Source organism: Bufo bufo, chromosome 2 (assembly GCF_905171765.1).
Source record: "Bufo bufo chromosome 2, aBufBuf1.1, whole genome shotgun sequence".
Taxonomy (NCBI): Eukaryota; Metazoa; Chordata; class Amphibia; order Anura; family Bufonidae; genus Bufo; species Bufo bufo.
In genome coordinates, this window is record NC_053390.1 from 702,658,021 (window position 1) to 702,730,109 (window position 72,089).

General features: G+C 44.5%; 1 protein-coding gene across 2 annotated transcripts; it reads left to right on the forward strand.

Annotated features, from left to right (window-relative positions):
- The first annotated feature begins 17,591 nt into the window (after positions 1-17,591).
- Positions 17,592-58,276, forward strand: LOC120991759 (deoxycytidylate deaminase-like). 2 transcript variants are annotated; one of them, XM_040420534.1, is made up of 6 exons: positions 17,592-17,711; positions 18,756-18,867; positions 28,091-28,226; positions 43,044-43,160; positions 47,401-47,497; positions 57,756-58,276. In XM_040420534.1, the coding sequence occupies exons 1-6, from the start codon at positions 17,686-17,688 to the stop codon at positions 57,835-57,837; spliced, it is 570 nt and encodes a 189-aa protein (XP_040276468.1). In that variant the 5' UTR covers positions 17,592-17,685; the 3' UTR covers positions 57,838-58,276. The 2 variants fall into 2 exon arrangements, with proteins under 2 accessions (XP_040276468.1, XP_040276469.1); XM_040420535.1 differs by having other exon boundaries at positions 17,680-17,827.
- The last annotated feature ends 13,813 nt before the right edge of the window (positions 58,277-72,089 follow it).

Below are 72,089 nucleotides of genomic sequence, written 5' to 3' on the forward strand. Positions count from 1 at the left end.
ATTCATCACATGCCCATGTTCTCTGCTGCTATGTCCAGGGCACGATTTGAGGCCATCCTCCGTTTCCTGCATTTTAGCGACAACACCACCTCCCGTCCCAGAGGCCACCCAGCTTTTGACCGGCTCCACAAAATTCGGCCCCTCATAGACCATTTCAACCAGAAATTTGCAGATTTGTATACCCCCGAGCAAAACATCTGCGTAGACGAGTCCCTAATACATTTTACCGGGCGCCTTGGCTTCAAACAGTACATCCCAAGCAAGCGTGCCCGGTATGGGGTCAAATTGTATAAGCTCTGTGAAAGGGCCACAGGCTATACCCACAAATTTCGTGTCTATGAGGGAAAAGATCAGACCCTGGAGCCGGTCGGTTGCCCTGACTACCTGGGGAGCAGTGGGAAGACAGTCTGGGACTTGGTGTCACCCTTATTCGGCAAGGGGTACCATCTTTATGTGGACAATTTTTACACAAGTGTGGCCCTCTTTAGGCATTTGTTTCTAGAACGGATTTGCGCCTGTGGCACCGCGCGAACTAGTCGCGTGGGCTTCCCCCAACGGCTTGTAACCACCCGTCTTGCAAGGGGGCAGAGGGCTGCCTTGTGTAACGAAGAACTGCTCGCGGTGAAATGGAGAGACAAGCGTGACGTTTACATGCTCTCCTCCATTCACGCAGACACGACAATCCAAATTGAGCGAGCAACCCGTGTCATTGAAAAGCCCCTCTGTGTCCACGACTATAATGCGCTCATGGGAGGGGTGGACTTCAATGACCAGATGTTGTCTCCGTATTTAGTTTCCCGCAGAACCAGACGCTGGTATAAGAAGGTGTCTGTATATTTAATTCAATTGGCGCTGTACAATAGTTTTGTTCTCTACAGTAAGGCTGGGAGAACACGATCTTTCCTCAAATTCCAGGAAGAGATCATCGAGAACCTCCTTTACCCAGGAGGTTCCGTGGCCCCATCCCCCAGTGTAGTTAGCCGTCTACACGAGCGACATTTCCCCAGTGTCGTTCCTGGTACCTCAACCCAACCGTCACCCCGAAAAAGATGTCGTGTCTGTAGCAGGAGTGGAATAAGGCGTGACACCCGCTATTTCTGTCCTGACTGTGCTGACCACCCTGCCCTATGCTATGGAGAGTGTTTCCGGAAGTACCACACACAGGTACACCTAGCATAGGGATTGCATCTCACAGGACAGGCACACAGGGCTATTAGGGCCCTTTTACTCTCAGCTGCTGCAAACCTCTCCTTTCACCTGGGATAAAGTGCATAACGTACTTCGCCACATCTTTGGGCGATTTGCGCTTTGCACATTGTCCCATGGGGAAGGAGAGGTTTGTTCTATAAAGGTAAAAAAAACTAAACAAAAAAAAAATTACCGGTAAGTAAAAAAGTTAAAAAAGTTAATATGTTCTGTTCTAAAGTTAATAAAGTTATTGCTTTGCGGCCTGGTTTTTTCTTTTTTGTTTTGTTTTTTTTACCTTCCAGGTGGACCAACCGATCGACCAGCTGCAGCACTGATGTGCATTCGGACAGAAGCATTGTGCTGCTGTCAGATTACACGCAAGTCGGTGTATGCGGCGCTGCAAGACGAGATTTCTCCTCTGCAGTAAAAGATATGTTTGCCGAGGCATATGAGCTGAGGAGGTGGCGGTGTTCATATACTTTGGCAAACACTTTGTATATATAAAAAAAAAAATCCCGGCAATGATTTATTCATCCACATCGATTGATGTGAATGGAGAAATCTGGTTTGCCAGGGCATACGAGCTGAAGTGGGTATGGATGTTGGGCGGAGCTCCTATGTCCTGGCAGACGCCTTTCCCCTCCTTTTTCTTTTTTTGGCAGAGATTTTTTCATCCACATTGATCGATGCGAATGAAGAAATCTGTGCCGTTCATTTTTTTCTTTCAGCCCAGAGGCTGAACGGAAAAAAAAAATCTCATTACCCGTATGCTCAATATAAGGAGAATAGCAGAAACTCCTAATGCTGGGCATACATGTAATGATTGCGGAGACCCTCAAATGCCAGGGCAGTACAAACACCCCACAAATAACACCATTTTGGAAAGAAAACACCCCAAGGTATTTGCTGAGGGGCATATTGAGTCCATGAAAGATTGAAATTTTTGTCCCAAGTTAGCGGAAAGGGAGACTTTGTGAGAACAAAATCCAAAAAATCAATTTCCGCTAACTTGTGCCAAAAATTTTTTTTTTCAATGAACTCGCCATGCCCCTCATTGAATACCTTGGGGTGTCTTCTTTCCAAAATGGGGTCACATGTGGGGTATTTATACTGCCCTGGCATTTTAGGGGCCCCAAAGCGTGAGAAGAAGTCTGGTATCCAAATGTCTAAAAATGCCCTCCTAAAAGGAATTTGGGCCCCTTTGCCCACCTAGGCTGCAAAAAAGTGTCACACATGTGGTATCTCCGTATTCAGCAGAAGTTGGGGAATATGTTTTGGGGTGTCATTTTACATATACCCATGCTGGGTGAGATAAATATCTTGGTCAAATGCCAACTTTGTATAAAAAAATGGGAAAAGTTGTCTTTTGCCAAGATATTTCTCTCACCCAGCATGGGTATATGTAAAATGACACCCCAAAACACATTCCTTACCTTCTTCTGAGTACGGAGATACCAGATGTGTGACACTTTTTTGCAGCCTAGCTGGGCAAAGGGGCCCACATTCCAAAGAGCTCCTTTCAGATTTCACAGGTCATTTACCTACTTACCAGACATTAGGGCCCCTGGAAAATGCCAGGGCAGTATAACTGCCCCACAAGTGACCCCATTTTGGAAAGAAGACACCCCAAGGTATTCCGTGAGGGGCATGGCAAGTTCCTAGAATTTTTTATTTTTTGTCACAAGTTAGTGGAAAATGATGATTTTTTTTTTTTTTTTTTTTTTTTCATACAAAGTCTCCTATTCCACTAACTTGTGACAAAAAAAAAAAATTTCCATGAACTCACTATGCCCATCAGCGAATACCTTGGGGTCTCTTCTTTCCAAAATGGGGTCACTTGTGGGGTAGTTATACTGCCCTGGCATTCTAGGGGCCCAAATGTGTGGTAAGGAGTTTGAAATCAAATTCAGTAAAAAATGACCTGTGAAATCCAAAAGGTGCTCTTTGGAATATGGGCCCCTTTGCCCACCTAGGCTGCAAAAAAGTGTCACACATCTGGTATCTCCGTACTCAGGAGAAGGTGGGGAATGTGTTTTGGGGTGTCATTTTATATATACCCATGCTGGGTGAGAGAAATATCTTGGCAAAAGACAACTTTTCCCATTTTTTTATACAAAGTTGTCATTTGACCAAGATATTTATCTCACCCAGCATGGGTATATGTAAAAAGACACCCCAAAACACATTCCTCAACTTCTCCTGAGTACGGCAATACCACATGTGTGACACTTTTTTGCAGCCTAGGTGGGCAAAGGGGCCCATATTCCAAAGAGCACCTTTCGGATTTTACTCGTCATTTTTTACAGAATTTGATTTCAAACTCCTTACCACACATTTGGGCCCCTAGAATGCCAGGGCAGTATAACTACCCCACAAGTGACCCCATTTTGGAAAGAAGAGACCCCAAGGTATTCGCTGATGGGCATAGTGAGTTCATGGAAGTTTTTATTTTTTGTCACAAGTTAGTGGAATATGAGACTTTGTATGAAAAAAAAAAAAAAAAAATCATCATTTTCCACTAACTTGTGACAAAAAATAAAAAATTCTAGGAACTCGCCATGCCCCTCACGGAATAGCTTGGGGTGTCTTCTTTCCAAAATGGGGTCACTTGTGGGGTAGTTATACTGCCCTGGCATTCTAGGGGCCCAAATGTGTGGTAAGGAGTTAGAAATCAAATTCTGTAAAAAATGATGAGTGAAATCCGAAAGGTGCTCTTTGGAATATGGGCCCCTTTGCCCACCTAGGCTGCAAAAAAGTGTCACACATCTGGTATCTCCGTACTCAGGAGAAGGTGGGGAATGTGTTTTGGGGTGTCATTTTATATATACCCATGCTGGGTGAGAGAAATATCTTGGCAAAAGACAACTTTTCCCATTTTTTTATACAAAGTTGTCATTTGACCAAGATATTTATCTCACCCAGCATGGGTATATGTAAAAAGACACCCCAAAACACATTCCTCAACTTCTCCTGAGTACGGGGATACCAGATGTGTGACACTTTTTTGCAGCCTAGGTGGGCAAAGGGGCCCATATTCCAAAGAGCACCTTTCGGATTTCACTCGTCATTTTTTACTGAATTTGATTTCAAACTCTTTACCACACATTTGGGCCCCTAGAATGCCAGGGCAGTATAACTACCCCACAAGTGACCCCATTTTGGAAAGAAGAGACCCCAAGGTATTCGCTGATGGGCATAGTGAGTTCATGGAAGTTTTTATTTTTTGTCACAAGTTAGTGGAATATGAGACTTTGTATGAAAAAAAAAAAAAATAAAAAAATCATCATTTTCCACTAACTTGTGACAAAAAATAAAAAATTCTAGGAACTCGCCATGCCCCTCACGGAATAGCTTGGGGTGTCTTCTTTCCAAAATGGGGTCACTTGTGGGGTAGTTATACTGCCCTGGCATTCTAGGGGCCCAAATGTGTGGTAAGGAGTTAGAAATCAAATTCTGTAAAAAATGATGAGTGAAATCCGAAAGGTGCTCTTTGGAATATGGGCCCCTTTGCCCACCTAGGCTGCAAAAAAGTGTCACACATCTGGTATCTCCGTACTCAGGAGAAGGTGGGGAATGTGTTTTGGGGTGTCATTTTATATATACCCATGCTGGGTGAGAGAAATATCTTGGCAAAAGACAACTTTTCCCATTTTTTTATACAAAGTTGTCATTTGACCAAGATATTTATCTCACCCAGCATGGGTATATGTAAAAAGACACCCCAAAACACATTCCTCAACTTCTCCTGAGTACGGGGATACCAGATGTGTGACACTTTTTTGCAGCCTAGGTGGGCAAAGGGGCCCATATTCCAAAGAGCACCTTTCGGATTTCACTCGTCATTTTTTACTGAATTTGATTTCAAACTCTTTACCACACATTTGGGCCCCTAGAATGCCAGGGCAGTATAACTACCCCACAAGTGACCCCATTTTGGAAAGAAGAGACCCCAAGGTATTCGCTGATGGGCATAGTGAGTTCATAGAACTTTTTATTTTTTGTCACAAGTTAGTGGAATATGAGACTTTGTAAGAAAAAAAAAAAAAAAAAAAAAAATCATCATTTTCCGCTAACTTGTGACAAAAAATAAAAAGTTCTATGAACTCACTATGCCCATCAGCGAATACCTTAGGGTGTGTACTTTCAGAAATGGGGTCATTTGTGGGGTGTTTGTACTGTCTGGGCATTGTAGAACCTCAGGAAACATGACAGGTGCTCAGAAAGTCAGAGCTGCTTCAAAAAGCGGAAATTCACATTTTTGTACCATAGTTTGTAAACGCTATAACTTTTACCCAAACCATTTTTTTTTTACCCAAACATTTTTTTTTTATCAAAGACATGTAGAACTATAAATTTAGAGCAAAATTTCTATATGGATGTCGTTTTTTTTTGCAAAATTTTACAACTGAAAGTGAAAAATGTCATTTTTTTGCAAAAAAATCGTTAAATTTCGATTAATAACAAAAAAAGTAAAAATGTCAGCAGCAATGAAATACCACCAAATGAAAGCTCTATTAGTGAGAAGAAAAGGAGGTAAAATTCATTTGGGTGGTAAGTTGCATGACCGAGCAATAAACGGTGAAAGTAGTGTAGGTCAGAAGTGTAAAAAGTGGCCTGGTCTTTCAGGGTGTTTAAGCACTGGGGGCTGAGGTGGTTAAAATTGGTCTCACATAATTTTAATCACGTGGTGGTGCAGTTTAATATTCTTCATAGACTTTATGTTACACCTCTCTGGCTTAATAGATGTGGGATTAGAAAAGACTCTAACTGTCCCAGGTGCGATGTTCCCGAAGCGGACTATCTGCATATGTTTTGGTCCTGTGCAGAGCTGAAACATTATTGGGGGGTTATTCATAAACACATTGAGGGAAAACTGAAGGTGCGGATCCCTTTTTCCACTGAATGTTGGATACTGGGTGAGCTGGCCAAGGTGAGCTGTCAGCAACATAAATAAAATCTTTTATTCAAGATAATGTTTTTGGCACGTCTATTGATAGCACGCTCTTGGTTTTCGCGAAAGAGTCCCACTATGAATACATGGTTAAATCTGGTTAACACTACTAAGAGATATGAATATATTTTGTATAAGCAGAGAAATACGGAGAAAAAATGGATTTGAATTTGGGGAGACTGGAATTCATAGAACTTCCGATCCTCACTCGTCACCATACTCCTCGGTCCTAGAACCGAGGAGTGGTGGTGAAGGAAGACGCATCGCAGGGGGGGGGGGGGGTTGTGGGGGGTAAAGAAAAATATGATGATAAATATTAATAATGATATTTTTATATAACGCGTATTGTTGGATGACTAATAAAGTGTTTAGAAAAAAAAGTAAAAACTACTTACTGTCTGTGCACAGTAAAAGGTAGGGGCAGGGCCTTCCATGCGCTCCGGGGCCCCATAGAAATGGCGTGGTCTTCCTATATTGGTGGTACGCCACTGTCCACAAGTGGTATTAATACTGAAGGAGCTGCATTGTTATTTGGCTGAGCCTTTTGAGCCAGAGATGAAAAGTAACATTACAGAGGTCCATGCAGGGCCGGATTAACGTAGGGGCTGATGGAGCTGCAGCTCCAGGCCCCTACCATAAAATAGGCCCATCTGCCAGCCAAAAGGCCGTCGGGAGGGTTAAAAGTCCTCTGTTGTACACAGCGTCACATAGCACACAGACAATGCAGAGACGCTCACCTCACGCTGGCAGCAGGGAGCCTGAGGGAGGGACTCGGGAGGAGCGTAATATGATCCTAGAGTGGAAGCTGCTTCTGCCAGCCCCTCCCCTCCCCGCCCACCAACCAATCAGAGCTGAGGCAAGGCAAGCACTAGCAGCTCTGAGTCGTCTGAGTAGTACAGGGAGTCTTCACAGGTCCTGTAAGGGAACTGCACAGTGTAAAGTGTAGTTCCCAGGTTAGAACAGTGCATCTGCCAGGACCTGTGATGACATCATCACAGGTCCTTCAACCCCTAACAGCAAGTATTAGAAGTTCACAAGCAGCTCTGCATTGATCCATACAGACTGGAATGGAGTGGTAAGAGGAGGTCCTCCACTTTTCATCATTTACCCCCCTCCATGCCCTGTTTTTACTCATTGCTCACTCATGTATAATACTTCAGACAGGTACAGTGACCACAACCTCATGTACTTCACACACACAGTGACCATAATGCATAACTGACCACATATTTCTGTAAACACTGCATCTACAGTATTATACCTTGTATGCCTCACATCTATATATATATATATATATATATATACACACACACACACTCACACACACACTGCATATATTAAACAGTATTATAGATGCAATATGTACAGATATATAATATATATTGCAGTGTACTGATATGTGAGGTACAAGGTATAATATATGCAGTGTGTATAGATATATTGTATATACAGCAGTGTACTGATATGTTAGGTACGAGGTATAATAGATGGTGTGTACAGGTATATTGTATATACAGTATTGGATTGATATGTGAGGTACGAGCTGTAATTTATACCTCACATATCAGTACACTGCTGTATATACTATATACCTGAACACACTGCATCTATTATACCTCGTACCTCACATATCAGTACACTGCTGTGTATACTATATACCTGAACACACTGCATATATTATACCACGTTCCTCACATATCAGTACACTGCTGTATACACTATACATCTGTACACACTGTATCTATTATGCCTCTTTTGTGTGCCAGGCCTGTTTTGTAATCCCAATCCGGCCCTGATGGCATAAATTATAAAACAGCAGCGAACATAGTTCATGGAACAAAGAGAGAGGCCTGGAATGGGTAGTGGGAGGGGCTATGAAAGGAGAATGGGGGCCCAATTTAGATTCTTGCTATGGGGCCCAGTGATTTCTATGTACGCCTTTGACAGGAGCAGAGAGATAAGAGAAGTGACAGATGACACAGAGTTTAGATTACAGGTTGAATTAACCCTTTAGGATCAAATTGGCTTCTCAGGAGATATATATGTTAAAGGCATCTCATTCAGTAGCTATATAACTATGGGTGGGTTCACATCTCCTTTATGGATTCTGTTAAGTGGGGACTGTGGGGACTATTTTATTATCAGTCAGTGACTGTGTTACTGTAATACTGTTATCAATTCAGCACATAGTTTTCCCTGTGCGAACATTCACATCTCACTTCACTTGGTTCGTTGTACTACTGTCAGTGTCAGACTGTTGTCACTGTGGGTAACAATGCACAACAGACAACAATGCACACCACAGTGACAGCTCCTGAGTCCTCCTGTCCGGCGTCAGCCTCAGCTTCCCTTCACTATCACTATAATCAATCACTCTTCCTGATCCTGACTCACTCAGAGAGCTGAAGAGCCGACTGAGTCAGCAGCAGCAAGTGAATCGAATGGATAGCATCTGCGCATGCGCAGCGGTACCTAGCGTCTTCGGTTCACTTGCGAGTCAGCTCAGCAGTCAGTGACTCAGCAAGTGAACCGAAGATCCGATTCAAGAATCGGTTCATTTGAATGAGCTGATTCAAATGAACCGATTCATCTGAAAGATCCGAACTTCCCATCACTACTGAGGTCATATCCGGCAGGCCGCGGCATTACAGGAACAGCACCAGCTGCTCTGACGTCCTGCCACCGGATATACGTCACAGGATATCCGGCGGCAGGACGTCAGAGCAGCTGGTGCGGTTCCTGTAATGCCGGCCCGCCGGATATGACCTCAGTGCGCCCGCGGTTATCCCTCAGCAGTTTCGACCAGCACACGGCCCACAGCGCTCAGCCACACCAGCCCGTGAGACAGCAGGAGCTTCTGGAGCAGGGCAGGTATCAGATAAACTCATCCAGTTGGAAGGGAGGGCAATCATAGTGCTGTTATGATTTATGGACACAGCTCTCAGCATGCTTAGCCAGCCTTCTATCTGGCTTTGCATCTTGAGAGTCACAGTCCACAGGCTGTTTCTGAGCCTGTGGACTGTGACTCTCAAGAAGCACAGCCAGATAGAAGGCTGGCTAAGCATGCTGAGAGCTGTGTCCATAAATCATAACAGCACTATGAAAATTACTGACTGGCTAAGCATGCTGAGAGCTCAGTCTCTATAACATAACACATTAAAGAAATTACTGTTTCTAGCTGTTAGTCCACAGCAGCTAGAAACAGTAATTTCTTTAAAGGGATTCTGTCACCAGGTTTGACCCCTGTCAGCTAAAAATATGCTGATGTTCAGGGCGTCTTCACGATTCCTAATGTGGGCTTATAAATGTCATCTGTGGGCTTATTTAGCTAAAAAACAGCTATTACTAGCCTGTCAGTCAAACAAATAAGGTGCCCAAGGGGATGTTAATGGGTGCAAGATGCCCGCCGCACCCACCGCCGTTCGTGCCCAGCGCCGCCTTTCCGGACTTCTGCACCGCCTCCTAATCCTCTGTGCCGCCTCTCGCTCTCCCTCCCTTCCCCCTCCTTCTGCTGTAAGATCTCGCGCTTGCGCACAGGGCTCTGCCTGATGCGCCCGTGCAGACTTCTCCATTTGGCTTCTTACAGCGAAGTGCGCATGCGCCGGCACTTCGCTCAACCCCTGTATGCGCGAGATCTTACAGCAGGAGGAGGGGGGAGGGAGCGCGAGAGGCGGCACAGAGGATTAGGAGGCGGCGTAGAAGTCCGGAAAGGCGGCGCGGGGCACGAACGGCGGCGGGTGCGGCCGACACCTTGCATTCATTAACCACCTCCCGACCGCCTAACGCACGGATGCGTCCGGAAGGTGGTTGATTCATTCCTCCTGGACGCATCCGTGCGTCATCTCGCGAGACGCGAGATTTCGGTCAGAGCCGGCCCGCGCATGCGCTTCGCGGGCCGGCAAAAGTTAAAGAACAAGTTCGTCACCAGCCTGCCAGCAACGATCATTGGCTGGCAGGCTGGCGATTTTCAAAAAATCCAATCACAAGCCATATAACAGATCATATTAGTAAATATGATCTGTTATATGGCTTCTCTGCTCCTCTGCTGGTCCTTTTCGTCGGTTGAATCCAGCAGAGGAGCAGACTGAACTGTGAGTAGCACCAAACACTTCACTGTAGCCCCAGATCACCCCCCTGCACCCCAATTAACCCTTTGATCACCCCTTTGATCGCCCCTGTCAATCACTAGTGAAAGGAAAAAAAGTGATCAGTGTAAACTGTCACTTTTTTTTTCCACTGGTATTGACTGTTAGGTTTTAGGGATAGTTTAGGCCCCTTGGTTAGGTAGTTTAGCGTGAGATAGCGCCCAGCCCACCGCAGTCACTTATTCGCTGTTTAGCGTATCGCTAATCAGCATTTGTACTTTTATAGTATCTGTAAGTGATCAAAACTGATCACGGTCAGATCTATAATAGTATTAGTGTCACCTTAGCTCACACTCCAACCAAAACGCAGTGTTTGCACGATCAGGCCTGATCGGTCGCCCACACGTGCGTTCACCCACGCCCGCCCCGCCGCAGTGACAAAAAATATATATTTTTTGATCACTGCACATTCACTTTACACGCACTGCGGCGATAAAAAAATCAGTTTTGATATTTTTTATCAATCGCAGCGGCCTCCGGTACTTCGCTAGCCTCCCCTTTGTAAGACAGGTTTGCTTTTTTTCTTGGGTAGTCTGAGGGAATACCCCTAAATTTAGTAGTCCAAAATGTCAAACAGGGGGTATTCTTCTGAAGAGGCCTACAGGATTCTGACCCAGTCGGATGAGGAGTGGGAACCCTCATCTGATGAATTTAGCGGGTCAGAATATGAACCTGTAGAAAGCAGTGGCTCTCTGACCCAAAGTTCGGACGAGGAGGTTGAGGTCCCTGACAGCACCAGGCGTACCCGGCCCCGTGTCGCTAGACCACAGGTTACGCAGGATCCGCTTCAAGAGCAGCAGAGTGGGGCTGTCGCTGCCGGATCACGTGGTGAGGCATACACCAGCAGCGCAGCCCTTCCTGGACCTAGTACCAGCACTGCCGTACAACATGGTGAAGTAGCGAGCACCAGAAGGGCAGTTGAAGCTGGTACGGTGGCACGTGCAGTAGTTACCCCGTCGCAGCCACCGCACAGACAGGCCCGTAGAGCCCCTAGAATCCCTGAGGTGCTGGCAAACCCTGATTGGCAGTCACCAACTTCAGCCGCTCCATTAGTTCCCCCTTTCACCGCCCAGTCTGGAGTTAGGGTTGAGACGGCTCATATCGGTTCGGCCCTGGGATTTTTTGAGCTGTTCTTGACTGCGGAGCTCTTAGACTTAGTTGTGGCAGAAACAAACCGGTATGCCACACAATTTATAACCGCAAACCCGGGAAGCTTTTATGCCCAGCCTTTCCGGTGGAAACCAGTCCCAAGTTTCCGAAATTAAAATTTTTCTGGGCCTTCTCCTCAACATGGGTCTAACTAAAAAGCATGAATTGCGGTCATATTGGTCCACGAACCCAATTCATCACATGCCCATGTTCTCTGCTGCTATGTCCAGGGCACGATTTGAGACCATCCTGCGTTTCCTGCATTTTAGCGACAACACCACCTCCCGTCCCAGAGGCCACCCAGCTTTTGACCGGCTCCACAAAATTCGGCCCCTCATAGACCATTTCAACCAGAAATTTGCAGATTTGTATACCCCCGAGCAAAACATCTGCATAGACGAGTCCCTTATACATTTTACCGGGCGCCTTGGCTTCAAACAATACATCCCAAGCAAGCGTGCCCGGTATGGGGTCAAATTGTATAAGCTCTGTGAAAGGGCCACAGGCTATACCCACAAATTTTGTGTCTATGAGGGAAAAGATCAGACCCTGGAGCCGGTCGGTTGCCCTGACTACCTGGGGAGCAGTGGGAAGACAGTCTGGGACTTGGTGTCACCCTTATTCGGCAAGGGGTACCATCTTTATGTGGACAATTTCTACACAAGTGTGGCCCTCTTTAGGCATTTGTTTCTAGAACGGATTTGCGCCTGTGGCACCGTGCGACCTAGTCGCGTGGGCTTCCCCCAACGGCTCGTTACCACCCGTCTTGCAAGGGGGGAGAGGGCTGCCTTGTGTAACGAAGAACTGCTCGCGGTGAAATGAAGAGACAAGCGTGACGTTTACATGCTCTCCTCCATTCACGCAGACACGACAATCCAAATTGAGCGAGCAACCCGTGTCATTGAAAAGCCCCTCTCAGTCCACGACTATAATTTGCTCATGGGAGGGGTGGACTTCAATGACCAGATGTTGTCTCCGTATTTAGTTTCCCGCAGAACCAGACGCTGGTATAAGAAGGTGTCTGTATATTTGATTCAATTGGCGCTGTATAATAGTTTTGTTCTCTGCAGTAAGGCTGGGAGAACACGATCCTTCCTCAAATCCCAGGAAGAGATCATCGAGAACCTTCTATATCCAGAAGGTTCCGTGGCCCCATCCACCAGTGTAGTAAGCCGTCTACACGAGCGACATTTCCCCAATGTCGTTGCTGGTACCTCAACCCAACCGTCACCCCGAAAAAGATGTCGTGTCTGTAGCAGGAGTGGAATAAGGCGTGACACCCGCTATTTCTGTCCTGACTGTCCTGACCACCCTGCCCTATGCTTAGGAGAGTGTTTCCGGAAGTACCACACACAGGTACACCTAGCATAGGGATCACATCTCACCAGGACAGGCACACAGGGCTATTAGGGCCCATTCACTCACAGCTGCTGCAAACGTCTCCTTTCACATGGGACAAAGTGCATAACGTACTTCGCCACATCTTTGGGCGATTTGCGCTTTGCACATTGACCCATGGGGAAGGAGAGGTTTGTTCTATAAAGGTAAAAAACAAACAAAAAAAAAAACACCAGTAAGCAAAAAGGTTAATGTTCAGTTCAAAAAGTTAAAGTTTATATGTTTTCTTCCAAAGTTAATAAAATTATTGTGTTGCGGCCTGTTTTTTTTTTTTTTTTTTACCTTCCAGGTGGACCAACCGATCGACTAGCTGCAGCACTGATGTGCATTCTGACAGAAGCATTGCGCTGCTGTCAGATTACACGCAAGTCGGTGTATGCGGCGCTGCAAGACGAGATTTCTCCTCTGCAGTAAAAGATACGTTTGCCGAGGCATATGAGCTGAGGAGGTGGCGGTGTTCCTATGCTTTGGCAAACACTTTGTATATAAAAAAATATAAAAAAATCCCGGCAATGATTTATTCATCCACATCGAATGATGTGAATGGAGAAATCTGGTTTGCCAGGGCATACGAGCTAAGTGGGTATGGATGTTGGGCGGAGCTCCTATGTCCTGGCAGACGCCTTTCCCCTCCTTTTTTTTTTGGCAGAGATTTTTTCATCCACATTGATCGATGCGAATGAAGAAATCTGTGCCGTTCATTTTTTTCTTTCAGCCCAGAGGCTGAACGGAAAAAAAAAATCTCATTACCCGTATGCTCAATATAAGGAGAATAGCAGAAACTCCTAATGCTGGCCATACATGTAATGATTGCGGAGACCCTCAAATGCCAGGGCAGTACAAACACCCCACAAATAACACCATTTTGGAAAGAAGACACCCCAAGGTATTCGCTGAGGGGCATATTGAGTCCATGAAAGATTGAAATTTTTGTCCCAAGTTAGCGGAAAGGGAGACTTTGTGAGAAAAAAATCAAAAAAATCAATTTCCGCTAACTTGTGCCAAAATTTATTTTTTTCTATGAACTCGCCATGCCCCTCATTGAATACCTTGGGGTGTCTTCTTTCCAAAATGGGGTCACATGTGGGGTATTTATACTGCCCTGGCATTTTAGGGGCCCCAAAGCGTGAGAAGAAGTCTGGTATCCAAATGTCTAAAAATGCCCTCCTAAAAGAAATTTGGGCCCCTTTGCCCACCTAGGCTGCAAAAAAGTGTCACACATGTGGTATCTCCGTATTCAGAAGAAGTTGGGGAATGTGTTTTGGGGTGTCATTTTACATATACCCATGCTGGGTGAGATAAATATCTTGGCCAAATGCCAACTTTGTATAAAAAAATGGGAAAAGTTGTATTTTGCCAAGATATTTCTCTCACCCAGCATGGGTATATGTAAAATGACACCCCAAAACACATTCCCCAACTTCTCCTGAATACGGAGATACCACATGTGTGACACTTTTTTGCAGCCTAGGTGGGCAAAGGGGCCCACATTCCAAAGAGCACCTTTAGGATTTCACAGGTCATTTACCTACTTACCACACATTTGGGCCCCCAGAATGCCAGGGCAGTATAACTACCCCACAAGTGACCCCATTTTGGAAAGAAGACACCCCAAGGTATTCCGTGAGGGGCATGGCGAGTTCCTAGAATTTTTTATTTTTTGTCACAAGTTAGTGGAAAATGATTTTTTTTTAATTTTTTTTTCTTACAAAGTCTCATATTCCACTAACTTGTGACAAAAAATAAAAACTTCCATGAACTCACTATGCCCATCAGCGAATACCTTGGGGTGTCTTCTTTCCAAAATGGGGTCAGTTGTGGGGTAGTTATACTGCCCTGGCATTCTAGGGGCCCAAATGTGTGGTAAGGAGTTTGAAATCAAATTCTGTAAAAAATGACCAGTGAAATCCGAAAGGTGCTCTTTGGAATATGGGCCCCTTTGCCCACCTAGGCTGCAAAAAAGTGTCACACATGTGGTATCTCTGTATTCAGGAGAAGTTGGGGAATGTGTTTTTGGGTGTCATTTTACATATACCCATGCTGGGTGAGAGAAATATCTTGGCAAAATACAACTTTTCCCATTTTTTTATACAAAGTTGGCATTTGACCAAGATATTTATCTCACCCAGCATGGGTATATGTAAAATGACACCCCAAAACACATTCCCCAACTTCTCCTGAATACGGAGATACCACATGTGTGACACTTTTTTGCAGCCTAGGTGGGCAAAGGGGCCACATTCCAAAGAGCACCTTTCGGATTTCACCGGCCATTTATTACAGAATTTGATTTCAAACTCCTTACCACACATTTGGGCCCCTAGAATGCCAGGGCAGTATAACTACCCCACTAGTGACCCCATTTTGGAAAGAAGACACCCCAAGGTATTCCGTGAGGGGCATGGCGAGTTCCTAGAATTTTTTATTTTTTGTCACAAGTTAGTGGAAAATGATGATTTTTTTTTTTTTTTTTTTACAAAGTCTCATATTCCACTAACTTGTGACAAAAAATAAAAACTTCCATGAACTCACTATGCCCATCAGCGAATACCTTAGGGTGTCTTCTTTCCAAAATGGGGTCACTTGTGGGGTAGTTATACTGCCCTGGCATTCTAGGGGCCCAAATGTGTGGTAAGGAGTTTGAAATCAAATTCTGTAAAAAATGACCAGTGAAATCCGAAAGGTGCTCTTTGAAATATGGGCCCCTTTGCCCACCTAGGCTGCAAAAAAGTGTCACACATGTGGTATCTCTGTATTCAGGAGAAGTTGGGGATTGTGTTTTGGGGTGTCATTTTACATATACCCATGCTGGGTGAGAGAAATATCTTGGCAAAAGACAACTTTTCCCATTTTTTTATACAAAGTTGGCATTTGACCAAGATATTTATCTCACCCAGCATGGGTATATGTAAAATGACACCCCAAAACACATTCCCCAACTTCTCCTGAATACGGAGATACCACATGTGTGACACTTTTTTGCAGCCTAGGTGGGCAAAGGGGCCCACATTCCAAAGAGCACCTTTCGGATTTCACCGGCCTTTTTTTACAGAATTTGATTTCAAACTCCTTACCACACATTTGGGCCCCTAGAATGCCAGGGCAGTATAACTACCCCACAAGTGACCCCATTTTGGAAAGAAGACACCCCAAGGTATTCGCTGATGGGCATAGTGAGTTCATGGAAGTTTTTATTTTTTTGTCACAAGTTAGTGGAATATGAGACTTTGTAAGAAAAAAATAAAAATAAAAAAAATCATCATTTTCCGCTAACTTGTGACAAAAAATAAAAAGTTCTATGAACTCACTATGCCCATCAGCGAATACCTTAGGGTGTCTACTTTCCGAAATGGGGTCATTTGTGGGGTGTTTGTACTGTCTGGCCATTGTAGAACCTCAGGAAACATGACAGGTGCTCAGAAAGTCAGAGCTGCTTCAAAAAGCGGAAATTCACATTTTTGTACCATAGTTTGTAAACGCTATAACTTTTACCCAAACATTTTATTTTATCAAAGACATGTATAACAATAAATTTAGAGCAAAATTTATATATGGATGTCGTTTTTTTTGCAAAATTTTACAACTGAAAGTGAAAAATGTCATTTTTTTGCAAAAAAATAGTTAAATTTCGATTAATAACAAAAAAAGTAAAAATGTCAGCAGCAATGCAATACCACCAAATGAAAGCTCTATTAGTGAGAAGAAAAGGAGGTAAAATTCATTTGGGTGGTAAGTTGCATGACCGAGCAATAAACAGTGAAAGTAGTGTAGGACAGAAGTGTAAAAAGTGGCCTGGTCTTTCAGGGTGTTTAAGCCATAGGGGCTGAGGTGGTTAACATCCCCTTGGGCACCTTATTTGTTTGTCTGACAGGTTAGTAAAAGCTGTTTTTTAGCTAAATAAGCCCACAGATGACATTTATAAGCCCACATTAGGAATCGTGAAGACGCCCTGGACATCAGCATATTTTTAGCTGACAGGGGTGAAACCTGGTGACAGAATCCCTTTAATGTGTTATGTTATTTAGACACAGCTCTCAGCATGCTTAGCCAGCCTTCTATCTGACTGGCTAAGCATGCTGAGTGCTGTGTCCATAAATCATAACACAGCTCTATGAAAATTACTGTTTCTAGCTGCTGTTGTCCACAGTCCACAGCAGATAGAAAACAATAATCTTCATAGTCATGTTAAATGATCACTATAGTGTCAGGAAAACAAAGCGGTTTTCCTGACACTATAGTGCCCTGAGGGTGCCCCACCCTCAGGGTCCCCCTCCATGTTGCCAAGATAGACGCCAAATGAAGGGGTAGTTGCAGGAACAAAATACTTTAATGGTATCGATAAAATATATATGTAATTAAGACACTGAGTGCAGTTCCATAAAAAGGCCCAGCAAAATCCTCAGCACCAGGCCCATGATGCTCTTAATCCGGCCCTGTATATACTTACTAACAGTATAGGGTACACTTTATTTACTAAGATTGCAGCCAAATTTGTTTCCAATGACGAACCTTTATTACTAAATAAAAAATGTAGAAATAACGCACTTTGTTGACTTGGAGATAACACAGTTGTGGAAACAAGAGACGATACCGCAGTGCTAAACGTAATGGTAATGGACAGTGTGCACGACGTCGTACACTCCTTGTGCGCATGCGCAACCTGGATCCAGCGCGCGCAATATTCCACAGCTGGAGCAGCGCTACCAGCCAGGACAGGCTACGTAAGGGGGCGTGGCTTATTTAAGCCAATCAGAGTTGCCGGCTAGACTGTGATATAGCGAGGAAGTGGCTGGCGGTGTGACGTCACTGCTCGCACGCTGATAGCGCGGTAGATCCGAGAAGGTTGCGGTAATCATGAGCGGTACAGCTGCGGGGAGCGGGTACGTGTGTCCTGACACCGCCCCTGACCCGGTAGTGGGGAGGGTGGGTTACAAGCTGAATATGCGGGTGAAGGCTTCAGCTCACAGCGATCAGGATGTAGCCTGGTATTTGGAAGGTCCTCACTGTTGCTGCTTTTATTTTGCAAAATGTCGCACAGCTGTATAAGGCCATGTTTAGACACGGCGGTTTTGCAGTACGATGGTAGTGAATGGGGAACGGTTATGTGGTATGTGCAGGTTTTGCTGCCTATAAAAGGGTTGAAAATCTGCATTTCCCCAAAGATATGTTCACTCTATGCTGCAAGTCTGCCCAGTTTTTAAATTGAGCACAACCAGGAGGCTATTAAAGGGGCAGCCAAGATTTTTTAAATGTAAGGCTAGAACCTGGGATCTTTTCATCCCTCGTCCTATTCACCCTAATAGCTCTATCAGGGTGAATAGGACCTCACACTCTCCCTGCTGCCCTGCAGGGAGCGTACCATGGCAGCCAGGGCTTCGGTAGCGTCCTGGCTGCCATGGTAACCGATCAGAGACCCTGTGGCCACTGCCACCAATGATTTAATATGGGGGGGCAGAATATATAGCAGAAAACGTTTCATGATGTGTCTGATAGTGTAGACCGCACACATCCCATACTTCTCATCTCTACGGCACTGAGATTAGTGTCTATGATGATTCACATTCAGTGCTCCTAATAGTCATCACTCGTGGCTCTGAGCGTGCCGGCCCATATTTTCCTCCTGCTGAGAAGATCATTAAATCCTGGCCTCCTAGCATCATCTAGTAAAGCTGCACATGCTGGGGGTCAATCTTTTTTATTTTATTTTTTTATGTATGCACTATCTCTTTTAAGCATGTTTTACCCAGAATTCCTCCCTGCATAGTTTATGCTAATAGGTTCATTAGTGTTCTTTACCATAATGACTGGGAGTGTCATGGGAGTTAAAGGCTGACCGTGAAATAATTGCCAGGTATCAATATTCACATTGTTTACCATGCTGATTTTTAAGGTTCATTGTACTCTATTTGCATTTTTCTTTCTAGGCAAGCGGTTGATGCGACGTGTAAAAAGCGGGAGGATTACTTAGAATGGCGTGAATATTTTATGGCGGTTGCCTTTTTATCAGCACAGAGAAGTAAAGATCCAAGTTCTCAGGTAAATACATTGCACTGACTATTCTCACGTAACATGGCGAATTCCTTTCCCCTTGTCGCTTAGTTAATAGCGCTGCATAGAGGGGAGCGCGTGCAGTGCTTGTAAAAGTTTTTAGTCTTCTTTGGAAAGTGAAAAGTGTTTTCTAAATGAATATTGTATTTTTCATCTTATTGATTGGCTTGTAACGAAACTTCAAAGTTTTGGGCTGGTTGCTTGCAGGATAAGAGGGTGTCTTTCCTCCTGTATATCTGGATTCCTATGAAGCCGAGGAGGGAAGGGATGGTTAATGTCTTAGTGGCCTCATGCAGATAAGAACCGTTGAGGCAAACTGGTGGGCGCATAGGGATCTTCTGGTGGCCGACTGGGTATTTCTAGCTGCTGCATGGAAAATGTGCGGTAGTATTAGGCTACTTTCACACTTGCGTTTGGGGTTCCGCTTGTGAGATCCGTTTGAGGGCTCTCACAAGCGGCCCTGAACGGATCCGTTTATCCCTAATGCATTCTGAATGGATAAGGATCCTTTCAGAATGCATCAGTTTGGCTTTGTTCCGCCACCATTCCGCTCTGGAGGCGGACACCAAAACGCAGCTTGCAGCGTTTTGGTGTCCGCCTGGCTGTGTGGAGCCAAACGGATCCGTCCTGACTTACAATGCAAGTCAATGGGGACGGATCAGTTTGACGTTGACACAATATGGTGCAATTGCAAACGGATCCGTCCCCCATTGACTTTCAATGTAAAGTCAGGAGTCCCTATTAATATACCATCGGATCTGAGTTTTCTCCAATCCCATGGTATATTTTAACTTGAAGCGTCCCCATCACCATGGGAACGCCTCTGTTAGAATATACTGTCAGATCTGAGTTTTCACGATCTAACTCAAAGCCGATGGTATATTCTAACACAGAGGTGTTCCCATAGTTATGGGGATGCTTCAAGTTAGAATATACTAAGAACTGTGTACATAACTGCTGCCTGGCAGCACCCGATCTCTTACAGGGGACTGTGATCCGCACAATTAACCCCTCAGGTGCCGCACGAAGTCCCAGTTTAATCGCTGGGGCTTCGATCGGTTACCATGGCAGCCAGGACGCTACTGCAGTCCTGGCTGCCATGGTTGCTTAGCTTATACTTACCTGCGCTGTCTGTGGCCGGCCGGCACTCCGCCTACTGGTAAGTGACAGGTCTGTGCGGCGCATCGCACAGTGGTTAATTGTGCGGATCACAGCCCCCTGTAAGAGATCGGGTGCTGCCAGGCAGCAGGGGGCAGTTATGTACACAGTTCTTAGTATATTCTAACTTGAAGCGTCCACATCACCATGGGAACGCCTCTGTGTTAGAATATACTGTCGGATCTGAGTTTTCACGATTGTGAAAACTCAGATCTGAAAAAGCTGTTATGCAGATGGATCTGTTCTGAACGGATGCAAGTGTTTGCATTATAGGTGCGGATCCGTCTGTGCAGATACCAGACGGATCCGCACCTAACGCAGGTGTGAAAGTAGCCTTACTCAGCCATCAGATAAATCGCCACCAGGGGGCATATTAAGCTATTTGTTGTTCAGGCTCATAGAGGGAAGGCCTCAGTACGTAGGTTTCTCTCCATGATATACCTGTACCCTAATAAGGCATTGGATGTCTCATGAAGATGCCAAAGTTTCATCTTTAGTTTGCCGAAGACTGCTGACCCTGGGTGTAGGCAGTGTATACTTCGACAGTCTAAGTCTATCACAATCGGGCTATATGATAAGTTTTGTGCATGGCTAGACACTCTTGTCTAACTCCAGCTACTGCTGGCTGTGCTTTTTGGCAGCATTTTGTGACAAAATTTTCCTGTGAAATTGGCTCATCCTGGCCCACGCACCTTTTCACTACATTTCATTAGGTGCAGTGGATTCTTTTTGGCTTCATAAATATGTCTAAAACTTGATGTGCTAGAAATGCAATGGAGTTTACTCCACAGGCGCAATCTCATTAGTTAATGTGCGCCACCATTTCCAATGTTGTAAAAGAGTGCAGATTGATATATTTTATTTATTTTTACTTCAGAAATATAAACATGGTTCCTTATTTTAGAACACACATTGGGGTTATTTAATAAAGACCTGTGTTTTTAGTCTTGGTTTAAAAAACAAACAAACAACCAATTTATTAAATATTGCACACCTCTTAATATATTTGCCACATCCTTCGCAGTTGGTGCGCCTGAACAGTAATCTATTCCAGCCAGGAGGTGGAGGAGATTTATGGTGTAATGCATACATGATGTTAAAGGGAGTCTGTCACCTAATCTGAGCCTTTTAGACCGCTCAGATCAGGTTATAGACTCCTTTGCCCACATTACAATGGTACCTTTTATTTGTGCTGTCCCTCGCCGAAATCGTCCAAAAAAGACTTTTAAAACTTATGTCAATGAGGTTCGGCAAGTGCCCAGGGGCGGCGTTACTGCAGCAAGTGCCCAGGCCTCTCGGCGATGTGCCCAGAAAACCACACCTATTTCACCCCTCTGGCCCGCCCTCCTTTCCTATTATTACCTCCTCCTCTCCCTCACAAATCTCGCTCCTGCGCTGCTCCACACTTGTCCTGCACCTGCGCACTGCTGTGCCCATTATGGGCAGAGGAACAGGGAGTTGGACTGCGCATGCGCCGGTCCGTAGCTCGAAATCCAGCGGGCGGAAGTAACCAGCCGCTGCAGGGAAGCCAAAGAAGGGGTGGGTCGGCGCAGCAGCGTCTTTCCTCTAGCAGGCGCGAGATTTGTGAGGGAGAGGAGGAGGTAATTATAGGAAAGGAGGGTGGGCCAGAGGGGTGAAATGGGTATGGTGTTCTGGGCACATTGCCGAGGGGCCTGGGCACTTTCTGCAGTAACGCCGAACCTCATTAGCATAAGTTTAAAGTCTTTTTTTTTTAAGATCTCGGCGAGGGACAGAACAAATAAAGGTACTATTGTATTGAGGGCACAGGAGTCTATAACCTGATCTGGGCGGTCTAAAAGGCTCAGATTAGGTGACAGATTCCCTTTAACCACCTCCGGACCGCCTAACGCAGGATCGCGTTCCGGAGGTGGCAGCCCTGCGCACAGTCACGCATATACGCGTCATCTCGCGAGACGCGAGATTTCCTGTGAACGCGCGCACACAGGCGCGCGCGCTCACAGGAACGGAAGGTAAGAGAGTTGATCTCCAGCCTGCCAGCGGCGATCGTTCGCTGGCAGGCTGGAGATGTGTTTTTTTTAACCCCTAACAGGTATATTAGACGCTGTTTTTATAACAGCGTCTAATATACCTGCTACCTGGTCCTCTGGTGGTCCCCTTTGTTTGGATCGACCACCAGAGGACACAGGTAGCTCAGTAAAGTAGCACCAAGCACCACTACACTACACTACACCCCCCCCCCGTCACTTATTAACCCCTTATTAGCCCCTGATCACCCCTAATCACCCCTGATCACCCCATATAGACTCCCTGATCACCCCCCTGTCATTGATTACCCCCCTGTCATTGATCAACCCCCTGTAAAGCTCCATTCAGACGTCCGCATGATTTTTACGGATCCACTGATAGATGGATCGGATCCGCAAAACGCATCCGGACGTCTGAATGAAGCCTTACAGGGGCGTGATCAATGACTGTGGTGATCACCCCATATAGACTCCCTGATCACCCCCCTGTCATTGATTACCCCCCTGTCATTGATTACCCCCCTGTAAAGCTCCATTCAGACGTCCGCATGATTTTTACGGATCCACTGATAGATGGATCGGATCCGCAAAACGCATCCGGACGTCTGAATGAAGCCTTACAGGGGCATGATCAATGACTGTGGTGATCACCCCATATAGACTCCCTGATCACCCCCCTGTAAAGCTCCATTCAGATGTCCGCATGATTTTTACGGATGCACTGATACATGGATCGGATCCGCAAAACGCATCCGGTCGTCTGAATGAAGCCTTACAGGGGCATGATCAATGACTGTGGTGATCACCCCCCTGTCATTGATTACCCCCCTGTAAAGCTCCATTCAGATGTCCGCATGATTTTTACGGATGCACTGATAGATGGATCGGATCCGCAAAACGCATCCGGACGTCTGAATGAAGCCTTACAGGGGCATGATCAATGACTGTGGTGATCACCCCATATAGACTCCCTGATCACCCCCCTGTCATTGATTACCCCCCTGTCATTGATTACCCCCCTGTAAAGCTCCATTCAGACGTCCGCATGATTTTTACGGATGCACTGATAGATGGATCGGATCCGCAAAACGCATCCGGACGTCTGAATGAAGCCTTACAGGGGCGTGATCAATGACTGTGGTGATCACCCCATATAGACTCCCTGATCACCCCCCTGTCATTGATTACCCCCCTGTAAAGCTCCATTCAGACGTCCGCATGATTTTTACGGATGCACTGATAGATGGATCGGATCCGCAAAACGCATCCGGACGTCTGAATGAAGCCTTACAGGGGCGTGATCAATGACTGTGGTGATCACCCCATATAGACTCCCTGATCACCCCCCTGTCATTGATTACCCCCCTGTAAAGCTCCATTCAGATGTCCGCATGATTTTTACGGATGCACTGATAGATGGATCGGATCCGCAAAACGCATCCGGACGTCTGAATGAAGCCTTACACGGGCGTGATCAATGACTGTGGTTATCACCCCATATAGACTCCCTGATCACCCCCCTGTCATTGATCACCCCCCTCTCATTGATCAACCCCCCTGTCATTGATCAACCCCCCTGTCATTGATCACCCCCCTGTCATTGATCACCCCCCTGTAAGGCTCCATTCAGATATTTTTTTGGCCCAAGTTAGCGGAATTTTTTTTTTTTTTTTCTTACAAAGTCTCATATTCCACTAACTTGTGTCAAAAAATAAAATCTCACATGAACTCACCATACCCCTCACGGAATCCAAATGCGTAAAATTTTTTAGACATTTATATTCCAGACTTCTTCTCACGCTTTAGGGCCCCTAGAATGCCAGGGCAGTATAAATACCCCACATGTGACCCCATTTCGGAAAGAAGACACCCCCAGGTATTCCGTGAGGGGCATATTGAGTCCATGAAAGATTGAAATTTTTGTCCCAAGTTAGCGGAACGGGAGACTTTGTGAGAAAAAAATAAAAAATATCAATTTCCGCTAACTTGTGCCAAAAAAAAAAAATTTCTATGAACTCGCCATGCCCCTCATTGAATACCTTGGGGTGTCTTCTTTCCAAAATGGGGTCACATGTGGGGTATTTATACTGCCCTGGCATTCTAGGGGCCCCAAAGCGTGAGAAGAAGTCTGGTATCCAAATGTCTAAAAATGCCCTCCTAAAAGGAATTTGGGCACCTTTGCCCACCTAGGCTGCAAAAAAGTGTCACACATGTGGTATCTCCGTATTCAGGAGACGTTGGGGAATGTGTTTTGGGGTGTCATTTTACATATACCCATGCTGGGTGAGAGAAATATCTTGGTCAAATGCCAACTTTGTATAAAAAAATGGGAAAAGTTGTCTTTTGCCAAGATATTTCTCTCACCCAGCATGGGTATATGTAAAATGACACCCCAAAACACATTCCCCAACTTCTCCTGAATACGGCGATACCACATGTGTGACACTTTTTTGCAGCCTAGGTGGGCAAAGGGGCCCATATTCCAAAGAGCACCTTTAGGATTTCACAGGTCATTTACCTACTTACCACACATTAGGGCCCCTGGAAAATGCCAGGGCAGTATAACTACCCCACAAGTGACCCCATTTTGGAAAGAAGACACCCCAAGGTATTCCGTGAGGGGCATGGCGAGTTCCTAGAATTTTTTATTTTTTGTCACAAGTTAGTGGAAAATGCTTATTTTTTTTTTTTTTTTTTTTTTCATACAAAGTCTCATATTCCACTAACTTGTGACAAAAAATAAAAAGTTCCATGAACTCACTATGCCCATCAGCGAATACCTTGGGGTCTCTTCTTTCCAAAATGGGGTCACTTGTGGGGTAGTTATACTGCCCTGGCATTCTAGGGGCCCAAATGTGTGGTAAGGAGTTTGAAATCAAATTCTGTAAAAAATGACCTTTGAAATCCGAAAGGTGCTCTTTTGAATATGGGCCCCTTTGCCCACCTAGGCTGCAAAAAAGTGTCACACATCTGGTATCTCCGTAATCGGGAGAAGTTGGGGAATGTGTTTTGGGGTGTCATTTTACATATACCCATGCTGGGTGAGAGAAATATCTTGGCAAAAGACAACTTTTCCCATTTTTTTATACAAAGTTGGCATTTGACCAAGATATTTATCTCACCCAGCATGGGTATATGTAAAAAGACACCCCAAAACACATTCCTCAACTTCTCCTGAGTACGGAGATACCAGATGTGTGACACTTTTTTGCAGCCTAGGGGGGCAAAGGGGCCCACATTCCAAAGAGCACCTTTCGGATTTCACAGGTCATTTACCTACTTACCACACATTTGGGCCCCTAGAATGCCAGGGCAGTATAACTACCCCACAAGTGACCCCATTTTGGAAAGAAGAGACCCCAAGGTATTCGCTGATGGGCATAGTGAGTTCATGGAAGTTTTTATTTTTTGTCACAAGTTTGTGGAATATGAGACTTTGTATGAAAAAAAAAAAAAAAAAAAAAAAATCATCATTTTCCACTAACTTGTGACAAAAAATAAAAAATTCTAGGAACTCGCCATGCCCCTCACGGAATACCTTGGGGTGTCTTCTTTCCAAAATGGGGTCACTTGTGGGGTAGTTATACTGCCCTGGTATTCTAGGGGCCCAAATGTGTGGTAAGGAGTTTGAAATCAAATTCAGGAAAAAATGAGGAGTGAAATCCGAAAGGTGCTCTTTGGAATATGGGCCCCTTTGCCCACCTAGGCTGCAAAAAAGCGTCACACATCTGGTATCCCCGTACTCAGGAGAAGTTGAGGAATGTGTTTTGGGGTGTCTTTTTACATATACCCATACTGGGTGAGATAAATATCTTGGTCAAATGACAACTTTGTATAAAAAAATGGGAAAAGTTGTCTTTTGCCAAGATATTTCTCTCACCCAGCATGGGTATATATAAAATGACACCCCAAAACACATTCCCCACCTTCTCCTGAGTACGGAGATACCAGATGTGTGACACTTTTTTGCAGCCTAGGTGGGCAAAGGGGCCCATATTCCAAAGAGCACCTTTCGGATTTCACAGGTCATTTTTTACTGAATTTGATTTCAAACTCCTTACCACACATTTGGGCCCCTAGAATGCCAGGGCAGTATAACTACCCCACAAGTGACCCCATTTTGGAAAGAAGAGACCCCAAGGTATTCGCTGATGGGCATAGTGAGTTCATAGAACTTTTTATTTTTTGTCACAAGTTAGTGGAATATGAGACTTTGTAAGAAAAAAAAAAAAAAAAAAAAAAATCATCATTTTCCGCTAACTTGTGACAAAAAAAAAAAAGTTCTATGAACTCACTATGCCCATCAGCGAATACCTTAGGGTGTGTACTTTCAGAAATGGGGTCATTTGTGGGGTGTTTGTACTGTCTGGGCATTGTAGAACCTCAGGAAACATGACAGGTGCTCAGAAAGTCAGAGCGGCTTCAAAAAGCGGAAATTCACATTTTTGTACCATAGTTTGTAAACGCTATAACTTTTACCCAAACCATTTTTTTTTTACCCAAACATTTTTTTTTTATCAAAGACATGTAGAACTATAAATTTAGAGCAAAATTTCTATATGGATCTCGTTTTTTTTGCAAAATTTTACAACTGAAAGTGAAAAATGTCATTTTTTTGCAAAAAAATCGTTAAATTTCGATTAATAACAAAAAAAGTAAAAATGTCAGCAGCAATGAAATACCACCAAATGAAAGCTCTATTAGTGAGAAGAAAAGGAGGTAAAATTCATTTGGGTGGTAAGTTGCATGACCGAGCAATAAACGGTGAAAGTAGTGTAGGTCAGAAGTGTAAAAAGTGGCCTGGTCTTTCAGGGTGTTTAAGCACTGGGGGCTGAGGTGGTTAAACGAGTTGGGCCACGTTGCTCCAGCCCACACCCTACCCACTTTTTGGCGCGTTAGTACCACACTGTTTTCTCTGCAGGTGTTTGGACCACTTCAGTACTGTATAACATTAGCCAGTAGCGTTATATAAAATCCCATTTACACAGTGCATGTACAGTTTTTAGGTGATGCTGTGTTATTTGTTGACCTACTGGTGATGTATATAATTATATTATGACTTCTTTTAGTATAACCACTGCATCAGAACCAAATGTAAAAACTACAATCCTTTCTGCAGCACCATTGCCTCCCTGTGTAAAAAGAACTTGTATGCTGCTACCGTTATGTCCTCCTATTAAAGGAGGTATTCGCATCTCATTAATGGCTGACATCTGAATGCTAGTCTTGTACGGCAGCATGTGACCGAATTTGCTGAAATGGCATAGAAGTAAATGGGAGCTACTGTACATAAACCTTTAAAGCAAGCTACACCTTTTCTGTAGTGCACAAGTCATTGAAAGGAATAGCTTGATCTCTAGCACGATTGAGATAGAAATACCCATTTAAACTGTTACAAAAAAGCTGTGATTAGCTCAGGGCTTGACAAATTTCCTTGGAATCTAGGAGCCAGGCTCCCCTTCTTGCCCCAGTATACTATAAATAATAAAAACAATAAACTCATACTTGCCTTATGCTGCTTTCAGTGATGCGTTGCAGGCCTCTCCCGGCCTGTGTCCCTCACTGTACGGCTCAGGCGGCGCAATGACTTAATCGCGCCGCCTGCACTGGGCTCTGATAGGCTACAGGCCTATCAGAGGAACGGGCAAGGGAGACGCCTCTCCCCTGCTCCTCCGCACCATTCATCTGTATCGCTGTCCTGAGGACGGCGATACAGATGAATATGGAGATGAGCGCTTCCACAATGGAGGTGCTCATCTCCACTCCTGCTGCCTCCGGACAGAACGGGCCCCCCTCCGGCGCTCCACACCCGTCGCCCGTGCACCTTTGAAAACGGACTGACAAATGCCCAAGCTCCAGGACCAAATTCCTGATCGCCATGGCGACCTGGCGCCTGGGATTTGTCGAGCCCTGGATTAGCTATATCTTCTGACTTGTCTCTGTGTCCAGTAGAACATGCAGTGAGGGCTGTCTATATTGTTTTACTTAACTGGTTGTCATGTATTATCAGTGGTTATTTATTTTTTAAGATATTACTCTTATTTTAGGTTGGAGCATGTATTGTAAATACAGAGAACAAGATAGTTGGTATTGGTTATAATGGAATGCCTAATGGCTGTGATGATGACATTCTTCCGTGGGCTAGAACAGCAGATGACAGGCTTGACACTAAATATCCATATGGTATGTATATATCATTGACTGTTTCAAAATGTTATTAATGAGCACCTGTCGGTAGGATCAACCCAATGAAACTAGGATTACTGCCTGGTTGAGTTGCTCATGCAGATTAAAATGATGCCTGTTTTGTGAAAATCGGTTGCACCATTCCTGATGAAAGAAAATCTTTTCCATTCCTTCCCCTATGATGGCTCCACAAGGAGGTTGACCCTTGACCTCTGTAGGGGCAGGAACAGAGAGAAGTCAGATTGCTCCCTCCCATTAGTGTTTCCAGTCGGGGCAGAGAGTCCTCCCTGATCTAGAGGGGGGGGGGGGGGGGCAGGTTAGGAGGATATTTATATCTAGACCATTTCTAGCTTTGGTTCTCTTTACTACTTCCAGGTCCTTCCTTTTCCTTTTCCCTTTCCTATTATATATGCGCACAATCTCTATTTATGGTGATTGGAGTCTTCTATTCCCTTATACTCTGGTGATATTTGGTTGCTCTTTCTTTGTTAGAAGAAAAGAAAGTTCAGCAGCTCCCACCTTCACCTGTGAGCACGGAGGACCTGTGTCAGGCCCGGGTAACATATTGCAATATGGTTCAAGAAAATCCAGCTCCACTTTGGTAAAGGAAAATTTATTTTGCTTGCGGTAAAATCACATCCAGTTACAGTTACAAAGTCGTTGTCTACATGTTTCGGGGCTACTGAAGACAATTCGCGCCCTTACTCATGACACAATACAACATTAAAAAGTGGCAATGTTTATAGAGGGGCTGCACCTGTTTTCACTGGATGTGGTCACATGACTGCAGACACCCTCTAACACATGCCACACCTATGAACAAGACTTCTCATGAGAAAAAAAACACACAATGAACAAAAAAGCCTATACAAAAAGTGCACAATATATGTACTGGCTGTGGGAAACAAAATTAAAGAGGAGAGTTTTTTTAATTTTAGCTTTTTTGAGGGACGGCTGTGAAGTGCAGGAACAATAACATGATGGATTTATTGTTGCAAGATTAGGTCTAGACGTCTGTTCAGACCATCAGGTTGCCGCGTGTTCAATGCGAAAATCCAAAAGGAATTTTCTTTGTAATCCCCTCCCCTTTTTGGCAAAAAAAACATTTCTATACCCTGTACCACTAGATCCGATGTGTCGCCACCATGGCTGACTGCAAAATGCAGACTAGCTACAGATGTATTGCGGCTGCCATGATGGGGCACATCGGAAATATGCCTACGTATTCTGGTTTTTATGGTATTAGTGGTGCAACCTACATCTTGCAGTTTGCATTTTCTGCATGTGATTAAATAAACTGCAAAGGTTGTGTTGCAATTAAGGTATGTTTTCATTTGAAAAATCCTGCCAGTTGAAGCTGAAACAAAGGTATTAGAAATCGACATGTGGGTGCAACATATGCACCTATAATGTCCGCATCTATAGCTTCCTTTGGTCGTGAGCCAGACAGGCTGCAATTTTATTTTATTTTTTATATATTTTTTTTCCTGTCCTGATACAGGCTAGGACTGACAGTTAGCGATGGTGGGTGCTCTTCTGGCTGCACATTTAACCCCATCTACAACTATGTCCGTCCATTCTCTATCATATGCCAGGACAGGAAAATGCCTTTTTACAATGTGGCAGATCTGTGTGAACTCCGTGCTGTGTTGTGTAATAGACAGATTTCTTTTGTTTCCATTACTTTTGAAGTTTTTGTTTTTAGTTTTGTTTCTGTTGGCAACCACAGCACTGAGTTCACTATCCCTAGATACACTCTCCTGCTCTGGATGAACCAGAGACCCTCTTTCAATCTCGGACACCTGCTGTATTACATCCCCAACCTGACTTCTGGCATAAGCTCTCTTGTGTAATCTGTGGGCGATATTTTCAGCTTCAATCATGAAGCTATCATCATCCGTGCTGTTCCTCCTTGCACGTATTATCTCACCCCTCGGTATATTTGCTATATTTTTCGGCTGGCAGGATGTGGCGTGCAGGGTTGTATTTCCTGCTAAGAGCTTTCTATAGGTACACGTGTGGATTTTTCCGGTGGAGGGGTCCCCCCTCAGGCACAAATCCAAAAGAGAAATATCCTGCATGTCATGGTGGACACTAAATGAAATAGTGTCCACACAGGAGTTGATATAGCAACCAAAAGCTGGTATGGCCGCCACATCACCCGTCCAAACCAGGATCAGGTCATAGATGTAACGGCCATACCACCTGATGCATCGCCAAAAAGGATGGGTGTCGATGAGGAGGAAGCTCCTCTCCCACCATGCCATAAAAATATTAGCTATGGAGGGAGAGAACTTAGCCCCCATCGACACCCCTGATACTTGCAGAAAAAACGTATTGTTAAACATGAAGAAATTGCGCCTGAGGAGGAAATCCACCACCAGAAGTACATATTCCTGCAACCCTGCGGTAATGTTACCATAGGTTCCCATCTCCGCAGCACAACCATCGTGGTCGCCCACCTGGAAATGTCGCCGGAGAGTGAGAGCGCGGGCCAGCCTGTTGACATCCAGGAGCGTCCTATACAAATCAAACTGACAGGTGGGAGAAAAAGTTAAACCTCTTTTAAGCACATTAATGTCCTCTGATGATAAAATAGAAGCGGACAAGTTGATCACTTGGAGTTCGACTTGTTCTTTTTGTATCTCACCGGATACCGGCGGTTTTCGATGTTTCCGACCTGCCCTCCGTTTTTTGAAGCCGCTTTGGGTGAATCAGTCTCTTTCACTTGAGAAGTATGTGCAGGTGAAGAGGTAAGTTCCTGCTCTGAATCAATGGAATCCAGATCCGTCAAACTAAATGAAACCCTCTGGGAGTTTTCGATTCTTTTTACTGCGCAACTTTTTCAGAATCGAACGGGGTGTATGTTGTTTAGAAACCGTCCATGTATATACTTGGTTCGACTCATAGTCAAGCAGATCTTGATTATATTTCATCTGTTTAAACTTAAGATCATCTTCCATTTTTTGCAGCTCTTCCTTTTAGTTTGTTATCCAGTTTGATGAATTCAGGATTATTTATATATACACCTAGTTCTATTGTGTCATGAGTAAGGGCGCGAATTGTCTTCAGTAGCCCGAAACGCGTAGACAACTACTTTGTAACTGTCTGGATGTGATTTTTACCGCAAGCAAAATAAATTTTCCTTTACCGAAATGGAGCTGGATTTTCTTGAACCTCTTTCTTTGTTAGGTTTTTCTAAAGATACAAACCGAGAAGGCTAGAAGAAGTCTAAAATGTTCAATATGTCTTCAAAAAAATGTCAGAAGCTTTATAAGAAGCTTTTGTAAGGACTATATTGTTAATCTCATAAGGGAGGAGCAACTATCTATTATGGCTGAGTTTAAGTCCCTAATCTACAAATAAGCCGATCTTCTAGGGCCCCCAGTCCAAGTGTTCAACCCTTTAAGTGACCTACAATTGCCGTTTTATCTTCATCTAACTCGGATGATATGGAGGATGGAGCCTTCATTTCCAGACTGTATTATAATGATGACTTGTTATCTGAGGAGGAGAAAAGAATTACTACTTTAGAGGAAATGGATTCCTTACTTGAGATCTGCCATGGGAATTGAGGTGCAAAAACCTCATACTGTACAGGACAAAAATGTTTTGGGGCTTTCAAGAAAAGAAGTCGAGATTTTTACCTATCAATGAGAATGTTCAACACATGATTCTGGATGACCAGTTAGATCTGGAAAGAAGACTGGGGGGGGTTTCTAGAGTTAGAAGTCTATTTTTATTTGACCGTACTGAATCTAAATTGATTGCTTTTCCTAAAACAGAGAATCGTTGCAGATCGGATTAAAAAACAAAACCTCTTTGCCATTTGACAATTCTTCTCAATTGACCATATGGAATGGAAAGGTTCTTCTATGGTTTTAAGGCTAACATAGTGATGACTTCTGTTGCCTGTTCTATATCTTTTTGGATTATTGAGCTGAAAAATCACCTTTTAAAAATCAAACTTCTGGAGAGGACATTATTGATTTAGTTCTTTCAAGTTATGCCTTTTTATTTTTTGTAGACGCCTCTGTCAAATACGTTTTGGTTTGTGGCTAGAGATTTATCTAATTTAGCTAGGAGAGCACTATGAATCAAGTCGTAACCACTAAGGGAAAGTTATATTCTTCCTTTTCTGGGAGTATGTGTTCCGTCCTGTAGAAGACAAAATATTAGAGAAGGCAGCAGATAAGAAAAAAGCTTTTCCAGAGGAAAGGATGGGTAAAAAGCAGTCCTTTCGTTTCTTTAATCCTCAAGGCAAGTCTTATAGTGGTAAAGGAAAAACAGGATGCGGGCGCTATCCACAAGGGGGTAAGAGGGAAAGGTTTCCTTCTCAGTCTCCCAAATTGGCTGATGATTATGCCAGGGGAAAGGGGGAAGGTTGAATACTTTTTAGTTATTTATTTTTAAATCTGGACTGGTATCCTAAGATGCTAAACAGATGCATTTTCTGCAAAAAATTCAAAACGGTGACAATAAATTCCACAGAACCCGAAGAAAAGAATCTTGTGGCAAAAAAAATCAGCACTCCATATTCATACAGATGCAAGCAGCACAGGTTTGGGGTGTAGATGTGGCAAACTACTTTAAGGTAGCAGAACGTTAAAAGTTAGTGGAATAGATACTTTTTCCCAGACTTTGACATGGAGTCTCGCCTATGTATTCCCTCCCATTCCTCTATTCCAAGGGTTATTCAGACGATCTTTTGACCCAGTGACCATCGTACTTATCACTCCTTATTGACCCAAGAAAAATTGGTTTGCCCTAATACAACTCATGGCCCTAACAGATCCATGGATTCTTCTCTTGCGCAGGAATATGTTGTCTCGGGGGGGTGGGGGGGGGGGGGCAGTTCTTCGTCCAGGTCCTCATGAATTCTGTCTGACAGCATGGATCCTAAAAGCGCAATCTTAAAACGCTTTATCTAGAAGATATTGCAGATCTCTACCTCTGAAAGCCATCAGAAAAAAAAAAAAAACTTCAGCCATTTATCTTTTTAAAAGGGTATTCAAGTTATCCTCTGTACACAGGATAAGGGGGTAACTATCATAATGGTGGAGGTCCTACTGCTGGGGCCCTGTACCTTGTGGAGTCCCCCTGAAATGGACGGAGCAGTTGGTCAGAAATGTGCTGTGTAGCTCTGTATTCAGTGCACCTATAGAAATGAATGAAGCTATGGTGCACATTTCAGACTAGCCGCTGAGTCCATTTCAGGGGGCTCCACAGGGTACAGGCCCTGTTCTCATGATCAGTGAGAGTCCCAGCGGTATGACCCTCACCGATCTGATAGTTTTGCCCTATCCTTTTGGATAGGAGATAGGTTGTTATAACCAGAATACTCCTTTTTTAAATGGGTTGTCTCACTTCAGCAAATGGCATTTATCATGTAAACAAAGGAAATCCAAAGCACTTAAAGTATTGTGGCTGTGTATATTGCCTCCTTTGCTGGCTTGATTTTGTCTTTACCCACTTGTTTCCAGTGCTTACGAGTGACAATATAAGAAAAGATGCCGGCCTCTCTGGTGTAGTGCTTTTTCCTATAGAGTGTGTGTATATATAATGTGATGAAAAGATTAATCAAGCAAAGGAGGCAACATGGGCAATCACAATACGTTAGTAAGTGCCTTGTATTAACTTTGTCTATGTGATAAATGCCATTTCTGACGTGAGAGAACCACTTTAAAGGGATTCTGTCAACTCGTTTTCCATTATAGAGCTGCGGACGTGTATGGCTAGATCGCCGCTAGCATGTCCGCAATATACCGGTCCTATAGGGCTGTGTCCTTTTTTTTTTTTTTTTTTATTTTGTTTAAAAAATGATTTTAGAGATATGTAAATAAGCCTTGTAGGGTGCCAAAGGAGCTGTACTAACCTTCCTGGTGCCCAGCCACACCCGCCTGTGAAGGAGCCCAGCACCGCCTGCGTCCTCCGAATCTCCTCCTTTCTTCACAGTTAGATTGCCGGCACTGCACATGCGCGAGATTACAGCAATCTAACTGTGAAGAAAAAAGGAGATTCGGAGGACGCAGGCGGTGCTGGGCTCCTTCACAGGCGGGTGTGGCTGGGCACCAGGAAGGTTAGTACAGCTCCTTGGGCACCCTACAAGGCTTATTTACATATCTCTAAAATCATTTTTTAAACACAATAAAATGACACAGCCCTATAGGACAGGTATATTGCTGTGCATGTCCGCATCTCTATAACCGAAAACGAGGTGACAAAATCCCTTTAAGTTATGGAAACCTTTCTGTTTCTGGGCTGGAGACACAAGCTGTCGTTCGACGGTGCCTGCGTTAACGACACAATCAGCCAGTGTTTTTGCTTTTCATCGGGTGATCGGCAGCACATTTTACATGGCCAAATTATTGGGAACGATCGTTCGCAGGATTCTCAGCCAAGGTCTTGGCTCTTATTGCTTGTTTTTTTGAAGATCGGAAATGGATCGAGATTTGATAGCTGCCTCCAGATTTATTCCCTATATTCTCCCTTGCGTTCTTCAGTAAGATCTAAATACTGCCCTGAACGATTTAACTACGGGTCTTTTTACACGTCCGTAAGTGTTTTGCGGATCCGCAAAACACTGACACCAGCAATGAGCGTTCCACAATTTGCAGACTGCACATCGCCGGAACTATAATAGAAATTGCCTTTTCTTGTCCGCAGTTGCGGACAAGAATAGGACTTGTTCTATTTATTTATTTTTCTGCAGCTGCGGACCGAAAGATCGGGGCTGCACTTCCAGAACACTGTGTGCTGTCCTCCATCTCTTCCAGCCCCATAGAGAATGAATGTGTTATGTTGATCGGATGCGGACCCATTCTATGGATGTCTGAATGGAGCCTAAGGGGTTTAGGAAAAATCCTCCTTAGCCCTCATGCACACAACCGTATTTTGTGTCTGTTCCGTTTTTTTTTGCGGATAGGATGTGGACCAATTCATTTCAATGGATCCGCAAATAACGCGGACAGCACACCATGTGCTGTCCGCATCAGTATGTCCGTTCCTCAGCAAAAAAAATTGTGCATGTCCTATACGGAATGCCATACGGAACGTCATCTGTTTGCGTTTTGTGGTCCGCAAAAAAAAAAATACGGTTGTGTGCATATAGCCTTATCCAGTTTTTAGTCAAAAGCAAGGGGGAAAATTATCAAAAGCCCCCATTGCTAGATGATTATAAGCTTCTTTAGACCAATTTTCTAGGGCATCCCCTTGGCCAGAAGGTCTCATAAGAAGTTGCCCTTTAAGTTATTTATTTTATTCACTTTTTATATAGAGCTGACAAGCATTTTTATTGCTTGCTGTCTCCACTGGCACTCGCAGTCTAAATTCCCTATCAGTATGTCTTTGTAAACTGGAGTACCTAGAAGAAACACGGGGAGAACATACAAACTCCATGTGGGGCACCAGTGCTAACCACTGAGGCAGTATGCTATTAGTTCTCCTTGTGGTGCAGTCACGGGGATGAAATGTTCATTGTGTGGTCTAGTATGCTAAGAAAAGCACGGAGAGGTTTTGGGAGGGGACAAGTTTAATCTCTGTTCCTGCCCCTACAGTGGTTAAGGCTCAACCTCCTTGTGGTGCCTAGTGTTGAGTGCATTGAGCTCCGAAGATCAGAAGTCGATTCGTTCAAACACTTCGGTTTTAGGGTCCATTCACACGTCCGCAACTTTGTGGAACGGGTGCGGACCCATTCATTTTCAATAGGGCCGCAAAAGTTGCGGACAGCACACTGTGTGCTGTCCACACTTCCGTTCCGCGGCCCTGCAAAAAAATAGAACTTGTCCCATTCTTGTCTGCTGCCACAGACAAGAAAAGGCATTTCTATTATAGTGCCGGCCGTGTGCAGTCCGCAAAATGGAACGCACATGGCCGATGTCCGTGTTTTGCGGATCCGCAATTTGCATACCGCAAAACAGTTGTGGACGTGTGACTTTGTGAACGTTGTGACCCTTAACGTTGTCTGAGACCTGTCTCTGTACAGCATTAGGCCTCATGCGCACTTGAATGGGTCCGCTATCTGGTGGTGCGGAACAGAGGCATAGAACCCCACAGAAGCACTACAGAGTGCTTCTGTGGGGTTCCTGTCCGTGCCTCCGCACTGCAAAACAAACTTTTTTTTTTTTTTTTTTTTTTGGGTGTGGACGGATTATTATTATTCAGTGGGTCTGGATCTGGCGCGGCAGCTGCATTGGGGACTGCAAAATGCGGTACCCAATGCATGCAACTAGGGCTGCAGTAAACTATTTTAGTGCCCAAGTGCATCAGTTCACTCCAGTGCCATCAGCTCTGCCCTGCCGCCCCAGTGCCTCCTGACACCCGGAGTGCACAGCGTCATTGGTTGCAAGCACTTCACTCCCGCTCCGTGGTCACGTGACACAAACTAAGCTTCGATGCAATTTTGCATCGAGTATTTTTTATTTTTTTTTGTGTAGAATTACTCGATTTAAAAGAGTATTCATTGCAGCTCTACATGCAGCTCTCTGCAAATACTGTGTGTATGAGGCCTGGTTAGTCCTAATAACCCAGGCATACTATCTACTAGGATTGATCCTGCTGATTTAAAATACCCGTCTTTTAAAAATCTGTTGCAATGTTCAGGAACAGACTTATTATTTTATGCAATGCAGTGCACTGAGGCTCCCATTTGCATAAACCATAAAATTGGAACTATTCTTAAGGCAATTCTGTTTCAATGAATCCACCATCATGGCACCTTTTTGTTGAGCAAATTGAGCTTCGGATCAGAGATCTGAAGTCAATTCGTTCAAACAATTCAATTTTAATGCTCCGCATACAGCATTAAAATGTACTGCCCCCGTGTAGGCAAAATTCGCCCGAAGTCGTGCGAGAATTCGGTGAAATAATTTGGTAATCACATCTGCGTCTTTAAAAACATTTTTTTAAAGTGGCAATCTGAAGTGGGCTTCAGTACCGAGGTACCAGCCAGTACCATACCTGACTACGGATTGCCATTTTAAAATGCTTTTTAAAGGCGCACATGTGATTACAGAATTAATTCACCGCAACATGGCTAAGTCCTAATCTTTTTAGTTTTGTTTTTTTCCTTTTACTATACCGGTATATCCTAAAATCTTGACTATATTGTGTGAAATGAGAAATTCTTGCTCTTTTAAGAAGCTGTAATCATTTATTCTGCCCAAAAATTGCTGAAATGGAATTTGCTCTAGTAAAAATCAGCTTGGATGTGGTGAGCTAATATTTCTCCCGGAACCCAGCTGTGGCATCTATGAATGTGCTATCCAGGTGGAATGGGTATTGTGGCTTCAGTATATATATTATATTCAGCTGGATCAACACAGCCTTGTATTAGCAAGGGTGTACCTCCTTAATATATATATACAGTGGGGGAAATAATTATTTGACCCCTCACTGATTTTGTAAGTTTGTCCAATGACAAAGAAATGAAAAGTCTCAGAACAGTATCATTTCAATGGTAGGTTTATTGTAACAGTGGCAGATAGCACATCAAAAGGAAAATCGAAAAAATAACTTTAAATAAAAGATAGCAACTGATTTGCATTTCATTGAGTGAAATAAGTATTTGAACCCTCTAACAAAAAAAGACTTAATACTTGGTGGAAAAACCCTTGTTTGCAAGCACAGAGGTCAAACGTTTCTTGTAATTGATGACCAAGTTTGCGCACATTTTAGGAGGAATGTTGGTCCACTCCTCTTTGCAGATCATCTCTAAATCCCTAAGGTTTCGAGGCAGTCTCTGTGCAACTCTGAGCTTGAGCTCCCTCCATAGGTTTTCGATTGGATTAAGGTCCGGAGACTGACTAGGCCACTCCATGACCTTAATGTGCTTCTTCTTGAGCCACTCCTTTGTTGCCTTTGCTGTATGTTTTGGGTCATTGTCGTGCTGGAACACCCATCCACGACCCATTTTCAGTTTCCTGGCAGAGGGAAGGAGGTTGTCGCTCAGGATTTCACGATACATGGCTCCGTCCATTTTCCCGTTTATGCGAATAAGTTGTCCTGTGCCCTTAGCAGAAAAACACCCCCAAAGCAAAATGTTTCCACCCCCATGCTTGACGGTGGGGACGGTGTTTTGGGGGTCATAGGCAGCATTTTTCTTCCTCCAAACACAGCGAGTTGAGTTAATGCCAAAGAGCTCTATTTTGGTCTCATCAGACCACAGCACCTTCTCCCAGTCACTCTCTGAATCATTCAGGTGTTCATTGGCAAACTTCAGACGGGCCTGCACATGTGCCTTCCTGAGCAGGGGGACCTTGCGAGCCCTGCAGGATTTTAATCCATTGCGGTGTAATGTGTTTCCAATGGTTTTCTTGGTGACTGTGGTCCCTGCTAATTTGAGGTCATTAACTAACTCCTCCCGTGTAGTTCTAGGATGCTTTTTCACCTTTCTCAGAACCATTGACACCCCACGAGGTGAGATCTTGCGTGGAGCCCCAGAGCGAGGTCGATTGATGGTCATTTTGTGCTCCTTCCATTTTCGAACAATCGCACCAACAGTTGTCACCTTCTCTCCCAGCTTCTTGCTAATGGTTTTGTAGCCCATTCCAGCCTTGTGCAGGTCTACAATTTTGTCTCTGACATCCTTGGACAGCTCTTTGGTCTTTCCCATGTTGGAGAGTTTGGAGTCTGCTTGATTGATTGATTCTGTGGACAGGTGTCTTTTATACAGGTGACTAGTTAAGACAGGTGTCCTTAATGAGGGTGACTAATTGAGTAGAAGTGTCTAACCACTCTGTGGGAGCCAGAACTCTTAATGGTTGGTAGGGGTTCAAATACTTATTTCACTCAATGAAATGCAAATCAGTTGCTATCTTTTATTTAAAGTTATTTTTTCGATTTTCCTTTTGATGTGCTATCTGCCACTGTTACAATAAACCTACCATTGAAATGATACTGTTCTGAGACTTTTCATTTCTTTGTCATTGGACAAACTTACAAAATCAGTGAGGGGTCAAATAATTATTTCCCCCACTGTATATATATACCAACAAAAGAGAACCGGTACTATATGATACCCAATAAAATTAATTCTCTATTATGACATAAAAAGGAGCATTAGCGAAACATGCGTCGAGGACTACGCCAGACAGAGACAGCCCACACACACACTGCTGGATATCGGGTAAGAAGGAGATTCTGACCGCTTCAATGCACACATTGTAGCATCATTGTGATGCGCAGAATTGCTTATACTGCACAGGTCAGACCATATGGATGTCATCTATGCCCTTGGCATATCCATGCCAGATGTATTTATAGCTAGAGGCAGCTTTTATATTATATGCTGGTCTAGATACACTATACACAGTACTCCCACACAGAGATTGTGGGCTCAGCAGTGATTTATTACCAGTTGGTAGTGGTGTTATTGTGGACTGCCCCTGTAGGCACTCTGTATGGTCTCTACAAATATGTATTTGTCTGTATGTTTTTATGTCATAATAAAGAATTAATTTTATTGGGTATCATATAGTACCGGTTCTCTTTTGTTAGTAAGTATATATATATATATATATATATATATATTATGTCTGGGAAAAAAAACGGAATGTGTTCCGTATGCATTCCGTTTCCGTATTTCCGTTGTTCCGTTGAAAGATAGAACATGTCCTATATTTGGCCGCAAATCACGTTCCGTGGCTCCATTAAAGTCAATGGGTCTGCAAAAAAAACGGCACACATACGGAAATGCATCCGTTTCCGTTCCGTTTTTTCTGAACCATCTATTGAAAATGTTATGGCCAGCCCAATTTTTTCAATGTAATTACTGTATACTGTATATGCCATACGGAAAAACGGAACGGAAACACAACGGATCCGTTAAAAACGGAACGCAAAACACTGAAATGGACATACTGTAGTGTGAAAGAGGCCTAAAGGCAATCTTTCGTTAGAATTGTATGTGAGGGGAGAATGTGGTGCACTGTTGTCATTATTACAGGTTCGAAAGATGCACTTTGATCGTTTTTCCCTGTCTAGAATAGCAATGGTCTACTTACAATCATGCCTTTTTTCCATTTGGCCATTCAGTGTGTAGCCTGTAATGAGACTTTGTTTTTTTTTTACCTGTACCTAGTGATGTTCCTTGACAGGGAGCCAGAACTGGCATAGCAGTCAGTGATTTGGGTAGAATAAAGCAACATGCTGCTCTAAACAGTAACAAAGCTTGCAGAGTACAGATGCCACCTAAAACAATGGACAGTGGCTGACACTGCTGTCCAAATGTAGCTCTTTCAGTGAAACCACACATAAGCCGGCATCCTATATCTCCACACAGGGCTCCAATTGTGTTCAGGAGAAAGATCAAAATCTCACTTGATTGATCATGAATTTCACAGAGGACTTCATGGATGAATCCTGCAAAATGGAACATTTAAAATTCAGTACACTAGTGAGGGATCCCGGCTGGTGGGCTTGCCTACAATGGTTTGCAGTCAACCTGACAGCCAAACAGGAGTGAGGATATCATATAAGTGTATCAGGTTGTATTCTAGGGCTGATGTACAGATGCCATTGTGAGCTCAGCCACTGAAGCAATAGGACGTTTCTCCCATGTCTGACATATCAGTTTTTTATTTATTTTTAATGATTTAACTGGGGCTGACATAGTAACCCCTTTACAGGGAGAATACAGCCCCCGAGAGAGGTTGTACATCAGTATAAACCTCAATGCAGAGCTGATTTGGATTTGCTTAGACCCAGCAACTTGCGCAGTCACTCGGCTCCTGGGACCGAAGCAGAATGCATGATGCAGCTTCACTGATCAGTATACACCGTGCACATTAAAGAGGACCTTTCACCTGAAAATGAAAGTTAAACTAAAGATATAGCCTTACTTACATGCCCCCGGTATTGCTTATTCAGTCATTCATTTTTCAATCAGTGCCCCCGTTTGTCCGCGCTGCCCCCCAGAATATTTGCCGCCTTGAATGTTAATGAGCCATTCGGCATAACTGGGCGGGCCTTCAAAAGTTCTCCCGGGCGTGTCATTCTTCTCCCTGGCACAGAGCGCATCTAATCAGCGCGCTCCGCTCTTAGCCAGAGAGAAGACGCTCCAGTTCTCGTGAGATGGATGAAATTGCTCCAGTTCTAGCGAATCCCGCGAGAGCTGGAGCGTCTTCTCCCTGGCTAAGAGCGGAGCGCGCTGATTGGATGCGCTCCATGCCAGGGAGAAGAATGACACGCCCGGGAGAACTTTTGATGGCCCGCCCAGTTGAGCCGAACGGCTCATTAGCATAAAAGGTGGCAAATATTCTGGGGGGCAGCGCGGACAAACGGGGGCACTGATTGAAAAATAAATGACTGAATAAGCAATACCGGGGGCATGTAAGTAAGGCTATATCTTTAGTTTAACTTACATGCCCCCGGTATTGCTTATTCAGTCATTCATTTTTCAATCAGTGCCCCCGTTTGTCCGCGCTGCCCCCCAGAATATTTGCCACCTTTTATGCTAATGAGCCGTTCGGCTCAACTGGGCGGGCCATCAAAAGTTCTCCCGGGCGTGTCATTCTTCTCCCTGGCATGGAGCGCATCCAATCAGCGCGCTCCGCTCTTAGCCAGGGAGAAGACGCTCCAGTTCTCGCGGGATTCGCGAGAACTGGAGCAATTTCATCCATCTCACGAGAACTGGAGCGTCTTCTCTCTGGCTAAGAGCGGAGCGCGCTGATTGGATGCGCTCTGTGCCAGGGAGAAGAATGACACGCCCGGGAGAACTTTTGAAGGCCCGCCCAGTTATGCCGAATGGCTCATTAACATTCAAGGCGGCAAATATTCCGGGGGGCAGCGCGGACAAACGGGGACACTGATTGAAAAATTAATTACTGACTGAATAAGCAATACTGGGGGCATGTAAGTAAGGCTATATCTTTAGTTTAACTTTCATTTTTAGGTGAAAGGTCCTCTTTAAGCACTGTGTATGTAGCAATCGGGAAGGTAAAGATGGTAAAAACAAAAGACTTTCCTTCTCTATGGGGAGCCCTGCAGTCACTGACTCGCTGCATGCTAATTGTGCAGCTGTGGTCTCTGAGGTCAGCAAGTGGTTAACTTTTATAAAAAAAAATTATACACACACTATACCCTGGGTGTTCTATCCTTGAATTACTTTATTATCTTCAGAATTTTCTGTTAGGACGCATGTATCTACACCTTTTCTCATGACAGCGACGTGTTATGCTGCTTGTCATATGACGCTTCACTGAGAGATCACGTGAGTCGTTTACAGTGACGTCACGGACATGCGCAGCTGCAGTTCCGGGACGCCGTATCCATGCGGTGCAACTCGCAACAGTGTATCCTCCCACCATTGAGCATGCCTGACTCAACGCTCGGTCCTGTTATCTTTACACATGTACAGGTGATAATGATTCACTGTTGATTGTCACTTTTGCAATTTACTGTAATATTAATGAATATGTATACCTGGAAGCTTTGCATATACTAATCACGGCTTTGACTTTAGTTATCTTCCGGGCTTGTCACTTTTATTTTTATGACCTGTATCAGACACTCAGTTTTTTTGTATGTTTTGTCAATTGTCACTTATGTATGTTAATCGATTATGACTGCATCAATGCTGTATTGCTTGAGAATGGTCCCAGTAAGCGGACCGAAACGTCGCATAGGTGAATAAAGGATTCCACTTTTTCCTCACCAAACGGATGTGCCGCGGTGTCTTTAATTTTCTATAGAGATAGATATAGAATATATATATATATATATATATTTAGATTGATATAGATTTTTTTTTTTTTTTTTTTTTTATTATTCCATCTGGTCTACTTAACTGTATAGTAACTTTCTTTCCCTCTTAAGTTTGTCATGCAGAACTGAATGCCATTATGAACAAAAACTCTGCTGATGTCAAAGGCTGTACCATGTACGTAGCTCTATTTCCATGTAATGAATGCGCTAAGCTCATCATTCAGGCAGGTAAGTGATTTTGTTTATTTATTTTTATTATATTCTACATAGCATTCTGATTTATAGATTACTTGAGAAGAGACATGATCCATGCCATAATAGTATAGGTTAGGCAGGAGTTTGCAGAAAACGTGTGCCATGATTGACTAGACACTTCCGCTGTGCCCATTAGAACAGGATGGAGCCATAACACAGGGGAATGCTGGCGGTACGTGTCCGCTCTTCCCTCTCCCGTTAGTCACGGCTGCAGGAGTACTTTTCTATGTTCATTTCCGCTCTCTGCAGTCCCTGCCTTTTCCCAGCCTTCTTGGCAATGTCCTCAGGAATGGCCCTAAGTTGAATCCATTCATTGTCAGTGGGAACACACTTGGATGTGCTACACACAGCTGCTGCTCTCCGCTAACTAAAGCCATTGGAAAATCCTCCCCTCTCTGAAGCTTAACCCTTATATGCAGTCACACGCGGCAGATTTTTATTTCTTTATTTTGCAGAAATTTCTGCTACTGAAAATGTGTTCCTTTTCTTCTGGGTTGTTTTGGTGGCAAGTACGTTGAATATTTTCTATTCATCAGAGTGAAAAATTTCTGTAACAAAATTGGCGCACCTGAGTGCAATGTTATCCTAAAGGGAAACGCAAATGGGAATTGCCTCTTTGATCACTGTGATGCAGTGTAGACACATACCTTGTTAACAAAGCAGGTGGTGGATCAGAGCATTGCAGGATGCACAGATTTCCTTACTTCACTGCCCGCTCGACCAGTACAGCTAGTTTGAGAAAACAGTATGCAGAGCCCCAGAAGTGCGGTTTGTGGGCCGCTGAAAGTGCCCCTTGGCTTATGCTGTAAAGAGCTTGCTACTCTGTACAGTGACGTTTTGTTAGTCTCCTGACACAATGCTGGTGCCTCTCTAATCTGAGCTGCAACTGGGACCTAGGATCAGTACAATACTAATGCAGTGCCACCACAGGACGATTAATGCATTACACATTGAACGCAGTAATACTCACGAGCAGCTACTCCCTGCCATTGACATACTTTTTTGTAAAAAATAAACTTTAAAAATGGATTAAGCAGCCGTACTAGTCAAGGAAAAAAAGTGTCTTAAAGGGGTTATCTGAGAGTTTGCATAAGTGCAGAGACTTGCAGAATAAAGACGGCATGGCTCACCCGCTAAAGGTCTCTCCACTTGTAATGCAAACACCTGCCCGCAGCGACCAGACATAATTCTGATAATTTCATCCCTCAGATGCTGCAGCAGTTAGGCTGGGTTCACACTTGAGCGTTTTACAGCGCGTTCAAACGCGCTGTAAAACGCTCAACACATGAAAACCAATGCTTCCCTATGGCCCTGGTTCTCACTTGAGCGTTTTACAGCGCGTTTGAGCTTCTTTGGGGCGTTCTGTCGCGCGTTTGCAGCCATAGGACACTGCTGTTAATCACACAAACGCGGGTAATACGCGCGTTGACTATGGACAAAAACGCGCGTTAAACGTGCATATCAAATATGCTCAGGTCTGAACCCAGCCTTAAATTGTGGGATCCCAATTGGTTGTTATGGCAGACTTGTGGGTCTCCCAGGCCTGCAATTGTTTTCTTTCTATTAAAGCAGGGCTTTATAGGAAGACCTCACAAGCTTTATTGACAGTAATAATAATAATAAATGATTTCCTTCTATAGTATAAATAATCTAACAACTGCATGTTCAACTTTCCTAGGGGGACTAAAAAAACTTTTTTTTTTTTTCATTATATATGTAAAACTCCTTTTTCCAAATGTACTTAAACATAATTGGTATTACCATGTCTGATCTATTTAAATGTATGTATCCTGCAAAGTGAATGCCAGAACTGGGAAAAAGTGGGCAAATTGTCTTTTTAAAAAAAAAAAAAAAAAATGGAATAATAAGTATGTACCAGTAAAAACTACAGCCCTGAAAAAATCAAGTTCTCACATAGCTCTGCAGATGGCTCAGATCAAATATTGGTGAGCTGTTGCACCAACGCCCAAGGTGGTGGATAAGAAGGAGATGGGGTAGCTTCAAAAACGGCTTGTTTAAGCAGGGAGTATTTATATCCTCAGTTCCGCCACTAGGATGGATACCGAATAGTCCAGAAAATTGCTTAAGTGTGTAGAGTACATAGAGGTGCATCTCAATGGATCATAATATAATCAGTGAATTTATTTAAGTAATTCAATTCAAAAAGTGAAACTCGTGTATTAAAGGGAGTCTGTCAGCACATTTACCCTTTTTAACAGTTCCCATAGCGCTGTAGCCGCAACACAGATGATTAAAACGGTACCTTTTTATATGCTTTTGTGGACTTGTAAAACTGCCAAAAACGAACTTTGATGCGTATGTAAATGAGGACTCGCAAGTGCCCAGGGGCGGTGTCCACAGTGTTGGTGCCCAGGCAGTTTTGCCTCTTCGGCTTTTATCCCCGCCCAGCCTCTTCCACTGCCCGCCCATCTGTTTTCTCTCCCCCCTCAGCGAGATCCTGCGTGCTGACTTCCTTGGCCGGGGCATGCGCCCTGCGATGCCCATTACTGGCACGGCATCGTAGTAGCTCATGCGCAGGCTAACGGATCAAAGGGATAAATGTACCTCTGTTGGCTCTGTCTGCAGTGACAGCTGCTCGCTCGGCTTTCCTCCTTCTCCTGCGCAGATGGACTGCCTCCTTTCTGCAGAGGAGAACGCTGAGCGTACCGAGAGCAGTGCACTCATTGTTCGAGGATACTAGACTACGCAATAGCGAAGCCTAGTATCGGGGGAAAAAAGGCAAATCCTGGTACCGAGGTCGATACCAGGCAAAAGTATCGAAAATTTGATACCCGAAACAACCCTAACCTGAACCTTGTACGCGGAACTTGAAAACAGAAGTTCGCTCATCCCTAGTCAGCAGTCTTCCCCATGATTGTGTGGCATCCTGAAGCAGCCATTTAACCCCCTTAGTGACCACCCATATAAGTTATGGGTCATGGGAAGCGGCAATGCAAAATCCTTTATTGCAAAGAAAGCTGTAAAGCTTAAAATATATATATATATATATATATATATATATATATATATATATAGTATTTGGTATCACTGTAATCGTACTGACCCAGAGGATAAAGATATGTTATTTATACCGGAAAATGAACGCCGTTAAATTTATAACGTAAAAATGCAGTGGCAGTATTTTTATTCCCCCCCCCCATCTCCCTCCAAGAAAGAGTTAATAAGTTAATCAAAGTTATATGTACCCCAAAATGGCTCCATAAAAACAAGCCCTCGTAAAGCTATATAGATGGAAAAATAAAGTTATAGCTCTTGGAAAGCGATGATGAAAAAGAAGAAAAACACTTGGTCCTAAAAGGCCAAACAGGCGTGGTCACTAAGGGGTTAAAGGCTTAGCAAAGCTTTGCAGGTGTTTTGTGTTGATTAGAATGTGACACCATGAGTCTACAATATTGATCTTTCACAATGTTCTAATTTTTTGAGGTACTGACATCTCGGTGTTAATTGGTTGTAAACCACAATCTTCAACATTAAAAGAAATAAGCACTTGATATAGATCACTCTTTATGAAATGAATCTGAGTTTCACTTTTTTGAATTACTGAGAAAAAATAAAGTGAGAGAACCACTAAATCATACACCCACATTAAATGGTGCCATTAAAGGGGTTGTCTCACTTCAGCAAATAGCATTTATCATCATGTAGAGAAAGTTAATACAAGGCACTTACTAATATGTTATCCATATTGCCTCCTTTGCTGGCTGGATTCATTTTTCCATCACATTATACACTTCTTGTTTCCATGGTTACAGACCACCCTGCAATCAGTCAGTGGTGGTCATGCTTATTTTTTATATTTTTTTTTTATATTGTACAAGCACGACCACCACTGGATTGCAGGGTGGTTGTAACCATGGAAACGAGCAGTGTATAATGTGGTGGAAAAATGAGTCCAGCAAACAAAGGATAATAATTAGTAAGGGGCTTGTATTAACTTTCTCTACATGATAAATGCCACTGGCTGAAGTGAGAACCACTTTAAAGAGGCACAAAAAGCCCTCATAAGACTACATGTAAAGTCAAGTTTCACTATGTGAAAACTGGGAGATTAAAAAAAATTGTGTACAGCAGGAAGGTGTTAAGCCCCTTTTAGTTACTGGTTTGTTTTAAGTGATAAATGTACTGATGTTCTTTAGGTTTCTTGTCTCCTGAAATGCATGGAGATATATATAATATATATATTTTTTTATAGGTATTAAAGATGTGATATACATGTCAGATAAGTATCATGACACTCCAGAAATGAAAGCTTCAAGACACCTGTTTGATCTTGCTGGGATCAAATGCACGTAAGACCAAAATGTTTTTCTATACTTTTTACTATGGTATGAAACAGAGAGGAAATGCACCAACAAGAAATGCTACTGACTATACTGGGAAGTCCTAAATGCAGGTATTAAAAGCTGAGACTTTCGCCAATATGTTCCAGTCAGGAAAATATCGGAGCCCATCACTGCACCACGTCACTCAGCACGGCAGAGGGTCCTAGCCGCTGCTCTAACTATGGTGTGAACACGGTCTGGGGGTGATATAATTCAGCTCACAGCCAAGCTTCCACACAAAAGCCCAGCATGAATACTGTGGTAGTACTATGGTAACTGAGGTTTGTCAGACTGTATTGCATAGTTGTAAAATTGAAGATTATGCTAGCGTTAGTGTACTTATAATCTTAATTTTAGTAATGACGGGAGGCGAGTATTTTTGCATATAACTCTTTACTTACTCCACATAGCAGTAAAGAAACAGTTAAAACGGTAACCAATCAAAATGCAATAGGAGGTATCGTATGTCCAGCCGTGAAACTCCTCCTCCTCTTTCGTAAGCGACATCAGAAAAAACTGGACAATCATAAGTCAATGTCCCTTAAAACACGAACCACCGAATGAATCCCTTCCCCTGGAGCTGCAAGGTATGAAGGAAGATCCGGAATAAACTTTAACCGGCATCAAGAGGCCCTTTGCACGCACAGAGATCTCCAGGAGACGAAGGCCGATCCACACGAAAAAACCTCCCTGAAGCCGAGCCGTTAACCTCGAGGATTTACACTGAAAAAGAACGTGAAATGGGTTAGGAACCGGTTCTGAACCTGCTTGCAGAAACGACCCACACATAATGACAGCAAATGACACCACCGTTAAAAGAACCATGACTGCTAAACACAATGCATACCAAAACCTCCAACCCGCAAGGGAAGGAACAATATACTTACCCGCGAGTACTCCCCAAGGGTGGGAAAAGAGGTGGGAAAATACTCGCCTCCTGTCATTACTAAAATTAAGATTATAAGTACACTAACGCTAGCATAATCTTCAATTTTACCACATGACAGGAGGCTTCATATTTTTGCATTTTTTAACGCTGATTCACAAGACACATAGCCGCTCCCGCGCTCGGGCGGAAGTAGAACGTCCGGAAGGTAGACTCTCTCGACCAGTCCGCCGAATGAAGGATGTCCGTCAGAGAAGCGCCCGCCGAGAAGGCCGACGAAGCAGCCGCCCCACGAACCGAATGCGCCCCAAAACTGGGGTCCACCCCTGCCAGAGACAGAAGCCACCGTATCCATCTGGCGAGTGTTGTAGTCGAGACGGGAACGTGAGGCCTAACGTAGGACACCAAAAGCTGTCCCGAGGCAGAGACTCGAAGTGCGGACGTGACTTCCACGTACCGACGAAGGGCAGAAACGACACAAAGTTGCGGTTCCGAGGCAAAGAAGGGATAAAAAACTGACGTAGAGTCCGATTTGGTACGTCTAGACACCCGAAAAGTAACTCCCTCCGGAGAGACCGAAAAGGCGTCGACGTCGAAAGCCCGCACGTCCGAAACCCGACGGAAAGAAACGAGGCATAGTAACAGAGTCAACTTGGCCGACAGTTGTCTGAGAGAGAGGTTGTTATTAGTCGGCCAATCTCTCAAACTGTAGAACCACCTCAACATCCCAGAGATGAGAATATTTGGGTCCCGGTGGTCTCTGCAACCGTATACCCCTAAGTAGACGGCAAACCAGTGGATCCCTCCCGACCGGGATCCCCAAAGAGGGAACGTGAGCCGCCGAAATAGCGGAACGCACCACGTTGAGAGAACGATAGGAGCGACCCAAAGAGAATAGATGCGAAAGAAAATTCAGGATGGCTGTCACAGGTGCTGTAAATGGATCGAAGTCCCGTTCACTGCACCAAGAGGACCAGGAATCCCAAGCTGATAGGTAACATCTTCTAGTTCCGGGCGCCCAGGAGTCCCATATGAGGTCTCTAGCCGTCTGCGATAAGTCGCTGGTCTGCCAGGCTCCCCTGAAAGAGCCCAAGCCACCAGAAGGAGACGGTCCTCGAGTACAAGGGGATGCGGATTCCCTTTCGGATCCGAGAGGAGCATCAGGAAAGACGGTAGGAGCAACGGATCGATGTAGGAGAGCGCCAGGAGGTCCAGGAACCACGGTTGACCCCGCCAAAGGGGAGTGACGAGTAGAAGAGAAATGCGTTGATTCCTCAGGTATTGAATTGTCCGCGCTATCATGGTGAAAGGGGGAAAGGCGTACGCTCCCTCTGCTGGCCACTGTTGGAGAAACACGTCCACCGCCAAGCTCTCCGGATCCGGGAGCCAGCTGAAGTAGGCTGGAGTCTGTCTGTTGTTGCGGGAAGCGAACAGATCCAGTCGGAAGGGGCCCCTCCTAAACGAGAGCCGCTGAAAGATCTGAGGATCCAGTCTCCAGTCGCTGCTGTCCCTCCAGTGACGCGAGAACCAGTCTGCCGTCAGATTCGTTTCTCCCGGAAGGTATTCCGCCTTGAGTGAAATATTGCGGGGAAGGCAGAAGTCAAAGATCTCCTTCGTCACCTCCGATAGGAGCCGGGACCGGTCTCTGCCCAGGCGGTTGATATAGCGGACCGCCGAGACGTTGTCCATCCGTAGGAGAATACAGCAGTGCGACCTGTCCTTCGCCAGACTGCGGATAGCGAACGACCCCGCCAGTAGTTCCAGGCAGTTGATGTGGAGAAGACTCTCCTGAGAGGTCCAGGCGCCTCCTGTTGACCTGCCTTCGCCCGTCGCGCCCCAGCCCCAAAGGCTGGCGTCCGATTCCAGAACGACGTCGGGAGAGCTCCCGAAGATGGCTCGGCCGTTCCAAGCCTCCATGCTGTCGAGCCACCATCTGAATTCCTCCCTGACCTCCTCCGTTATCGGGATCGATTGATCGTAGGAAGGATTCCGGTGGAGGAAGGAGGTCTTCAGACGTTGCATCGCCCTGTAGTGGAGTGGTCCCGGGAATATGGCCTGAATGGAAGCGGACAATAGACCTACAATCCGAGCCAGAGTACGGAGTGGGATGGAAGAGCAGCGAATGACTCTGCGTAGTTCCTTCTTGATAGCAGCGATTTTTGTCGCTGGTAAACGTAGCGTGTTGGACCTGGAGTCTATCTCGAAACCCAGGAACTGCACGGTCTGAGTTGGGAATAATTCCGACTTCAGGAAATTCACCACGAAACCCAGTGAGGTCAGGAAGTCTACGGTAAAGCGTGTGTGCTGAGTCAGTCCGGACCTGTCGTCGCAAAACAGAAGCAGGTCGTCCAGGTATATAATGCACCGAATCCCTCGAGTACGAAGATGTGCGACCACAGGCTTCAGCAATTTGGTGAAACACCACGGGGCAGAACTGAGGCCGAAAGGGAGGCACGTGAACTGCCACGGAAGGCCTTGCCACAGGAATCTGAGGAAACGTCGGCAGGTCGTGTGGACAGGTACCGACAAGTACGCGTCCTTGAGGTCCAGTCTCGTGAACCAATCTCCGTCTCGGAGGAGGTCCCTCAGAAGGTGTATCCCCAGGCTCTTGAAGTGCCTGTACCGAACATAGGCGTTGAGCCTTCTTAAATTTATGACTGGCCTGAAGTCCCCGGTCTTCTTCTTTACCAGGAAAATATTGCTGAAAAAGCCCCCCTGATCGTGCGCGGGCTCCACAGCACCTTTGGAGTGGAGCTCTAGTAGCTCATTCTCGATCAACCTGCCGTCCTCTGCGGAGCAGACGAAAGGGTGCGGCTGGATCGACTGGTCCGGGAGGTCCACGAAGTCTATGACGTAGCCCTGCACCGTCTGGAGGATCCATGCGTCCGACGAGATAGCTGCCCAGTTCTGAAAACAAAGGGAAATACGACCTGCTGTATGAGTGGGAAGGGGTACATGCATCACATGACGACTTACCGGTGGAGTTGAAGCGAGCCCTGCCCCGGGCATGTGATCCACGACCTCTGTCGGCTCCTCTGGTGAAGGAGAAAGGCTGTCTATAGCCCGCTTCTGGGTAGAACGGTTGAGGTCTCTGAGTACTGGGGCCAGAAGGCCAGAATCGGCTGGCTGCACGGCCCCTGTGGCGGCCAGCCCTTCCAAAAACACCCCTCTGGGGGTTACCCCGGAAGACCCGATTCATGGAGGTCTGCGCTTTGTTAAGCGACGTAAAGACATTCACATGTCTGTTGAGCTCCTTCAGAAACGCCTCACCGAAGAGTTTGCCCTGTGCCAGTGGCCCTAGTTCTTTGGTGCCCAATTCCACCAATTTTCCGTCCAGACGGAGTAATGCTGCCTTCCTCCTCTCAGAAGAGAGGGCTACGTTGGCGTTGCCCACAAAACGGAAGCACCGTTGTGCCCATTCTCTGTCGTGAGCCCATTCACGAACCATATTAGCGTCGAACTCCTCCGATCGCGCTAAGGCATCATCCGCTAAGTACAAGATGCGGGAAAGTGGGCCGATGGAGTCCAGCAATTTATCTTGTACGCCATGGAATGCCCTCTCAACCCCTTTGCGGGGGTCACGAACACCCCTAGACATAAAGGTGGTCATGATCTGGTCGAACTCCGGAGTCTGCGCCACGAAGTCGGGTAGTGAAGGGCGAGGGCACTCAGAGCGCAAACGGTTGCGTACCGTCTTGTCCATAGGCTTGCGCAGCCATAGATGCATAAACCTTGCGAGGTGATGCGGAGGCGTCCAGTCCCCTGAACGTGGGTGACGAATGTTTCTTGGGTCGAAAAGACGTTGGCCGGAGGGGTCCAGAATGGCTTCCCCATCCTCCAGCGGTGGTGCCGGGTCGTCAGGTAGCTGGACGTTTTCGAGAAAGGTGCCCCCTCGGTCACCGGAGAATGCCCCGTCATCCGAGCCCCATGCGTCCTCCGAGTGTCGGAGTCCGCGGCCTGCCACGAGTCCACTATATTCATGGAGGGAGATAGCTTATCCTCCTCGTCCGAGGAGTAGTGGTGCCCAGGCGAGGGGGCGGGAGGAGTTGGTTTGTCTCGCTTAGCGGGGGCCTTGCCCCTGTCCGGGTTGGCGGACTCCTTCTCGCCTTTCCAGTGGCGTTTTAGTGGCCGAGTGTCGGCACGAGCCTGTGACTCCGAAGCCTCGGAATCGTAGTCCTGGTGCTGGACCTCAGCAAGGTCATTAGGCCCATCAGCCGCCGTCATAATCCTGGAGAAAGCCTTCTCCATCGAGGTAGCAATGGCCTCATTAATCATGGCCTGAAGATGTGCAGCGTTCTGGTCCATTGTCCAACAGCACACTTGGCACAGGGCAGGTTGCCTAGGGGTCGGTGTATATATAGAGACGGTACCAGCAGTACCTATAACCCCAGCAGGGTATATTGGGATTTTTGGCCGCCGGGCAGCACCCAGGGATAGAGGATGTATGACTCGCACACCTCTGCAGCAGCAGCAAGTTAGGGGCGTCACCCCGAAGCGCAGGGAACGAACCCTACAGTGTCGAGGCCTGGACAAATGGCCACTGACCTGGAGACCCCTGCCTGATCGCCTGACAGGCTTATCCGGTCCGAGACAACAGAGCCGAGCGCGGCACAAACGGAGACCAGGCTATCCAAGATGGCAGCCTCAGATCTCGCGATACGAGATCGCGATGGCCGCCGCAGACGCCTGAAGGAGAGGAAATCCCGCGAGCGCCAGTGGAGAACACGGTGAGAGACCGCGAAGTAATGTCAGCAGACGGGGTGAACGTTACCCCAGGGAAAGGAAGGTGAGTGATCCGCCGAGAATGAGCGGCGGACCGAACCGAAAACCCCGCCGAGAAGCGTGCGAGACAATGGTGGGGGGGTGGGGTAGGGTGGGGAGAGGCGGCCAACAGGAACGGGAGACCCTGCCGAGGAAAAAACACTTCACAGGAGAAACAAACCCCCCCCCCCCAAATAGGGTAGTAGACCTTATACACTACAACATAGGTTAGAAGACGAAACCCCAAATGAAAAATACATATCCCATCACACCATAAAGGGAAGAGCTGGAAACTCTGACCTGTCTGCTTGATGGAGCAGTAAAGAAAGAGGAGGAGGAGTTTCACGGCTGGACATACGATACCTCCTATTGCATTTTGATTGGTTACCGTTTTAACTGTTTCTTTACTGCTATGTGGAGTAAGTAAAGAGAGTTATATGCAAAAATATGAAGCCTCCTGTCATGTGGTAAAATTACTGCTGCTGACAGCAGGAGCGCACATAGTTATTGGTTGCTATGACGCTGTGCGCTTCATGCCGCCGCTGCACTACAGTAATACACTCGTATGATCTATACGAGTGTATTACTGTAGTGCAGCGGCGGCATGAAGCGCACGGCGTCATAGCAACCAATAACTCCGTGCGCTCCTGCTGTCAGCAGGATGCCAGGCCGGGATACCACGGACCGCTGACGGCCGTGTGCATTCAGCCTAATCCTGTAAACGCTGAAGGATTAGTCTGGTGACAGGAGGAATATGTAGAGAAATTCTACTTTTTTTCCAAATTTCTCATTTTATTGAAAAGTTTACAATTCAGCACAGTGCAAAATCCAGATTTCTTTTTGACCCCTATTTAAAAATAAATAAATAATAAAAATCCCTAATCTTGCTCACATTCCATTAATTAATGTATATCTCTGATGGAAGGCTATGATATATTCCACTGTGTAGGCATACCACGCTGTATACTTATAGAGATTTTGGAGCCTTGCATTGGGAAATACCCCTGAAGTATACCAATGATGTGTACAAATGAGATACGAATAGACCCTAAGGGGCCTTGTACACAGGCCAGTTTCAGACCAGATTGGGCTGCTGCAAACTGCATGTTAAATGTGCCATCGTTAATATGATCCTTCAGTTCCCATATAGTTTATTCGTTGTCGGCAGCACATTTGTGTCATTGGGGAGTGTGCTGCCGACAATAGTGACCTAAAGACTATGTAAAAAAATGCTTGCTTCAGCTGATGACATTTGCTTGTTTGTTGGCTGATCGCTGCCATGCTTACAGGAGCCCATGATCAGAAATGAGCGTCCTTATGAATTATCTGCCCTTGTCAAAGGGCTTGAACTGAGCTATTTACTGTGTGTTTGATCGTTTATAGAGGAGATACGCAGTGGTGTAACTAGAGTGTTATGGGCCCCAGTGCAAACTTGGATCGTGGCACCCCAACAAAAAAAACAATACATTTTAAATGTTTTGATTTTATTTTTACACTAAGCCCAATGCAAGGCTACACTCACCTAGTCCTAACTAATAAGATCTGGTCCTACCTCATCCAGGGTGTTGGTGTGATGTCCACCGGATCCAGAACAAGGTCCCTGTAGTGATAAAGGAAAAAAATAATAATCACCTAAAGGAAGGGATGGTAACTGCCTCTGTGAAATCACCAGCAGGGGGCGCTGTGCTGGCCTGTAAGACTGAGCCATGCCAATGTATAGCAGGGTAATCTAGGACATTTCCCCTAAGTGCCACCCCACAGTACTAATGCCCACATTGTGGCCCCTCACCGTAATTAAGCCCACCTTGTGGTCCCTTCAAAATAGTTATGCCTAGTTTTGTGCCCCTCACTGTAGAAATGCCCAGATATGTGCCCCATCACAGTAGTTGTCAGATTGTGCCCCCTCACAGTAGATGTGCCCCCCTTTTGCTTCCAGTCTGCAGCTCTTTGGGGAAAAAACAAACGCATACTTGCCCTCTTCCCTGATGCGCTCCTGGCTGTGCTGAAGGCCAATTCCCGGGCCTTCAGCGCTCCTCCCACAGCCAGCAGTGCCATGTGCAGGGGGAGCGCCGGAGGTCAGAAGTAAAGTGAAGCAGGGAGCGGAGACAGCTCCCTGCTTCACTCTGGAGACGAGCCCCCCCCCCCGGCAGTGACGAGAACTGCCGGGTGAGCACATGGGGGGGCCCCCACCACCTCTGCAACCCCCATTGTACATGTTTTAAGAGCGCTCTGATGGGGCCTGGCATTGTCACTGTACTTCATGCTGGGCCCCGTCTGAGCGCTCCCATTACATTTAAGTGCAGTGGGCCCTCTCCCTCTGCCGGTCGTGGTCGTACCCTCTACGACCGATCGTTAAGCCCCTGGGGATACGTAAGAACAGATCAGACAATCAGTTTATTGCATTGAAAAATTATAGCAGTTTCCCTGACAACGAAAGCCAACTTTTTTTTTAATTTTTTTAACACAAGTATACTTAAAGGGGTTCTCCGAGAATTAAGAAAATGTAAATGGTTAAATATTACTTTATTATAAATATATTCCTAAATTCCTATAATTAGTTATAATGGCTCGTTTTGTCTGGGGAGCAATCAGGGGAAACAAAATGGCCGTTGTCCCATTTAGTTCATACAAAACCTGTCCTGATCACACATGAGGACAAGTTAATTTACAACACTGAGGTAAAGAGCTGCCTCATCCTCCTCTCCTACTTGTCGGGGATTATGATCCTGAATACAGATAAGAACTTTAGCTGACTCTGGGGAATTTAGTTCATGGGCAGACATGACTTACAGAGAGGATGTGTAAAGGCAGGTTGTTTACTGTATAGACAGAAAAACAGGGCGCACCATAGGGTAAAAACGTTTGGGAATTTGAAATGTACTCCAATTTAGGAGGCTCAACTTATAGGGTTGTGCAATTATAGGCACAACGCTACTGTAGACGCGTCGGAGATAAATTCAATTCCCAATGTAAAGGTAGGTATGCAGCCACGGATGAAGGTGTCCTCAGATGAGCGTGCCAGGGCCCACACAGAGGATTGGAATGAAGTGAAAAAGGAGCATCCCTCGGCGCAAGGAACCAACCAATTCTGGGTGATGTATCTTCAAAAAGTATTTATTGCAACCACACTACGCGTTTCGGGGAAAGAATCCCCTTCATCAGGTGAAGAATATTGCATAACAAATGGACAAACATGCTGGATATATATGCACACACAAATGGTCACATGCAAGTGAGGTCAGGGGGGAGGTGGGCGTCACCTCAAAATCTCCCCAAACTGGAATCCTAACAACAAATATACAAACTAATAGATTAAGAGGTATACATATATTGACTGCCCCATTGTGCTTACAGGCCACCACATAAATGTATTTCAGTCATTGACATACATAAAGATCGCTTTAGAGTGCTTTTCGGACCAGCCCATCGCTAGGGAGGAGGAACAGCGTCACCCAGGGTCACATGATCGCTGGTCCGCTGGTGTGACCTATGATGCAGACTTGTTGCTATGCGACGTGACTCTTCCAGGCCGGCGTGAAGAGAGGCTCGGCAGACGGAGAGGTCAGGCGTCACGCTGCCTTCATGATGCAATCTGCAGTGCTGTTGAAATGTGCTTAAGATGCCATTCTTCACTGGGAAAGATCGGTCTACAGGGCAATGTATTATTTTAAAAGAAGGGGACGGGGGAAACATATTCCCACATGTATCAGGAGGACTGAAAGTTAAATTGATAATGACATAAATAAATATAAATATAAAAATAGATGGTTAAGAAGTAAATGAATAGGTAATAAAATCCAGAATATATAATGTATATAAATTTTGATATACAGAGAGGATGGACAGGGCAGACTGTGGTAATGTGGGTCTGTGGTAATGGAGACTGCATACAAGAGCTGCTGCTCATTAGCCACATCTCACCCTCCTCATGTCTGCTCATCTTCTCCATTCCCACAGAGATTCACCTATATTCAGAATCATGATTCCTGTCGAGCAGAGAGGAAGATGAGGCAACTCTATGGCTCATTGTGGTGAAGTAACTTGTCGTCCTGTGTGATTTTAGGACAGGTTTTGTGTATACTGATAGGACGGAGGCCATTTTATTTCTCCTAATGACTGCTCACTAGACAAAACAAGCCATTCTAAGTAATGAAAGGTATTTGTGAATATATTTATTATAAAATAAGTTTTTTTAAATTCCCGGAGAAACCCTTTTAATTTAACTTCAGCAAAGAGAATGGGGAAGGGGCAGGGCGTTTTGCACAAAGGGAAAAAAAACTTTAGCAATGAAACAAAGTCCTGGAGCTCGGTTCTTAGAAATGTTTTTCTTTTCCTGATAATTTATGATCTCCGTTAGCTGAAAAACACACAGCCTCAGCAACTCCATGTGTCTTTTTGTTTCTGTCTACCCCTTCTAAGGATTCTCTCTGCATGGGGCACTATAATTAGCTTCTCTAGAGAGAGCATGAAGTCTAAGCAATGTATTCCTCCCCCCCCCCCCTCCTCCTTTCTCTTCTCATTCGACTGATGGAAAGCACATTTCAGCACATAACTAACCTATATATTTTATATTTTAAGGAATTTTGTACCCAAGCTGAAAAAAGTAGTCATTGACTTTGATTCAATCAATAACACCAGGAGGACTCCTGAAGACTTGTAGAATCGTTTCGATGACAACCAATGAAAAGTTACTTCTGGTGATGAAGAAATGTCTCCAAAGACCAGTAAATACTTGCTTAACAGTTCTGTTCCACATACTGACAGGCCTAAAGATGTGACAAATGCTTTTGTTACTTGGCTGCAGTGATGGTACTAGTATTGCTTCTTTACTTGGCATGGACTCTGGACTGACTTGTCTGTAGTATTCTCTCTGTAAAAGTATATCCCATTTTTAAAATGTTTTTATTAGGTGTACAGGGCATAAATTTCAGTGATTTTGGGTAAATCTGTTCTTAAAGGGTTGGCTCGTTGCTAGGAAATGCCACCCACGTCAGATTGCACTCCCTTGGCTCTTTTCGGAACTCCCATAGAAATGAATGGAGAATGTGGAGCTCTCCCCTTTTTGCTTTGGGAGCCCCGTTCTAGAGAGGTGCAGCTCCCACCACTGGGACCCCACCTAATATATCTGACTGGTGGCGTATTGTAGCAGTGTGCCGTCAATGTGTGGGATGGGCCAAGCCCTTTACTCTACTCCCTGTAATATATCTTTAATTGTGTTGGTAGATTTTACTACTTTTTGTATTCTTTAATATGTTGCTAATAAACTTGTATGATTAGTCCTTGTGGATTTTGTTGTGTTAATTTTCTTTGTCACTGAGCATTATAGCTTGCAATCCGGTGTATCTTTTAGATTAATGGAAGAGCATGATACTACTGGGAAACGGTGACTGTCTTATCTACAATTATTAGATTATGATGTGCATATTGGAATATTCCACTGGAATGGACTCATCGCGGCCTGTAACTCTTGATCTAGAGTAGTTTTACACTACGTAATATACAGGGGAAAATGCATGGCCCAGCATAAATGAATTGCATGTTTTTTGCTGGGGAAATGACTGAATTTCACGACCTCCATTGCAAAGTGTGAGATCGCAGCATAAATTGACATGCTGCAGATTTCAGATGTGGATGACGGGCACATTTAGGTTTGTCTATGGGGGAGATTTATCAAAACTGGTGCAAAGGGAAAACTGGCTTATTTACCCATAGCAACCAATTGGATTCCATCTTTCATTTTTCATAGCTCCTTTGGAAAAATGAAAGGCTCCTTCTGATTGGTTGCTATGGGCATCTAAGCCAGTTTTTTTCTTTGCACCAATTTTGATAAATCTCCCCTATGTCTATTAGCTGGTATATTTTACATCTGCTATACTGATATTACAACTTAATTTATTCCTACGTCCTATGACTGCACCCGGAGAGAGGATCCGCCTCCCAGGACAGGAAACCCACAGGTATAAATTAAAAGGAGCCTCTCCCTCATTCAGTGGTTTCCTGTCCTGAAAGCTTTTTATTTTTACATGGGGAGTAGTTTCTCCCTGGATAAGGTTGGCTGGGCAGAGGGGTGCGCTGCGTGAGTTCCCCGCTACGCACACGTTGAAGACGGTGCACTGTCGTTGGTCTCTGGACGGACGCGGCGGTACTCACCAGAGGGCAGCAGGCACGGAGAGCGATCCCTGCTTCGCCTCGTGGCATCTGGGGTCTGGCCTCCACAGAGCAGGCAAGTAAGAGGGGGGCGGAGCTTGAAGGAGCGCTCTTTTCAAAGCAGCAGAGCAGTAGTGACGAGCTCAAAGGCGCCCGATACATAAGAGGAAGCGCTAATCAAGTGATCCTGGTGTCCCATGCTGGATTCAGAGCATTCTTCAGCCCAGTTCAAGCCTGCCTTAGGATCTTTGCGGGGTTCTTCCAGATCCAAGGCCGTAAGAGGTATCCCAGTATGGAGAGCTCTGGGGAGAACCCAAGAGACCCAGTTACCCCTGCACCTGTGGTATGAATGAGGGTATGGGTCTATCTAAAATGTAATGGACTTTTTTTGGAGGATTATTTGATCTTGGCCTTACGTGTATGTTGTGTGAGGTTTGTTTGTTTTTTTTTGTTTTTTTTATTATATAAGGATAAACCTAAACAAGCGACCACTAAAACGCGCCATAAAGAATGTGGCCTCTGTAAAACAAAGCTAGATTCCACTTATACTAAACCGTTATGTAGAGCATGCTTTGAAAATGCCATTGCTGAAGAATCCCCGGGTATGGTTGGATGCATGAAGGAAATGAATAGGGAAAAAGTCAATAGTACCTTGCTATCTAGAAAAGAACAGTCACCATAGACAGAGAAGTTCTAGAGCAGGCATCCTCAAACTGCGGCCCTCCAGCTGTTGTAAAACTGCAACTCCCACAATGCCCTGCTGTAGTCTGATACCTGTAGGCTGTTCGGGCATGCTGGGAGTTGTAGTTTTGCAACAGCTGGAGGGCCGCAGTTTGAGGATGCCTGTTCTAGAAAAAAGTCTGCTTTAAAGGGTTTCTGTCACCCCATTAAACAGTTTTTTTTTTTTTTTTTTTCATTAATAATAATCCCTATAGTGCGATCTCTTGATACATAATAAAATTAATCATTTTGATTCAGTAGATTTAGCTAAAAAACGATTTTTAAAATATGCTAATTACTTTGCTACCAGCAAGTAGGGCGGCTACTTGCTGGTAGCTGCCGCATCCTCCGTTCGTAATAACGCCCCCTCGGCATGCTGATTGACAGGGCCAGGGGAGGGAATCCTTCTCTGCTGGCGCTGTTCGAATTCGAAATCTCGCGCCTGCGCCGTACCTGGCTTCAATCGGCGCAGGCGCACTGAGAGGCGGCCGCTCGCTCGACCGCTCCATCCTCAATGCGCCTGCGTCGATGACGTCATCGCATACACCCGGAAGAGAAGACGCCGGGACGAGAAAACCCCCTAAAATCAATGTCCCCATAGCCAAAGTCTCATGTAGATCCTCACTGCCTTTTGATGATCTCAGTCAACTGAAGGACGCGATGGATAGGAAGGCGGATAGTTTTTTTTAAGAAGAACTTGTGAGTCCATTGGAGTGGCATTTAAACCTAATATCGCTTCTACTTGTACGGCTGGATCCTCAGATTAGGGATAAAACCCCCAGAGATAAATTATTAGAATCCCTTCAGGCCATCTCTAAAGCAGCAGATTTTTGGGCTGATGCTGTTAAGACTATCTGCTAAGGCCTCATCTATGGCTTATTCTGCTCGTCGAGCATTATGGTTGAAAAATTGGTCAGGCGATGTAGCCTCTAAGTCACCTTTGTAGCATCCCATGTGAGGGTAAATTACCTTTTTTGGCTCAACCCTAGAGGATATCCTAGAGGAAGCGGCAGATAGAAAGAAGGGTTTTCCATCTTCCATTCCTCCTTCCTTTCGTAGACAGAATTTTTATTTTTAAAAGGGCTGGCGGTTTAAGGATAGGGAAAAAAGCCCAGGGAGAAAGAACGATAAGTGAAAATGATCCAGAGCTAGGGGGTTTTTGTTCAGAAATCGGCCCTCGGCTACTGCCAGAAAAGATAATCCACAATGACGCCAGGGTGGGAGGAAGATTAAAAAATTTCCTCCAAGCCTGGACAAAAATAACAAAGCACCTGGATCCTTCGATCATTTAAAATAGGGATTCAGAATAGATGTAACCAAAGTAGGAAGCTCAATTCATGCCTCGTTAGAAAGAGGTTTTAAGTCTTCTTCAGAAGGGAGCGCTTGTTCAATGTCCAGAAAGAGAAGAAGGTACGGGATACTATTCCACTCTCTTTTTAGTCAAAAAACCAAGTGGAAAATACAGAATGATTATAAACCTAAAGTCTGTAAACAGATATCTACAATACAGACTGTTCAAGATGGAGACAATAAAATCAGTAGTGGAGCTCCTCTACAAGGACTGTTTTATGGCGGTATTGGACATCAAGGATGCCTATTACCATCTTACTATTTTTCCAGAACACCAGAAATACCTCTGAGTGGCACTGAGATTTCAGGGGTGATTGAGGCATTTTCAACAACTCCAGGTATTACCCTTTTGGGATTTCAATGGCCCCGAGAATATTTAATAAAACATGTTCAGCAGGTAACACCGATCATGTCGTCCTTGGGTTGGATCCTAAACGAGGAGAAATCAATTCTAGTTCCAGAAAGGAAGCAGCAGTTCCTAGGGATAATGCTGAACTTAATGGTTAAGAGATCCTTTTTAACTCCAGAAAAAAAATCCCGGCTGTGCAATGGGCCCAGGTACATTGCAGAGCTCTTCAGTGGGAAATCTTAGGGGCTTGGTCAGGCGAGGCAAGAGACCTAGAGAACAAAGTTTTAATCTTAGCTCAGACATGTCAGGCCCTAGAGTGGTGGCTTTCTCTGGACAATCTAGTCCAGTGTGTTCCTTGGAGAATAGTAAACCCCATTGTGATAACCAGGAATGCCAGCACACGAGAATGGGGGGCGCATGTGGGGGAAACCTTACTCCAGGGATTATGGGATTGCCCAATATTGGACAATTCTTCAAATCTGAAAGAGCTCATGGCAGTCCTTCGGTCCCTACAGGGAGTTCTTCCCCCTAATCAAAGACCGACATGTGAAGATATTATCCGACAATGGCTCCGTTGTAACTCATCTGAACCATCAAGGTGGAACGCAGTCAGAGTCTCTGGTGGTTCAGATTTTTGGGTTTCCTGTCCTGAGGGGCGGATCCTTTCTCCTGGTGCTGTCACGGACTTCGGAAAATCAAATTACCGGTAAATAATTATCTTTTTTTTATGAATGAAGGAGAGAACAGAATGTCTGTACATTGTCTGCTATACCATTGCTATAACTAGTAAATATACAGTCAGTACCATAAATATTGGGACATCGACACAATTCACATTTTTTTGGCTCTATACACCACCACATATCCCTTTTTTTGAAGAAGGTGAGTGCTCTTTATGGGACAAACCCCCTAAAATCAATGTTTTAATTTGAGGGTATTTACATCCAAATCAGGTGAATGGTGTAGGAATTACAACAGTTTGCATATGTGCCTCCCACTTGTTAAGGGACCAAAAATAATGGGACAGAATAATAAACATAAATCAAACTTTCACTTTTTAATACTTGGTTGCAAATCATTTTCAGTCAATTACAGCCTGAAGTCAATTACAGCCAGACGCTGGGTTTCATCCCTGGTGATGCTCTGCCAGGCCTCTACTGCAACTGTCTTCAGTTGCTGCTTGTTCTTGGGGCATTTTCCCTTCAGTTTTGTCTACAGCAAGTGAAATGCACCCTCAATCGGATTCAGGTCAGATGATTGACTTGGCCATTGCAGAACATTCCACTTCTCTCCCTTAAAAAAATTTTTAGTTGCTTTTGCAGTATGCTTTGGGTCATTGTCCATCTGCACTGTGAAGCGCCGTCCAATGAGTTCTGAAGCATTTGGCTAATTATTGCCCGAAACACTTCAGAATTCATCCTGCTGCTTTTGTCAACAGTCACATAAATAAATACAAGAGAACCAGTTCCATTGGCAGCCATACATGCCCACACCATGACACTACCACCACCATGCTTCACTGATGAGGTGGTATGCTTAGGATCATGAGAAGTTCCTTTCCGTCTCCATACTCTTCTCTTCCCATCACTCTGGTACAAGATGATCTTGGTCTCATCTGTCAATAGGATGTTGTTCCAGAACTGTGAAGGCGTTTTTAGATGTCGTTTGGCAAACTCTAATCCTGGCCTTCCTGTTTTTGAGGCTCACCAATGGTTTACATCTTGTGGTGAACCCTCTGTTGAAGTCTTCTCTTGATTGTTGACTTTGACACACACACACCTACCTCCTGGAGAGTGTTCTTGATCTGGGCAACTGTTGTGAAGGGTGTTTTCTTCACCAGGGAAAGAATTCTTCGGTCATCCACCACAGTTGTTTTCCGTGGTCTTTTGGTGTTGCGGAGCTCACCGGTGCGTTCCTTCTTTTTAAGAATGTTCCAAACAGTTGTTTTGGCCACGCCTAATGTTTTTTCTATCTCTCTGATGTTTTTTTTTTTTTTTCAGCCTAATGATGGCTTGCTTCACTGATTAGTGACAGCCTTTTGGATCTCATCTTGAGTGTTGACAGCAACAGATTCCAAATGCAAATAGCACACTTGAAATGAACGCTGGACCTTTTATCTGCTCATTGCAATTGGGATAATGAGGGAATAACACACACCTGGCCATGGAACAGCTGAGAAGCCAATTGTCCCATTACTTTTGGTCTCTCAACAAGTGGGAGGCACATATGCAAACTGTTGTAATTCCTACACCGTTCACCTGATTTGGATGTAGACAACCTCAAAGCACATCTTGTTTGTTTCATTTCAAATCCATTGTGGTGGTGTATAGAGCCAAAAATGTTAGAATTGTGTGTGTCCCGATATTTATGGACCTGACTGTAGCTATAACTTTTTATAATTTTTTTTTTAATCAAAACTGGATTAACTCGCAGCCTGCATGCTCAGTTAATTTTACAGCCAGCAGGGGCACGCTCACATCAAAAAGAATGCTTCCTTGCTGGCTTTTATGCTTTACACCGCAATGGATTCTTATAGCACCCTGCTGCAATGAGGCCACACAGAGAACACTTCTGCTGGTCTCAGTGACCCTTGGCGGTCTAGTGACAGCAAGGTCACAGTGATTTGCAGCACCACGGGGCTCTGGCAGATCGCAATGTAACCAGACACTTTTATATGTCAGCTTACAGTCAAGAGCCTACTGCCGCAAGGTATAAAGTCTTACAGCGGTAGGCAAGAGGTCAACCACTTCCTGACCTCCCATTGACTATAAATGTCCTGGGCAGTCGGGTTTATCTTTGAATGGCCTTTTTGGAACATCCATTCAGAGATTGCAGCTGCACGCTAATCGCGCAGCTGCTGTGCCAGGGGCCCGCTGTCAGTGACAGCAGGGTTCCCCATAGAGACGGCAGGGACCATTTCTGGGTGTCCCTTCTAGATCTCTGTACAGGTTCTTCTAAAAAAATTAGCATATTGTGATAAAGTTCATTATTTTCTGTAATGTACTGATAAACATTAGACTTTCATATATTTTAGATTCATTACACAAACTGAAGTAGTTCAAGCCTTTTCTTGTTTTAATATTGATGATTTTGGCATACAGCTCATGAAAACCCCAAATTCCTATCTCAAAAAATTAGCATATTTCATCCGACCAATAAAAGAAAAGTGTTTTTAATACAAAAAAAGTCAACCTTCAAATAATTAAGTTCAGTTATGCACTCAATACTTGGTCGGGAATCCTTTTGCAGAAATGACTGCTTCAATGTGGCATGGCATGGAGGCAATCAGCCTGTGGCACTGCTGAGGTGTTATGGATGCTTCGATAGCGGCCTTAAGCTCATCCAGAGTGTTGGGTCTTGCGTCTCTCAACTTTCTCTTCCCAATATCCCACAGATTTTCTACGGGGTTCAGGTCAGGAGAGTTGGCAGGCCAATTGAGCACAGTAATACCATGGTCAGTAAACCATGTACCAGTGGTTTTGGCACTGTGAGCAGGTGCCAGGTCGTGCTGAAAAATGAAATCTTCATCTCCATAAAGCTTTTCAGCAGATGGAAGCATGAAGTGCTCCAAAATCTCCTGATAGCTAGCTGCATTGACCCTGCCCTTGATAAAACACAGTGGACCAACACCAGCAGCTGACATGGCACCCCAGACCATCACTGACTGTGGGTACTTGACACTGGACTTCAGGCATTTTGGCATTTCCATCTCCCTAGTCTTCCTCCAGACTCTGGCACCTTGATTTCCGAATGACATGCAAAATTTGCTTTCATCCAAAAAAAGTACTTTGGACCACTGAGCAACAGTCCAGTGCTGCTTCTCTGGAGCCCAGGTCAGGCGCTTCTGCCGCTGTTTCTGGTTCAAAAGTGGCTTGACCTGGGGAATGCGGCACCTGTAGCCCATTTCCTGCACACGCCTATACACGGTGGCTCTGGATGTTTCTACTCCAGACTCAGTCCACTGCTTCCGCAGGTCCCCCAAGGTCTGGAATCGGTCCTTCTCCACAATCTTCCTCAGGGTCCGGTCACCTCTTCTCGTTGTCCAGCGTTTTCTGCCACACTTTTTCCTTCCCACAGACTTCCCACTGAGGTGCCTTGATACAGCACTCTGGGAACAGCCTATTCGTTCAGAAATGTCTTTGTGTCTTACCCTCTTGCTTGAGGGTGTCAATGATGGCCTTCTGGACAGCAGTCAGGTCGGCAGTCTTACCCATGATTGCGGTTTTGAGTAATGAACCAGGCTGGGAGTTTTTAAAAGCCTCAGGAATCTTTTGCAGGTGTTTAGAGTTAATTAGTTGATTCAGATGATTAGGTTAATAGCTCGTTTAGAGAACCTTTTCATGATATGCTAATTTTTTGAGATAGGAATTTTGGGTTTTCATGAGCTGTATGACAAAATCATCAATATTAAAACAAGAAAAGGCTTGAACTACTTCAGTTGTGTGTAATGAATCTAAAATATATGAAAGTCTAATGTTTATCAGTAAATTACAGAAAATAATGAGCTTTATCACAATATGCTAATTTTTTGAGAAGAACCTGTATATACAGCACTCAACGAGCGCTGTGTATAGAGCTGAGGAAGCGATCTGCTGCTTCCTGGCTCGGTCGTCATGTGACTGCTAGGGGAGTCCAGGAGCTGCCAGGTCTTCCACAGACCTCGATCAGCCCTGCACTGAGGCTGTACAGCACAGTATTATACTGTGCAGCCTCTCTGGGGGTGTATTTCCACTGTAACTGTGGCTACTATGTCAGCCCCAGTTACGGGAGAAATCAATAGTAAAAAAAAAAAGTTAAACGTCCCCCAGAGGTCTTGTATGACCTTATGGGGGACACAAAGTATAAAATAAGTGTTTTATATGTAAAAAAAAAAATTTTTTAAAAATCCCCAATTAAGCCATTTAAATAATGTTAAAAATAGAAAATAATTATAAAATAGACTTATTCGGTATCACCCCATCTGTAATGACTAGATCTATAAAAATATCACATGATCTACCCCATCAAGGGAACAGTGTTAATAATAATAATAAATATATAATATATGTATATATTAATTATAGAAAAATTACACCAAACAGCTTTATTTTTATTTTTTTGTGACTTCACCTCCCAAAAAAATTAGATAAAAAGCGACCAGAAAGCCAAATGTACCCCAAAATGGTGCCAATGAAAACTACAGCTGGTCCCGCACAAAATAAGCCCTTACACAGCTCGGTCAACAAAAAATAGAAAAGTTATCGCTCTTAGAATTTTCTGATATAGATTTTATGTTAGAAAATCCAGATGCCGCTCCTTCACTTCTGAGCCCTGGCGTATCCACAAATAACAGTTTACGACCACAATTGTGGTGTTACTGTATTCAGGAGAAAAGTTGTGGAGTGATATTCTCTTATCTTTTTGTGAAAAAGAAAGTTAAAAAAAAATATTTCATTTTCACAGCCAAGTATTATAAATTCTATAAACGCCTGTTGGGTCAAGTGCTCACTACACCCTTTGAAATTTTCTTGGGTGGTGTAGTTTACAAAATGTGGTAATTTTTGGGGATTTTCACTGTGCGGGTACCTTTTTTAGGGTCTCTTCAAATGCAACATGGCACCCCAAGACTATTCCAGCAAAATCTGCTCTCTAAAAATCATATGGAGCTCCTTGCCTTCTGCGTCCTGCCATGTGCCCATACAGCGGTATACGACCATATATGGGGTGTTTCTGCAAACTGCAGAATCAGGGTAATAAATATTGAGGTTTTGTTATTAACCCTTGATGTGTTACAGGAGAAAATTGATTAAAATGGAAAATCTGCAAAAAAAAAAAAAGTTACATTTTGAAATTTATCTATTAATCTATTTTGCTTTAATTCCTGTGAAATACATAAAGGGTTGACAACATTTCTACAATAGGTTTTGAATAGTTTTAGGGGTTTAGTTTCTAAAATGGGTCATTTATAGGTGGTTTCTATTATGTGATCCCCCTCAAAGTGACTTCAGAACTGGTCCTTAAAGAGGACCTTTCACTAGTTTAAAAACTAACTATATCAGTGGGCAGAGCGGCGCCCAGGGGTCCCCCTGCACTTACTAGTATGTCTGGGCGCCGCTCCGTTCGCCCGGTATAGGCTCCGGTGTGTGTGCAGCTCCCTCTGTTGTACGGGGTGGAGTTTTTGTATTAGGGTTGTCCCTTGCTGCAGCGCTGGCCAATCGTAGCGCACAGCTCATAGCCTGGGACTCCCAGGCTATGAGCTGTGCGCTACGATTGGCCAGAAACAATTTTTTTTAAAGTTTTTGTTTTATAAATAAAGGTAAAAACATCTTGACTCCAATTTACCATTTAATATAATGTACAATGTGTCATGAGAAAACAACCTCAGAATTGCCTGGATAAGTAAAAGCGTTCCAAAGTTATTACCACATGAAGTAATACATGTCAGATTTGCAAAATTAGGCCCGGTCTGGAAGTGGTTAAGTAAATGTCATAACTGGATTTTATTTTTTCAACAACATTTAAATAGAAAACATTGTTAATCCTTATCTATACAATCAGGATTTTATGGTCAACCCCTTTTAAGCTGATTTTTGGCAAGCCATATAAAATTAAAGGTACTTACATGTTTGATCCCCTATCCTCATGATCTGTCATCAATATCTGATTGATGGTGGACTGACACCCAACATCGCCACTGATCAGTAGTGTTGATTGAGCACCAAAGTGCTCGGGTAGAACACTTCGGGATGCTTGGGTGCTCTACCAAGCACCCAAACACAATGGAAGACTGGAGGGGGCTGGGTCCCACTGAGGTCCATGCAGAAGATCGCTGTCCAGTGGAGGAATCCCCCAGTGTGAGTCCGCAGTTTAGGAGTCCCTGCTCTGACTCCATATATGGAGTCAGTGTTATGAACATGAAAGGGGTATTCCCAAGCATGGTCACTATGCATGGCGACACCCTTTGCATAAAAGTCTAAATTAGACTCTATTTTTGGAACGTTCCTGTGAGTATTCAAACTTGCAACCATCTACATTAAAGGCAAGAACTTTAACCACTGGGCTTTGGAGCTCAGTGCTAAGTCAATGCTGAAAAACCTCTTAGAAGATCTCTTGTGTCATACAAGAGAAACTTCTATGAGGTTTTTCAGCAATGACTTAGCACTGAGCTCCATAGCCCAGTGGTTAAAGTTCTTGCCTTTAATGTAGATGGTTGTGAGTTTGAATCCTCACAGGAACATTTCAAAAATAGTCTAAATTAGACTTGTATACACAGGGTGTCCCCAAGCATAGTGACCATGCTTGGGATTACCCCTTTCACGTTCCTAACGTGAGTCAGAGCAGGCACTCCTAAGTCAGGAAATTACCCACTCCGGGGCCCTGACTGAGCATAGGGGAACGTGTGAGGAGGAGATTCGGATGCTCGAGCACAGTTGGTGTTCGGTCAAGCATGCTCGCCCATCACTACTGATCAGCCTTTGTCCACTGTAGCGCTTGTGTACTGCAGCTCAGTTCCCATCCACTTGGGAGTCCCAGAAAACACCTTTAAACAGGTTGCCCCCACCAGGATGTTATGCCATAAATGTCTAATATGTGTGGGTGTTACCTCTGGGCCCACACCCATTTCAAAAACTGACCCCAGTCAGGCATGCTGGAAGTATTGAAGAGGAGGCCATGCGTGGGCTACTTTCTCCATTTGCCGTTATGGAACCTAGACTATTATTTTCAGAAATCCCATAGCAGTCAATGGCGAGCGCCTCTCTTTTACTGCCTGAATGTGTGATGAGGCCCCATTGAGATAGGTGCAGGTCCCAACTCTGCGATTTGCACTTATTAGACATTTTATAGCAAATCATGTGGATGGGGTATGTGTCCAGATGGGAATAACACTTAATAAATGTTGGCTGATCCTGCCAATTTCTAAATGTGTAGTAGGCAGGCAAAGTGTCCCTTAAGCCTGCCTTCAAGGGAAGGAAGAATTGGACATGGAGGTCAGTGACCTGAATGCTTCGAATTCACGGTATTCTGAAAGTTAAGCATCACATTAACCACAATGTTAAAAACGAACAGTATAACAGACACTTTCATAGCACTAAACGGCAAGGTTTATAGAATTTTTTTCCCACCCCTCCACCGTGTCCATCTTTGTAAACCACATCGGCATTATTGCTTGCGTTATCATTTCAGTACATCTAAAACATCTTTCTCAGATGTCTTGTTTTGGCATAAAAAAAATGTGTAACTGTTTATATTGTGTTACGCTGGCAGCCTGTGTCCGTTGCTTCACTCACCATGTGTCTGTCCTATGTGTTGGTGTAAGCAGGAGCTTAGTTCATTGTATCTCTGCTCAGCACTACAAGGGTTACATCCTCCTCTGTGTTGTCCAGCTGCTGACTAATGAATTAATTAACTCCCCTATATATGTTGGTCTCTTTGGCCCACCCATTGCATGAACTACTGGTTCTGCTAGTGCTTGCTAAAAGAGCTATTATCTGTTTGTTCCTGTGTGTAGAATGCTGCTGGATTCAGGGATTTTGCCTCTTGCTGCCTTCCCTGACCTTGGCTTGTTTATTGACTACGAATATTGCCTGAGCCCCTGGTGCCTTGCGTTAAAGTCTCTGATCCACAGCAGCCACAGTGGATTTATGGACTGTAACATTTCTAAGGCTTACAAAACCCACATACAGTTATTATCATTACTTGCTGTCTCCACATTCTAAGTTCCCTATCCGATCTTGTCCTTGGTAACATTCAAGCAGAGGACCGCAGTGCTACAAGGTAACAGTGCTAACTACTGAGAAACCATGCTGTCTAATAAGTCTGTTGGGCTGTAGTGATCCTCCTTCTTCTAAGCCCCACCCACTTGATAAATTTCCCCCATGTGTACATGTTTCTTTTAAATGCTTGTATAAAATTGGAAAAATGTGCATTGTTTTTTTGTGATGTATGAACAGTTTTCTTTTCATGTAGCTCATTGTTTTATCTATACACGCCAGATCAAGATTTAACCCCTCTCTGTCACGCAGAGCAACAGCAAGTAGCTAGCTATTGTAAGCCTCTGTACAGTTACGGTGCAGTGATGGAGTGGGCTTAGGAGCTATGCCCACAGCACCACTTGTTGGTATATAGCGGACACCTTGCTCTTGCTGTTGAAATTAGAGTTTACTCTGAGCCCAGCTGTTTAACTGCTTAGATGCTGCGGTTAATGATGACTGCAGCATCTTAAGTGGTTGGAGAGGGAGGGATTCCCTCTCTCACCCCACTACCTTCCTCGTGACACATGATTACAGGAAGCCAAAGGGTTAAAGGGGTTGTCCGAGTTATATCTATATACAGTTGTGTTCAAAATAATAGCCGTGTATTTAAAAAAGTGAATAAAGCTCAAAATCCTTCTAATAGATTTCCATACACACAAATGCATTGGGAACACTACACATTCTATTCCAGTTCAAAACATGAAAATATATCAAATTAGTGTTGTTCTTAAAAAAAAAAGTGAAGAAAAGTGAATATTACTGTTCAAAAAAATAAGTGTTTGTATTCTACTTTACAAACTCAAACATTCACTATATAAACTGAAAAATGTGGGGGATTGGGTCAGCACAACCTGTATGTAGGTGCACATTACTATGGCGAAATACACTGCTCAAAAAAATAAAGGGAACACAAAAATAACACATCCTAGATCTGAATTAATTAAATATTCTTCTGAAATACTTTGTTCTTTATATAGTTGAATGTGCTGACAACAAAATCACACAAAAAAAAATATGGAAATCAAATTTTTTAACCCATGGAGGTCTGGATTTGGAGTCACCCTCAAAATTAAAGTGGAAAAACATACTACAGGCTGCTCTAACTTTGATGTAATGTCCTTAAAACAAGTCAAAATGAGGCTCAGTAGTGTGTGTGGCCTCCACGTGCCTGTATGACCTCCCTACAACGCCTGTGCATGCTCCTGATGAGGTGGCGGACGGTCTCCTGAGGGATCTCCTCCCAGACCTGGACTAAAGCATCTGCCAACTCCTGGACAGTCTGTAGTGCAACGTGACAGTGGTGGATAGAGCGAGACGTGATGTCCCAGATGTGCTCAATTGGATTCAGGTCTGGGGAACGGGCGGGCCAGTCCATAACATCAATGTCTTCGTCTTGCAGGAACTGCTGACACACTCCAGCCACATGAGGTCTAGCATTGTCTTGCATTAGGAGGAACCCAGGGCCAACTGCACCAGCATATGGTCTCACAAGGGGTCTGAGGATCTCATCTCGGTACCTAATGGCAGTCAGGCTACCTCTGGCGAGCACATGGAGGGCTGTGCGGCCCTCCAAAGAAATGCCACCCCACACCATTACTAACCCAATGCTAAACC

What these genes read in the sequence shown, in the direction of transcription:
- LOC120991759 (XM_040420534.1), top strand. Translation starts at nt 17,686, where the DNA reads ATGAGCGGTACAGCTGCGGGGAGCGG. An exon ending in GGTACAGCTGCGGGGAGCGG is followed by an intron (nt 17,712 to 18,755) that starts GTACGTGTGTCC and finishes TTTTCTTTCTAG; the next exon opens with GCAAGCGGTTGATGCGACGT. An exon ending in TGACACTAAATATCCATATG is followed by an intron (nt 28,227 to 43,043) that starts GTATGTATATAT and finishes TTCCCTCTTAAG; the next exon opens with TTTGTCATGCAGAACTGAAT.